Below are 72,089 nucleotides of genomic sequence, written 5' to 3'. Positions count from 1 at the left end.
TGCACAAATGCAAATGCATGCAAACCAATGCAATGAAATCTCTCACAAAGTGGGGAAAGAGAGAAAAACCCAATGGGAAAAAACCCTCCCCCAAAAGAGAGATGAAAGCTATACAAAAGAACTCTCAAAGAAGTATGTGAGGAACAAAACCCCATGTGAGGAAAAAGTCCCCCCCATATGAGAGAAGAAGAGAAGTCAAACTGTGATCCTCCCTCAATGAAGAATCTGCACCAATGATAGAAGCTCGATGTATGAAGAAACTACTCCACGAACGTCGAACAACATTCCTCCCCTTAGGAAGAAACAAAATCAAAGGTGTATCCATGAAGTCTCCCCAATCATGAAGGGAAGATGTATGAAGAAAACTCATGATGAAAGGAATCTCTGAAAACTGCTCAAGTGTCCCCATGTCGATGCTGAAAGATACCCCTTCCAAAGGTGGTAAACTGTGCCACACTGCTGAAAAAGGAACTCCGACATCTAGTGAAGATGAATGTAGAGCAATATCCAAAGACTCATGTGTCTCCTCAAAGCATAAAGAGACCTCCTCCAACTACTGTACATAAGTATCCACAATCATGTCAACCTCGAAAGAATGATCATGTAGAGAATGAACAAGAGGGTCAGAGTGTGCCCTCGCAACAATTGAAGAAGGATCTTCTTCATCAAAGAGAAGATGTATGTCATCAATGATGTCTCCCAAATCTGCAATGTAGGATTCCACAAACAAACCTGCAATATCTGTCATGTAATCATCCCATGAATCTGAAGCTGGAAGACAATGTATATCCTGCTGCACTGAATCACATGTAGGCAAAACTATCGCACTATCTACATCATCAGGTACAATAGGTGATGTGATATCAATATGAGAAGATGAAGTACAAGACTCAAGAACTGGGTTACATGTGAGAATCCCCATGTTCAAGTGTCCAAAGTTCTCCTCAAAATCTGAATCATCACAATAAGTGTGATCATCATGTGTAGAATCATCAAATGTGAAATCATCATCATCAACAAAATCTGAAAAGGAGTATAACCGAGATGCATGATCAACCACCCCAGTTGCAATGATAGCTCTAGTCTCCATGTCTCTAATAAAAACTGAGTCAGGTGTGAACTCCACAACTCTCTTAGTTGTGCCATGTGTGATTTGATAGATAGAAAGGAGATTGTTTGTCAAGTGGGGTACACACAACACATCATTGAAGGAGTTATCCCCAATGTCAATAGATCCTTTCCCAATCACATCCATGTATGTATGATTGCCCATCAAAATCTGAGGCATGGTGCAAGGCTCAAATGTAGAGAACATAGACTGTGAAGATGCCATATGATGAGAAGCCCCTGAATCTAGAAGCCATCTCTCTGAAGTATGATTTGTTGTAGCACATAGAGCTTTTCCTTTTCTTGTTCCAAAAGAGTGATTTTTTTCACTTGTAGAAGCCATGAATGCTTGCCCTTTTCCTTTTGAATGGAAGGAAGTGGAAGTTGATGAATCATCCTTCTTGTAGGCTTTAGGCAAATCAATGTTATGCTTTTTGATGATATGTGTGAGCTCATCAATCTTCTTAGTATGGCAATGATGTTCCTCATGACCAATCTTTTTACAATAAGCACAAGTAGGTCTCTCTCTCTTTGGTGAATTATCTCTCTTGGAAGAGGATGAATCTCCTTGTGGAGAAGATGGTGCTTTTTCCTTAGGCTTTGATTGCCATTTCTTCTTGTTTGAGTTGTCCTTTCTTTGATTTCCTTTGTTCCCTTGATTTGCCACTAATGCTTGAGACTTAGAAGAAGCCTTAAGAATGCCCATGCTTATCAACTTAGTTTGTTCCATCATCAACATTTCATTAAAAGCATCAAATGTAGGCATTTTGTAGCTTGAACCCATTGTCATCCTATGAGTTTGGAAACTAGAAACAAATGCTGCATATTCTTGTGGAAGCTTCCCTATCAAGTTGAATATCAATTGAGTATCCTTCTTATCAATGCCACAATCTTTGAGTTGTGCCCTCAACTCATTTGCCTTAGTGACATAATCTTGTATAGTATCAAAGTTCTTGGGATATAACATGGTGAGATCACTATCAATTTGATATCCCCTAATCTCATCAACTTGACCATACAAGTCTTGAAACTTTTGCCAAGCATCCTTGATTAGAGTGCATTTCTCAATATGAAAAATGAGATCCTTTGATACATACTTTCTTAAGGTACCAATTGCCATGATATTTTTAGTGAGACAATCTAAGTGACCAACTGGATCAGCCTTAGGATCAGCTGGAGCAACAATAGTTCCATCAATGTAATGAGTGAGTCCTTTTTCCATAAGTTTACTCCATGCATCAATTTTCCATGTAGCATAATTATGTGGAGTTAAGAGAGGAAACTTAGAAGAACCCATAGCAGCAAAAAGGAAAGAACACAAGAGCACAAGAGCACAAGAGACACCCCCCAAATTCAATCAATCAAAGTACCCCCCCTAAAGTGATGATTTTGGCACTTTATACTTAGTACGATTACAATGAGCCACTTGCAAAACAAGACAAAGTGGACTTATGATGCAAATTTTACAACTTCCCAAATGAGATACAAGAGACTTCAATCAATAGTGCAATGAATCTAACTGAGATTCAAGCAAATATACAAGTACCAAAAGAGCCAAAAATGGCCAAGATCTGAAGGTACAATTTCTACTTACAATGACATCAATCTGATAGCATCATGTGAAAGTAGATGAAAAAATACACACTTTCAAAAAAAATGACACCTGAAAAGGAGGTCGGATGACCCCAAACGAAGCCTCTGAAGTTGCAAAAACTGGGATTACTCAGGGACAGTCACCAAAAACTGCATTTTCTGAAAAATTCATGCATCAAAATCAAAAAATTCTTTCACCACTGCGGAGAGCATGAAATTCTAGCCCATTTCAAAAAAAATTGCACCAAAAAAGGAGCAAAAATGAGCAAGTTATGGCCATTTGAAGTTGAACTGCAAAATCAAAAATGCAAATGAGAGGGGGTCCAAAAATTTTCAAACCCTGCTGATGTGGCGCTGACATCAGCAAAACACTGTGTTAAATTTGACGGCCATATGACCGTCACCAAAACTTCGCTGCCTGGCTGACTGGGCGTCCGTACCGTACAGACGGATGACTCGACTGCTGACTGTACGGTCCGTACTGTATGGATGATGATGTGGCAGGGTGACTGGCGATGATGACTCGGCGTATGGAAGAGCGACGTGTCAGGGTTTATGTCCACGGGCCACGGGCCTCCTGCCACATGGCGGGCGTGGATTCGCCTGTCTGTGTCCGCGTGGCTGTGCCGAAGGCGGAGGACCTGCGGAGGCGAGGGCCGAGAAGCGGCACTAGGAGCCGAGGAGGAGGCGCTCAGGCTGAGCGGTGCCGGAGGCCGCAGCGTGGGTGCCGAAAGCCAGAACGGCGGTCAGGGGAGCCGCCGGCGGAGGGAGCCGCACGGGAGGCGCAGCTGCCGGAGCCGGAGGGAAGCGGGAGACGGGGGAGCCGCCGGCGGGAGGACCAAGGCCGTTGCGGGAGACAACGTGCGGAGCGGGAGCGGAAGCTGAGGTGCGCCAGAGTACGGTGACGGCAGGTACGTTCTGCTTGGACCTGCAAAAACCTGCAGACAGGTACGGAGGCTCCTGCGAAATACCTGCAACACGCGGGGGTACGGGGGTCTGCAGACCCCCAAACTATATATTTTTTTGATTTTTGCTTCTTTTTCAAATTTTTTTTGATTTTTGATTTTTTTTTTTTCAAACAATTTTTCGAAAAATAATATTTTCAGACAATTTTTTTTTTTTTTCTAAAAATAATATAAAAAATTTAAAAATCCGTACGATATAGGCAAAATTGGGGAAAAAAAATTTTCTCACCAAAATAGGCCAACTTTATAACCAAAATTCATGGAAATGGCCTTCCGGACGCAATGGTGAGGTCGGATCTGGTCTAGGACACCTCCAAAAGATGATGCTCCTCAGATCTGCCTCTTGACGTCATAATAATGCCTCTTCAAGACGAATCAATGAAGCTCCAATAGCTCTGATACCATGTTGGATTTTGCCAAGATCAAGAGGTCAATGAAATGTACAAGATAGAGACATAATATGGGACAATAATAAACTGTATTCTCATCAATAGAAAATGATCAACAATCAACTGGATTATCACTGTTACATACAATGTAGATGAGCCTACTTATATAGGCAAGGCTAGGGATATGTATGAGCACACAAATATGACATGTGGCTCAATAAGAAACAAGGGTAGGTAGGAAATATGTGTGGGTAGGTAGGAGAAATAATATAATATTCCACATGAGGTGGATCACCCACCGAAGGTGGAATTATCACTCCACAATAAGTGGATATGATAGTGTAATAACAAGATCAACACCATAAGAGGTGGAATTTCTCCTACACACACTATCCCAATGTGACACAAACACCCAAGTGTCTCATATCCAAACTACTATGAAATGCATTATCCTAAGTAAACTTAAGTAAGTGTAATAATATCCATGATGAATAATTATTTACACCAACACTCATCCTTTGGATTGTTTAGAGGAATCTCTTGGCGGAGGTCAACCTTGTTCTTTTTTGCACATTAGGTATTGTTCTTTGGGTTTTGATCCTTTTTGGGCTAAACGGATTGTTTGAATCGATATATATATTTATAATCATGCTTTAGAATGTAATCAATTAGAATCAAGGGAAGATCAATTAGAATCAATCAGAGATAGACTGTTCCTAGAAGATAGATATTTTGATTCAAGTTCTCGGTGTGACCTTTTCTACCAGGCGTGTGTGCCAGTTTGTTGTAACTCGGTTGTTACCGGTTGGATGCAATCAAATTTCATGCAATAAAACTATCTTTTCTGCATTACCTCCATCATATCTGTATGTTTTCATTGTGTTTACTCTTGCTGACCGGTTTGAACTGATCTCCTTGAGGTCCCTCCTCACCAGCGACTGCTTCAATATGCATGACTTCATTCTATCAATGCATCTATATGAATCATTCATCTTCACTAGACCTAGTTAACATCTTTTAACATATTCATTTCTTACTTTATGAATATTCCTCTTCTAAGGTTCTTTTACATTCTAACTTACATCCTAAAAATTCCATGGAATAATACAATTAAAACTACAATGCAAATCCATTTCTATTTCAATCAGAATCCATTTTAACTCCAAGATACATAAGATCATATCCTTACAATAATACAATTGCCTTCCTAGAACAACTAAGGGCAGATCCCCTTTTGAAGAAGGGTTGGACAACTTCATCAGAGAGCTACAGTCCCAGGATAGGCATGTACATGCTCTAGATATACCATTTGCTACTCTAGTGGTGCACCCGTATGTAGATCCCATCCTACAGGGTAGAGAGCTTAGATGGACAGTGTATACACTAAAAAATGGCTATGATATATTAGATAAATATTTATTATTTATTTAATAACTATTCTTCTATTAAATAAATAGATTGAAAAATTTATTTATTTAATTCATTATCCTTTTCTTTTATCTTTCAATTAATTAATTAAATATTTATTATTTAAATAATTAATCCTTCACTATTCTTCTTTTCTTAAATAATTCAAAATTATTTAATTATTTGCCTTTTCCACCTTTTTCTTCCACATCAACTTATCTTGCCAACTCATTTCAATGTGGCTAAATAAATTATTTTTTCTTAATATTAAATTGGCCATATTTAATTCCTATCTTCTATTTCCTAGTCAAGAGGAGGAAGACACTTAGTTGTCCTTTTACTCCCTATATTCCCTCCACTACTCCTACATCTTTGGAGGAGGTTATGTCCACCTCATCCTAGTCAAACTCCAGTTGTCCTACATTTCCTAAATTATCTCCAACTATCCTATATTCTTGGGGTTCCTAATTGTGGTCAACTCTAGCAAGCTGGCACTTGGATTTCTCTTCCACCCTTTCCTCCATCTTGTATGTGTAGGAGGAATATCTTCCATGTAGTACCCCTACTCGTTTGAACTTGTTAGACTCATATTTATTATTGTTTACTTTCAGTGGATACATTACCATGATGTGTTATTCAAATTTTTATGACATTATTACATGCTTTATCTGGATATGAGATGCATAATTTATTTGCAATATTTCAGTACTTGTGATTTATGGTAATTTATGGAGTATTGCTATGTACTGACATTTTACTTTATTTATGCAATGTGGAATTATATGTTGCATTTTTGGAAGTGTATTGGATGCAAGGGGACGATTTTCCTTCACTCATTTCGCTGAGATAGGGAACATCGTGATTCTCCTTCATCGGTGTGTATGTCGTGTCTTCTATATAGTATATATGCATATGTGGTTTGGTGATGTAGGATATTGCAGGTACAAGTACCGAGTAGGTACGGGGTATCATCTCCACCTGGCTTCATAGGTCTGAGTGTGCCTTATATTTTCTGATGGAAGTGGAGGAGATAGTAGTTGACCCTATTTTATTCAGTTACACTCGTATGAGTGTCGTCAGTTGGTCATCCTGTTAGTTTGTTCGGCCTTCGTATTTTTATCATTTGATCTTCTTATGAGTCTTTGATTTGATTTGCTCTATTGTTTGTTTAGTGGTTCTAATTAATTAATTAAATTTACGGTATTATCTCATAGTTGAATTGTTTATGCATTGAGATTATAAATTTAGTTAATTAAAAGAAATTATTAAATTAAGTTGCAAGCTGCATGATATTAGAAATATGTTTTTATTAAAGTTTTTGTGGAAAAATAAATTAAGTTAATTGTATTTATTATTTCCTAGAATTATAAATAAATAAAAGAATAAAAGAATAAATAAATAAATGAATAAAAGAATTTATTAGAATTAAAGTATTGTTTAAATTCTTAATTTGCATGAGAAAAGAGAAAGAATAATGATTTTTAATTATTGCATGTTAGCTTATCTTTTGTTATAAAATTAGAAAAGAAAATAAAATTACTTTTATTCTAAATTTAGTTTTTTGAGAAAAAGCTATTGAACCTAGAATTTTAGTTTAAATAGGGGAATAGGTCTTTATTTTAGATACACAGGAAACAGGTCAAGGATTTAGGTGAAGAGAAATTTATTTGGAAGCTTGTTGAAGGATTGGTTCTCTTCTACAAATTTCTTCTAGGAAAGCTATACCAGGTTGGGTGGCTTTGTTTGATTGTTTGTTTTAAAGAAAATATTTTATTTCTTTTATCTTTTTGAATGATGTGTGTGTTAAGATGTTTGTCAAATTTAAAATCCTGTCTGATTATTTCTTGTTCTTGGCTAAAGTCCATTCCTGAAGTTAATTTCTAGTTTATGGAAAGAAGTGATTTCCTGGGTGTTTGTAAATTAAATTTTAAGAAAATTGGAAAAAGTTATTATGGCAAATTTCGCCAAGATTTTTATTGTGCATGGAAATTGCAAGATTTGGGGGGAATGGGATTTACCAGAGAAACCATTCCCTCTTGTTTGATTTTTGTTTCGATATTTGACTATGGCAATCATTTTTAATATTTGTGTATCTCTGTGATATAATTAGTTATTATAGAAATAAATTTAATCATTAATTAAATTTATTGGGTTATTTAATTTTAGAAAAAAAAAAATAGTTTATTTAATTATTTAAAAAAAAATTGTATTAAATAAAATTCCATGGAAGTGAATTTTATTGGAATTAGAATTTTTTTTTTATGTTATTGTATTTAAAAAATAAAAATAAAAATAAATTATATATATATATATAGTATTTTATGTGGTTTTAATTATGTTATTTTGGAAATGAAAGATATTTCAAATTAAATCATCTTTTTTATTATATGTTTTAATGTGATATAATTATATCATATTATATTCGTAGAATATATATATTTATGTAATTATATTATATTATTATATATAATTTTTAACTTGGAATTTAATTTAGATTATTGATATAATCTAATCGGATTTATTTGTAAATTAATCATGAACATATAATTAGGGCGTTAATTTTTATGTGATTTTATTTAACTTTATTGGACAAATGACAAAATTGATTTCTTTGTATTAATATAGTTGTATTTTCTTATTTTCTGGAAAATCTTTAATTGTAAGTTATTTATGCTTTTGGTTGTTTAAAGAAAAGATTGTCTGTATTAGGATCTTGTGTAAATGGTGTTTGCAGTCAAGCTTAATTTCGTTGCTATTCTGGTTGAGTTGTCATTATGTCATATGTTGATATATCTCCTTGGTCAGGTGTTGTTGTATAACCCCGTTGATGTGAGCCATTGTGTGTTTTGTCCAAATGGTCAATCTTGGGTTAGTGATTGTGTATCCTTCACCTATGGTTTGTCAGGATTAGTTATGGTTGTCTGTTTCGCCATAGAGTTCTTGTAGAGAGACCTTTCCTGTTAGTGTCCTATGAGAGAGAGTGGCTTTTGAGCGGGGGTCATGCCTGAAGTGGATGACAGGATAACCCGTTGAAAGTCAATTAAAAAGTGATAACCTAATAATATATTGGGGGGGAGTGAGATAAATATTAATTAAGATAATGTACCTCGTGCATAGGTGTAGTGCTAGTACAGGGCTCATAATGCTATGAGAAGGCCTGGAATGGCAAACTTACCACCTTGTCTTCACGAAAGGATTGGTAGGGTCCGCATGAGACTTAGTTGGAACTAGAGGCTCGGGAGAGGTTACCAGGATAACCTAGGATGGGGGGCGGGACCTATGGAGGCTGTACCATGGTAACCATCAAGCTATGCGATGACACTCTCTTCTTAGAGTCACTTGTGTTTTGTGAGTTGAGTTACATGGATGTTTGCAGTCTTGTAGTCCTTTCGTACTTGTCTTACTTTTCTTGCTTGAGGGTTTTCTACTCTCCTAGCATGGTGGGGTGGTTCCATTTCAGGATCACATGGTCAGGTGGTAGTGCCACTTCCCATTGGATGTTCTGGATTGTATCTTTAGGTGAGGAAATGCTTCATTGGTGTTCTTGGTTCATGGTTCATGTACCAGCTCTTGTTCGAGATCATTGTTCAGTTGAGACTATCATGCCCAAACTTTTGGGCACAAACGGGATAAATTTTTTTTTTTAAAAATATACCCTAATAAAACTAAATTTTCTAAATAACGCATTAACAAGTCTTGTCTTAACTACGTTTGATTCCTCTTTAACTCATAATAATCTAAAGACTAGATCAAGTAAGCGAGATGATCTAAGTTAAATGCGGGATATTAATGCTCCCAAAGAATTATTATAATTTCATCCAATAATAAATAATAATTTCGTTTAAACAAAAAAAGTCTCTAAATAATTTGCAAGAGATATTATTAATCTCTATTAGTCTTTTAATTGCCTAGGAACTAAATTAATTAGCCCTAGCACTTAGATTAAATAAACCTATTGTTATTTTTAACAATATTTATAATTTGTCTAAAATTTGACTATAGGGTCAATTAAACCCATATTGTAAATAGCGCTATAAAACTATTTAATGTTGGCCAAAATAATTTAACTCCTAGGGCTAAATATTACAAATGAATTTATTATTAATTTCCCATAAAATTTAAGCCCAAAAAGGATTCAAAGAAATTAGCTTTTAAATAAACCCTTAGAAAAACTCTACTCAATTAAAGTTGGAGTTCACTATTGAAGAATAAAACCAACTAAGGTCTTTAATTTATAAATCTAATATATATGTTTACACATATATTCCTATATATATATATATATATATATATATATATATATATATATATATATATATATATATATATATATAAAAGAGGTAGTGAGTTTTGTTAAACAATATAATCTTTTAGTTTATGGGGATACCCTATTCAAAATTTGAATAGGGTATTTCCCCCCCTTTTCCATTTCCCAACAAAGAAAATAATAAAATAAAATAAAGAAGGGTAACTTAATTTTGAACTATAACTATCTCATCCTTTTTATTTTATTTTTAACTACTTATCTACCCTAACCCGAAACAGGTTAGGGTTTCATGTTGATGCAGGGCCGAATGTAGTGGTGGCGGCAAATCCCCATGGTCGTGGAGTTTCTTTGATTTATCATAGGGAGGGCGGAGTATAGCACAGGGGGTGATTGGCGGGAGGCCTTGCCTCCTGTAGTGGCACCAGCGCAGCTATGAGTCTTAGCCCGCAGTGGCAGCCTCGGCCGCCATTGCGAGCCGTGCCCTGTAGGGACGCCGCTTTTTATTTTATTTTTAACTACTTATCTACCCTAACCCGAAACGGGTTAGGGTTTCATGTTGATGCAGGGCCGAATGTAGTGGTGGCGGCGAATCCCCATGGTCGTGGAGTTTCTTTGATTTAACGCAGGGAGGGCGGAGTATAGCACAGGGGGTGATTGGCGGGAGGCCTAGCCTCCTGCAGTGGCACCGGCGCAGCTACGAGTCTCAGCCCATAGTGGCGGCCTCGACTGCCCCTGCGGGTCGCGGCCCGCAGTGAAGCCGCGGCGTCCCTACGGGGCGCGGCTCGTAGTGGCGGCCTTAGCTGCCCCTACGGTTCATGGCCCACAACGGCACCATGGCACCCCTGTGTGTCTTGGCCCACAGAGGGACCGCGCCACCCCAGGGTGCCTGCGGAAGCCTCGGCTCCGGTTAATCCTTGGGGGTAGGGTTTGTCAAGGAAACCAAAAAAATAATTTCTTTATTAATTTTTTTTTTTGTATTTTTTTTTTTTTTTAAACAAATAAAAAGAATAATATATATATATATATATGTATATAGATTTATATATATATATAGTTATATATATGTATATATGCTTAAATATATATTTATATATATATATATATTCATATATATATATATATATTCTTGCAGATTTGATGAACAGGCTGAGTAATAAAACAAATATGTAGTTTTTTTGTTTTTTTGCTATATATATATATATAATAACACACTTAAGCAATCTATATGTTTTCTTTTTCAGTATTATTATTTTTATATAAACCATGCAGAAAACTGTTAAAATAATGACAACATGTAATAGATACAATATTCTTTTTCTATTATGTCAATATTTAGGCTTTAAAATTATGTTCTCATTTTATTTCAAGTCATGAACTAATTATTTCTTTAGCACATTAAGCCTAGCATAGTGGGAAATGCTATTATTATTATTATTATTATTTTATTTGTTTAAAGCAATCTATATATTTCTCTTTTAAATATAAACTCTACTAGCAAGCTCTAATGTATTTCTTTCTTTTGCTAAGTCTAGATACTAGCTTTAGAAATAGACTATTGCTTTCAGATTTAATTTTTGCAATAAATAAAATGATAGAATGTAATAATTTTAACAGCAACTATATTAGCCTAGAAAACATTTAAAAATCAATTTGGAGATAGACATATTAAACCTATTTAACCATAATTTGCATTTGTATTTAACTCAATAGGACTAAATGCTTGCCTTTACAATTCCCAAAATTTCATTTTGCATGATGGAATAAAATGAACTTTTAATTTCAAATAACAAGAAAGCAACAAATATATTATTCCAACAACTATAGGAACTTAATCCATACATAACATTTCCGTTTTCTTTTTTGCAAAAGTACTTAAAAGGAAAATACATTTCTTTTAAGAGCATATAGAATACAAAGTAGTCAATATTACAAAAGGGTGTGATACCCAACTAGTCCCTCATTCCATTAAATGAGGACTTGAAATAAAAATGAATACATATATTTTTTGAAATAAATACAATATATAACTTTCCTTTTTACATTGCTACCATTAAAATACAATATTCCCTTTCCCAAACTTTTCTGCAAGTCAAATAAAAACCAGTAACTCCTAGCTTTCTTTTTTTTTCTTTTCCTTTTTTCTTCCCAAGCAACCTGCCAATTAACATAAGGCTTGACCATGGAGTGCTCACCTCTCAGCCTAGGCTTACTAGAAGCCACCCCCGAGCTTGGAGAACCAAGCACTAGACGGGTTACACACATACAAACACAACAAGCAAGGGATAAACACACAACATACACTTTCCCAACCAAGGCTACACTTCACCACAAATTGTGATGATTTTCCAAGGGTGGAAGTGGACCAAGTACCATTGGGGAGACTGCAAGCATGGAACATCACAAGCCACCTCATGGCAACCAAATACAACATAAGTCCATACCCCACATCCTTATGCCCCCCCAAAGGCATACAAGCCATACCTTCTCTCCTTATGACCCCCAAATGCATAAACAAGGCTATGCAACAAGGGTCACAAAAAAAAACACCCTTGAGATCACTCTCATAATGAGAGCCTCTCACCCAAGGCTGTCAAACTCCTTCCACCCCAAGACCTTCCTACTCTCCCAAGAGTAGGAGGCTTTGGATACTCCCAATACAAGAAAATGCATAAAAGAAATGAAGGGAAATGTCACATTTTCTTTCACAAAGTAAAAATACAAATAAACAACTCTTTCATACAAGCATTTCTTCAAACATACATATGCAACATAAGAAAAGAGAGTAAGAACCAACCTTCAATCTGCCCAAAGGTTTTGCTCGATCTAGTTGAGGATGAGCAGCCCAAATCCACGCAATCTTTTCTCCAAGACTTAGCCAAAAATTCTATCCTACAACTATTCTTCTCAAAATTGCATAATCTCCAACAATGGAGAGTGGGTGATTAACTCACTAAGTCCCTAATCCTTGCCTAAGAAGACCTCTCTCACTCTTCCCAACCCCTTGGATAGAGTGAGAGTTCCCATTGGTTGGTCTTCCCAACCTCTTACATGTTGCTAAAACTGGAAAGAGAAAAGGTAAGAGAGGATGGGGAAGAGAGTCTGACATCAAAAAGGAAGGTTGTCTATCCTAGGAGGAACCTTCTAAGTTGAATTTTCGCTCACCTTGGAAAAACCACTTTTTGAGGTGACTAAACAGTCACATGGGAGTAGTCACATGTTTAAAAATACCCCTAACCCATAGGTATACCCTTTGGACCTTTGGAAAAGCCCTAAAACTAACCCTCGGAGTCCATTTGACCCCTTAGAAACCCAACTGAAGTTAACCTACGGGTCAAACCTAAGTTGACCACTCCCAAGACTCCCTACCCAAGGCAAATTTGGGACCACACTCAAAAGTTTGGAATGGGCTTTGGTAGAAACAAACTCCCTCCAAGAGACAAGTCAAAATCAATGACACTAATCAGCACATGTGTCAAGTGACACAATAAAATACATTACAAAATTACACATGGAATTTGTCTCTTGTTGGATTTACACAAGTTAATAAATTCAATTCAACACACATGCAACATTTACTTTCACAAATAAAATACGATACAAACGGGGTGTTGTCTCTCCAAATAGACAACCCCTGTCTTTACAAATGTACATAGGTCTAGGTTTGGTTCTCCATAATATTTCCATGGTCACATGGATAATTTTCCTGCGCATATCAATTTACACATTAGTAATTCCAAATAACCACATATATTATTAAACACATGAATTTGAATACACATCAAACACTCTGCATACAATTGACATTAATGAAACAATATCTCATATATCCCAATTACTCCACATAAGCAATTATCATAATCCTCATAATTTTGATCCATTCATAATATATGCATCCTATTTCTATCATCATAATAAAGTCCTGCAAATCCAATAATGACATACATCATCTCAAAGTCATCCTATTCTAGAATCATATAAAGTTTCATATCCATAATGCATAAAAATGAAGCATCAATATACATCAATGTTATCCAAATCATGGAATCATATAAGTTCAAAATCCATAATACAATAAAATAAAGCATCCATAATAGTCTCAACATGAAAATAACAAAAATGCTAGGATGAGTTGGGGTAGGGTCTCACAAAGACCTTGTGGTCATTGTATCAGACTTTTATGTAACCTTGATATTGTAACTTTGTAATCTGTGGCATTATTGGAAGCCATGTATATTGTAATAGTATGTCAGTGGAATGTATGTTATTTCAATTGCTTTTGTCTTATGTTAAATTGTTTTATGGAAATTGGATACATTGGAATACTTTCATTTCTTCATTATGGAATTTAGATGTATGTGTAGTTTTAAACTTAAGCATTTAATTTATCTAATTAAATGGACAATTGGATTAACTATGGTGTTATTATAATCTATGAATTAATCTTCGTTGGTAACCCCTAGAAAATCATATGTTAGACTTCCACTGTGTTATTAAACGTGCAGTGGTTAGTGCACTTAATCTTAAAAAAAAAAATATTTCACCCTTTAGTTGCCTAGTCGTGTTGTTTTCCTTTAGGGTTACTGGCGGGGTATTACATTCCACCTTTTTCTTTCACATTTCAACCAATTATTCATAGCCACTAAAATATCAAGATTCATTCACAACCATTAATCTTTGCCACATAGGATTTTTCTCATGAAAATCTATAAAAAGAGCATTTGTCCAGCAATTTGGAGCTAATCATCATCTTGCACCCTAGTTTTCTGTAGATCATTTTGTAGTATTTTCATTGTGTTCCCATGGCTTAAGTTTTAATGATTTTCATATAGTTTGCATAATCATTTTAGCTTGCATATAACACTTAGATACCACAAGTCCATTCATCTATTGTCATGTTGAAAGCAAAAATCAGTGCAGTCTGAGAGCAATATCAACAAGTAAGATCAAAGGTGATAGGACACAACAGAACAAGAATTGGAGGTTTATTGTTCTTAATATTTCTCTTTTACTTTGTTTCATTGGTAATCAAGGATTTGTTGTAGGATTTTTAGTATTGTGGTAGCTTAAAAGTCTTACCCTGCCATGCATTTATAGGTTTTATGTAGTTTAGTGCATTCATAGCATTTTACTTCCTTTACAACTCAGATTCACACATTTGCATTCCATTTCAATGCATTTGCACTATAGTTACATATTTTAGCACCCATCGGGGGGCAGGAGCCTCATTTTTTATTTACCTTGCCGTGCATTTACAGGTTTTATGTAGTTTAGTGCATTCATAGCATTTTACTTCCTTTACAACTCAGATTCACACATTTGCATTCCATTTCAATGCATTTGCACTATAGTTTAGTGCATTTGTCAGTTAATTTAGTGTGTTTGTCAAGTAGTTTAGCGCATACATTCCCATTTGGCACATTTGCATAGTATTGTAGTGTTTTTGTTAGTTAATTGAGTGCATTTATCTGATAGAGTAGCACATTTGTTATAAATTTTAGTGTATTTATTCCTTTAGCGCATTTGCAAAAACACAGTCCAAAATTAGCAAATTTGTCATAGGTATACTCGACCGTCAAAGATAGGAGTTCTAAAACTACTAGCTGGTGGTTTTGTAGGTTTTTTTGCATTCATTTATGAATAAAGACTAATTAGGATGTAGTGATTTGATCTTTTTTTTCACATAGTTTAAATAGGGAGTTAATTTACAATGTATAAAAAGAAAAAATCTTGCATCTTTGTCTTCTTAAAGTAGTTGCACTTAGATTAATTTAGGAGGAAAATCAATCACTGCTTGCTTTGTCTACACAAAGTGGTAGTTGATTATGCTCTCACCTTAACTAGGTGATCAGAAAACAAGACCCACTTTTTAGATTGTGTAACCCATTAGAGGGCCTACCTCCCAAGTAGCTCATAAGGCCAAGTGAGAGGGAATGACCCAAGTGTAAACGAACTAAATCCAAGTTCTTCCATGCCACTATAAATAAATGCATCTGTGAGGAAACTAATAGGCGACAGGTGTCAATGTGTCATACCAATGTAAGTCTCCCTCAGTGTCCATGAGACATGTAAATTTTTTGTAGAGCGTAACCTCTACAAGCTAGGAGACCTCCTTAATGGAGTGAAATGTCGCATGTATGGCCACCTAAACAGATGCCTTGACTAAATTTTTTTGTTCTTAGAGACCAAAAACCTTCTAGTTGTTGGTACAAGAGGTTAGACCTCTGATATCATCTCACATCCTTACGGTTCTTATTAGAGTTATAAAGTTTACCATGGGGAGTTTTATGGGAACTGATGCTTGGTTTCCTAGAGAAGTGAGTGTCATGGATGTTGGCCATTTTGTGGAATTGATTATGTGTTCCATTGATGTTTTGTCATTGATGTCAATATTAGCTATTTGAATGCTTTACCAGCACCTTTCTGGTTTCGGTAGGTTAAGTGGTTTCTAGTTAACTTGGATCTGACATGATCCAATAGGCTCTGATATAGTCTGGTGATGGAATTGGCTTGTTCATGATACTTATACTCATATTTGGTCAGTTGGTTTTGGTCTGATGATTGGATGCTATCCTGCTTGCTTAGAAGATTAGTTTATGGTTTCGAAGAGGGTTTCACTAACAAAGCTTTTGATGGAGATCTTTGATGAAGTGTATAAGTGGTATTGGTACAACTTTTGATGGAGTTTTAGGATGTTGTTGGTGATCATGTTCAAGACTTGGCAAATTGAGATCATTGGTGAAGCATGTGGACTTACACTTGGTCTCGGTTGATCTAGGTTATGGACCGACTTTAATGTAACATGTGGATAGGACCTATTGATGCATTTTCAGGATGTCTTATGTGTTGATATTACTTGTTTGGTCTAAGGCCAACATGATTGGTAATTATGTAATTGGTTTATTGTCTAGTGGTGGACTTGATTGTTTATGGTCAAGGGTTTGTATATATAAATGTAAGATCTCATTGTATATCATCATGGTTAATGTAACAAGTCATGGTCAAGGAATGTAATGTGCAAATAAATGTAATATCATTCAGGTAGAGGAGTTGGTCTATAATTGGAGGTCGAATTGGGTTTATGTAAGAAGATTGAGTCCTCCGATATTGAGCTTAACCGGAACTGTACTCTAGCATAGGAGATGCTATCTTTTGCAGTTCAACACTTCTCCAGATTGTTGTCTGGAATTTTATGTATTCACTGAGGCTCCTTTTGTGATGAGCAGTGCACTCTAGGCTATTGACCTTCCTATAAGTGTATGCCCCTTCATTGTAATTCACATACTTATTGTAGAAGTATTATTTGACTGTGGGTAGGCTTCCCACTGTGGTTTTTCCCTTTACTAGTTTTTCCACATACAAATCTTGGTGCTATGTGGATGGCTTTTACTTTGTAATTATTGTTTGTGCTTAATTGATTAACTGCTATTCTATTATTATTGTTTTGGGTTCGGGTATTAAAGTTTTAATTGCTAAATGTTGTTGTAATCTAAGACAACTGATTCAACCCCCCTCTCAGTTATCTTCCAGTTATCTGAACTGTCTAACAGTTGACTGGAGCCAGTGGGGTCAAGCATCTAAGTATCCACTTTGAGCAAGCATAATTGGAGAAACCCAAGTGAGATCCAACAACTATTGTCCTTGCCAACCACTAGAATTGTGCTTGTCTTTTTTATTTTATTCTTTTCCAAACATTGGGTCTATCGTGTCTGTTGTATGATTTCATCAGAACATAGAAAAATTATCCCATTTTAGACATCAAACAAAAACAATTGGATTCCCCCCCCACTCTCAGTTGTCTTTTGATTATCTAAACTATCTAACAATTGGTATCAAAGCTTTGGTCCTCTCTGCAGAAAGCTTAACCACTTGAGGAAGATCTTATGGTGACTAACAATTCAAGTTCATCCAATTCTTCTGGAGCTATCTTTCAAAGGGATATTCGAGGCTTGATGGAACAAACTACACAGTATGGAAGTTTTAGATGGAGACTCATCTGAGATGTCTTGGCAAGGAGATTTAGGAGATCACACAGAATGGTGTCACACCCTATAATCCGGGATCTGGCAATCCTCCTCCAACAAACCTAGACAAGGATCTTGAGAATGATTGTAGAGAAAGAGAAGCCCTCTCGTGTTCACTTTCTGATTAACAGATAATAGGATTAACTAAAAAATCATCTGGAAAGGCTATATGGGATAAGTTGGAGACTCTTAATGAAGGTAACCCTATAGTGAAGATTGCTAAACTTGATGGTTACTAGGTGAGATATGAAAACCTAAAGATGGAAGAAGATGAAAGGATTACTGCATTCATGGAAAGGGTAAATGAGATTGTTATGGGAATTCAATGTTGTGGTGGAACTCTGAGCGAAGATGAAATTGTTTCTAAAGTCTTGAGAGCCCTACCACTACCTTACAAAATGAAGGCTACTGCTATTAATAAATTGAGAACAATGGCTTATACATCTATCAGCCAAGATACATTGGTTGGGAAACTATCTTCTTTTGATCTTGAATAATTTGGACCTTCTGGAGCTATGAAGAATGAACCTGCTTTTCATGCATCTATATTTGCAACTAGTAAGCAAGACTGGAAAGCTTTATATGCAAAGGAGTTAAAAGATATGAAGAGAGAAGATGATGAGTTTGAGCAACTTGAAGCACTATTTGCTAGAAGAGTACCGAAACGATCGGTAGGAAGTAAGTATGAAGGAAAAGCACCTTTTAAATGTTTTACATGCAATAAGACTGGTCATTTTGCATCTAGATGACCTGGAAGGAATTCAAGATTTGAAGAAAGAGTTAAAACATCATTTAAGACTAACCCTGGATATCTGAACAAATATAAGTACAAGAAATATAGAGACAAATCATGCTACATAGAGGATGAGGAAGGCATTACTGATTCAGATGATGAACCAGTAGAAGACTCTGCTATTGGATCTGGCAATGGGAAGGAATGGGTGTTCCTGGCTATCAAGGAAGATGATCCGACACTGGAAGAGAATGTACCTAAAGAGAAGGAACTTGCTGTTAAAATTGAGGACAAGGATGAACGGATAATTGATAGTGGTTTTTCACATCATATGACTGGAGATAAAGAGAAGTTTCTATCTTTGCAAGAATTTAATGGTGGTCTAGTTAGATTTAGAGATGACAAGGCATGTATGGCTAAAGGAAAATGAACTATATCATTGGATGGTAAGAACAATACTGACAATGTTTATTATGTTGAAGGTTTGAAGCAAAATCTTTTGAGTGTAGGACAATTGGTAGATAAGGGATATCAATTACAGTTCAAGGATGGAAAATGCAAAATCATTAATAGATCTGGCTTGGAGATTGCAACCGATACACAGATACAAGGTAATATATTTCACTTAAACTCTGGTGAGAAGACATGTTTGATTACAGAGATTGATGAGAGTTGGCTATGGTATAAAAGGTTGTGTCATGTGAATTTTGATTGCATTGTGAAGATTAGTTCAACTAAGGCAATTAGGGATATACCTAAGATTATGAGGCCCTATAATACAATATGTAAGAATGTCAAATGGGTAAACATGTCAGAACCTCTTTTAGGAGTATACAAGATAAATCAAATGATGTTCTTGATCTTATTCATACTGATCTATGTGGCCCTGCTAGAGTTAAAAGTTTTAATGGTGATAGATATTTCAGGCTAATTATTGATGATTATTCTAGAATGATGTGGGTTACTTTTTTGAGAGAAAAATCTGAAGCATTTGAAAAGTTTAAAATCTTTAAAGCTAAAGTGGAAAGTGAGACAAGATTGAAGATTAAATGTTTGAGATCAGATCATGGTGGATAATTCGCATCCAGTGGGTTTAATAACTTTTATGACAAGCATGGTATAAGAAGACAATTTTCTAGTCCCCAGACACCTCAACATAATGGAGTTGTGGAAAGGAATAACAAAACTATCTTGGATGCTGTAAGAATAATGATTATGGAAGATAATCTACCTCATATCTACTAGAGAGAAGCAGTGATTATAATGGTTTATACATTTAAAAGAGTACATATCAAAGGAGAAACCAGTAAGACACCTTATGAATTATGGTTTCTCAATACACCTACAATTAAGTATTTCAGAATTTTTGGTAGTAAATGTTATATCAGGAGAGATGATACTATTGGGACATTTGATCCTAGATGTGGTGAAGGCATATTTCTTGGTTATTCTAATGAAAGAAAAGCATATAGATGTTATAACAAGAGATTGCAGAGAATTGTGGAGAGTGCTAATGTCAAAGTAGATGAGTTGAACAAAAGTCAAATCAGAATTTATGAGAAGGAACCGACAGTGGAAATGATTATATCTAAACTAGTAGCACCTTTACTGGAACAAAGAGTTGAACTAGTTCCTTCGGCAACATCAGAGAATTCTACAATGACTGAAGAACAAGGAAGAGGAACAAAAAGTCAAAAGACTCCTAGGTATGCAAGATTGAATCATTTTGAAGATCAAATCATTGAGGATAAGAGTAATGGAGTGATGACAAGAAGGAGAGTGGCAACTAATGAGGTATGTTTAATTTCACAAGTTGAACCAATATTATTAATTGAAGCTTGTAAAGATGAACATTGGTTGAAAGTTATGGAAGAAGAATTAGATCAAATTAAGAAAAAAAACACATGGACTTTGGTTCCCTGACCTAAAAATAAAAATATTATTTGAACTAAATGGGTTTCTAGGAATAAATTGAATGAGGATGGTCAAGTTATAAGGAATAAGGCTAGATTGGTTTGTAAAGGATATTCTTAGAAGGAAGGAATTGCTTATGGAGAGACTTTTGCACCTGTAGCTAGGATTGAAGCTGTAAGATTATTTCTTTCCTATGTTGCTTATAAAAGCTACAAGGTTTATCAAATGGATGTTAAATGTACATTTTTGAATGGGGATCTTGATGAGGAAGTTTATATTGAGAAACCTGGTGGTTTTTCACTATCAGAAGATACATATATGGTTTGCAGGCTAAGGAAAGCTTTATATGGATTGAAACAAGCACCTAGAGCTCAGTATGCAAGGCTGGATAAATATCTTTTGAAGCTTGGTTTTACTAAAGGTAGTGTTGACAGTAATTTATATTATAAAATCACTTATGATGATATACTAATTGTTGAAGTATTTGTTGATGATATTATTTTTGGAGGTGAAGATACATTATACATATAATTTTCTAAAAATATGGAGAAAGAATTTGAGATATCTATGATTGGTGAGATGAAATTTTTCTTAGGTTTGTAGATTACTCAGACTGACAAAGACATTTTCATCTATCATACTAAATATGCTAAGGAATTATTGAATAAATTTGGTATGGGAGATTCTAAACTAGTAAGTAATCCTATGGTTACAAGTGAGAAATTGACAAGAAAAGATGTTTCTACATCGGTAAATCCTACAAGATACAAATCTATGATTGGAGGTCTGCTCTATTTGACTCAAACTAGGCCTGGCATTATGAAAGTTGTTTGTATTATTTCAAGATTTCAGAGTGATCCTAGATAAAATCATGAGATGGTAGTGAAAAGTATTTTTAGATACTTGCAAGGTACATCAGAATATGGCTTGTGGTGCCCTAAGGATGATAACTTTACTTTATGTGCATATACAGATGCTGATTGGGATGGAGATGTTGATGATCGAAAAAGTACTTCTTGTGGAGCATTCTTTCTTGGAAAGAAGTTGGTTTCATGGATCAACAAGAAACAGTCAGGTACTTCTTTATCTACTGTTGAAGATGAGTATGTTGTTGCTACTACTAACTATACACAAGTTTTATGGATGAAGCAAATTTTGAAGGATATAAAGGTGGATTGTGATGCACCATTAGTTATTCACTGTGATAACTCTGCTTCTATTGATATATCAAAGAATCCGATATTTTATTCTAAGACAAAGTACATATCTATCAAGTATAACTTTTTGAAGGAGAAGGTGGAACCAAATGAAGTTATACTGGTTTATGTGAACACTAAAGAGAAGATTGCAGATATTTTCACTAAACCTTTATCCAAGGAATCATTTGAGTACCTGAGAGATAAATTGGGAGCTTCTGCCCCTCCGATAGAGAATTGATTGATGCGGTTTGGCATCAGTCTGACATGCACTATCTAAGATACTATTGATAAGGGATTCTATTGCTCAAGGGGACTAGTTAGCTTTGAGATTCAGAGGCTTCTATTATTTTTGCTTTGATAATTCTGTCAGATTTCTAGCATTGATGTCAAAGGGGGAGAGATATTGATGTGAAAAAGGTAAAGAAAGAAAAAGAAAAAGTCACAAGGGGAGAGATATGAAAAGTAAAAGGGAGAGTGAAAGGGAGAGATATTCAGAGCTATATGCGGGTAATTGTTGGTCACTTCCATAGGGGGAGACTTGTTTGGCATTTCTTGGTACTTAGATGTTTTTCACATCTAGTGTTGCCATCAATGCCAAAGGGTGAGATTGTTGGCCATTTGGTGGAATTGATTATGTGTTGCATTGATGTTTTGTCATTGATGTCAACACTAGATGTTTGAATTCTTTACCGACACCCTTCTGGTCCCGGTAGGTTAAGTGGTTTTTGGTTAACATAGATCTGACATGATCCGCTAGGCTCTGGTATAGTCTGGTGATGGAATTGGCTTGTTCATGATACTTATACTTATATTTGGTCAGTTGGTTTTGGTCTAGTAATTGGATGCTATCCTGCTTGCTTAGAAGATTGGTTTCTAGTTTTGGCAAGGGTTCATCGACAGAGCTTTTGATGGAGATCTTTGATGAAGTGCATAAGTGGTGTTGGTACAACTTCTGATAGAGTTTCAGGATGTTGTTGGTGATCATGTTCAAGACTTGGCAAATGGAGATCATTGCTGAAGTGTGTGGATCTACACTTGGTCCCGGTTGATCTAGGTTATGGACCAACTTTAATGTAACGCGTGGAGAAGACCTATTGATCTATTTATGGGATGTCTTCTGTGTTGATATTAATTTTTTAGTCTAAGACTGACATGGTTTGTAATCTTGTAATTGGTTTATTGTCTGGTGGTCGACCTGATTGTTTATGGTCGAGGGTTTGTATATATAGATGTAAGATCTCATTGTAGATCATCATGGTTAATGTAATAGGTCATGGTAAAGGAATGTAATGTGTGAATAAATTTAATATAATTTAGGTAGATGAGTTGGTCGATCATTGGAGATAGAATTGGATTTATGTAAGAGGATTGAGTCCTCTGGTATTGAGCTTAACCAGAACTTTACTCTAGCATAAGATGCTATCTTTTGAAGTTCAACACTTCTCCAGATTGTTGTTTGGAATTTTATGTAGTCAGTGAGGCTCCTTTTGTGATAAGCAGTGCGCTCTAGGTTGTTGGCCTTCCTGCAAGTGAAGGCCCCTTCATTGTAATTCACATACTTACTGTAGAAGTATTATCTAACTATGGGTAGGCTTCCCACCATGGTTTTTCCCTTTACCGGATTTTCCACGTACAAATCTTGGTGTTATGTGGATGGCTTTTACTCTATGATTATTGTTTATGCTTAATTGATTAACTGTTATTCTGGTATTATTTTTTGGGGTTTCGGTATTAAAGTTTTAATCGTTGAATGTTGTTGTAATCTAAGACAACTGATTCAACCCCCCCTCTGAGTTGTCTTCTAGTTATCTGAACTATCTAATAGTGGATTGGAGCCAGTGGAGTCAAGCATCTAAGTATCCACTTTGAGCAAGCATAGTTGGGGGAACCCAAGTGAGATCCAACAGTAATTGTCCTTGCCAACCACTAGAATTGTGCTTGTCTTTTTTATTTTATTATTTTCCAAACATTGGGTCTTTTGTGTCTGCTGTATGTTTTCATCAGAACATAGAAAAATCATCCCATTTTAAACATTAAACAAAAATCAACATAACTAAAAATTTCACTAGAAAAATGCATAATTTCGCATTTGAGACTCAGAATAGCATATTTTTTACACATAGTAGTGCCTTTGTTACACAAATTAGCGCTTTGTTAATATAGAGTAGTGCATTCATTAAACAACTTAACACATCCATTAAACAATTTAGCGGTTTTGATAAATCTTTTAGTGCTTTTCCAACACAAATTAGCACATTCAAGGATCATAATAGTAATTTTACTTGATACAATAGCACATTTTCCAAATCATTTAGTGCATCTATTTTAGTGCTTTCACGACAAAGGACAATTTTGTTACCTTGCGGAAAATTTTGAAAATAGATTATGATACCCATTTTGGAGAAGGATTCATTTTGATTTTCACAGATAGCACATCTAGTTAAACCAACAAGGTTGTTGAACACTTTACACATAAGACCATATTGCCAATATATTCAAGATCAAGATAAACATTGGTGACCTTGATATTCGTCTTGTCTTTTTATTGATTTAGTTCCACTAGTAGGATTTATCATCCTTACAACATAGGAGCTATAATCAAAATCTTGGCAAAGTGAGTTACTACCATTTAGAAATCAATCATCTCCTAACATTGGCTTGCTTTGATATCACTATTTCTTAATAGTCTAAGATTTCCAAACTTATAGAACAAATAAAAAATTGTACAACCAGAATCTTGATACCAAAAAATTACATTGGTCATAACAAGCAACAAGCATAGATTTTCCAACATACATAGTAGTGTGGAAAGAACCCCATATGGTTGAAACAAGAAGTTACAGAGATAATAATGCCACAATGTTGTATCAAGATAGAAACAAGAATACCTTTGATCCTATTGATCTCTTTGGACAACACTCAAATCCATTGTTTGATGATGATAGTGACAGTGATGTGGATGAACAAAAAGTCCTTGGTGCATCACAACATCGTAAATTTTTAAAACTCATGGAAAAGTTTATGGAGAAGGAAAAAGAGAAATATTTTCTTCACCTTGCACATCAAGGTTTAAAATTTCCATCTAATTTTGATGTATCCAAGATTAAGGAAAATAACGAGTGAAATAACATTATCAATACCAACATAAATGATGGTACCAATCAAGCTGAATCGTATAAAAACAAGAAAGATAAAAGTTCCCTTGAAAATACTTTGAGTACTCTTGTTCAAAAAATACAAGATTTGCAGACTCAAGTTGCTAAAATAAAATCAGGGTCATCTGTTAAATAATATTCACTTGAGGACATATCTCCTTATAGATTTGACAAAAGCTTGGTTATGCTTTCATTTCCCTTGAATTTCAAAATTCCCAAGTTTGAATCGTTTTATAATTTACCACCTGACATCAAAAGTTTGGGTGGACAAGATATTGAATGGTTTTATAATTTACCACCTAACATCAAATCATTTGGTGAACTTGTTGATAAGTTCCTTACACATTTTTCATATAACATTGAACATGAAGTTTCTATGCTAGATCTTTGTAATAGAAAACAACAAAATCGTGAATCCTTCACAAATTTCTTACAAATATGGAGTCATCTTGCAAGTAAGTATCCCCATGATATACCTGAAGATCAAAAGATGTAAATATTCATTCATAACCTGAATTATGAATTGAGCTATCAGTTGCAACTTAAATGTCCACCTAGTTTTGCAAAAATGATAGATAATGGTCTTACCATTGAAAAAGAATTGATAGAGAAAGGAAGGATTAAAGTTTACAAAGATAATGCTGGTTCAAGTAATAACAATGATAAATCATGATTTTAGACCAAGAATAAAAACATTGTTAATGATGGGGCAGTGGATGCACAAAATATTAAGGCCAAACAACTCATTTTAAACCTATCAGGGCCTCAAAATAATAAAGACAATCAGAACAACAATAATGCATCTAAGCCAAAAACTTTGTATCTTCCTCGAAGGAAATTCACTCCATTAGGTGAATCTTTGGAAGCTGCTTTGAAGAAACTTATCTCTAACAATCTCATCACTTTACCCAAAGCAAAAGATCATGAACCAAAGTTTAAACCTACGTGGTGGAATGATCAAAATTATTGTGAGTTTCATAGAAGTAAAGGGCATAAGACTAATGATTGTCAGAGATTGAAACATACCATACAAGATTTGATTGATAAGGGAGACATATATGTAGATGGTCATAAATCCAATGATGAACATGTGGCCTTTAAGGATCCTCTTCGGAGTTATGAGAAAGGAAATTCCTCTAAATCAAGAAATGAGAAACTGAACTATACAAATGAGTCTTATGACTATGTTATAAAGCATATTTCTGAAAGTGTTTCTCATGTGAATGTGATTACTATCAATAATAAATCTGATTGCAATGTGACAACACAACGTGGAAAAGTCACTCTTCAAGGAGCACTGCCTAAACCATATTTTGTGATTAATCAATACAATGTCCTTGATCAGCATAAGAAAACACCCACTCATATATCTATCCTAGATCTTTTACATTTGTAACCTACCCATAAAGAAATTTTGGAGAAATCTCTACAAGAAACCAATGTATCCTGAGACCTTGATCCTAGACAGTTTCAAGCCATGGTAGGACACTTAAACACACCTCATTTCTTGTCTTTCATCGAACACGATGAAATTTTCATAACCCAACCTCATAACACCCCTCTTCATATAGAAGTCCTTGTATGTAAGCACTAAATAAAATGAGTCTTAATAGATGGAGGGGCTGGTTTGAATATATGCACTTTTAAATTAGTCCTTGCATTGGGGTTTTCAGAGAATGTCATGGATCCAAAAAAAAAGATCACAATCAATGCTTAAGATGAGGAAGAGAGAGTGTCAAAAGGATCTGTTGTTTTACCCATTAGAGCTGGACTAGTTGAAAATCATGGGGTTTGCCAAGTACTTGATCTTGATCTAGCATATAATATACTCCTTCAACAACCTTGGATACATGCAATGCAAGAAGTTCCTTCCACATATCATTAATGCCTGAAATTTCCTTATAATTGTCAAGAGATTAAAATTCAAAGATATTCCAATCCTTTCCAATATTGCAATACCATCAAGCCAAAACCTAAAATAGTTGCCTCGAATAACTAGATAGTTTCATTTCCTATATCACAAAATGATCTAATTTTAGCACCTTCAACATCCCAAATAGATGAATCTATATTTAAAGCAGCTAAACCAAAGCTTAAGATCAAAGCTCAAGGTATGGGATAATATTCTATTGAGCAAACCTTTTATGTTTCACAACTCCCACTTTCACTTAAATCTTATGGCAAGTCAGTTTTGGGTAGACAAACATATTTTTATTCTAGGAGACAGTTGAATGACACTTTTATTAGATGAGGGACATTATCAGAGGAGAGTGATGAAAAAGATATTAAGGAATGGTTGTATAAAGAAGAAGAAGATAAGGCAGATACATCAAAACAAGACATTCAATTACCTCTTGAACAATATGGAAAGGGATTCACAATATTGCATAAGATAGGATACGATGGCCATGGTCCCATTGGATTAAGAAAGGGGTTGTGGAACCTATACAACCTAATTCACAAGCTCCTAATGAAACAAAAAGATTGGGATATAATGAAGATATTGAAGAATCTACACTTAATTTGAATGAGTAGATTCAAGAATTGCAAGAAAATAGTGAAACTGATTCTCATGAATGGGAGGGGCTTTCAGAGGTGTCTTCCTGTTGGGACTCATTAATTTTGAGTCAAGTTTTGAGGCCCAATTCAAATTTTTGCTTTGTATTTCCAAATGAGTCAGTTTGAATGGCCTAGTTAGAGAGAGGGCAAAATGGAGCTAGTTGATTTCCATGGGGTAAGGCTCGGGAAACATGTTCTACACCTTTCATTTGGCCTATTCAGTGATGTGCAACTTTCAAAAATCAATTTGGATAAGTTTATGAGGTACCCATTTTGAGGGGTGAGCTGAAAGTGCATTTTAGGTACAAATGCAGATTTTATTGAGTAGCCTACTTTGAGCGATTACATATTTTGCCCTGTTGATTGTCATGAAGAAATTCAAAATGGATTCAATTGTATGCATAAATGTGAGTTATCCTACAAAATTTCAAGTCTTAACGAATCCATTTGCTCAATTTACCAAGTCAAATCCATTTGCAGTTTCTATGTTTTGGCAAGTCCCTGTTTCGACAGCTAGTCGGAGCCCTATTTTGCATAAGTGTAAAAGTTGCCTCAGTGGGTGTCATGTTAGAATGTTTGTTTTAGGTTAATTTTGGTATAAATGATGAGCTACGTTTCAATTTTCAAGCCTCTTCCAATCCGTTTGATCGGTTTTCAAAAGGGTTCATTTAACCATCATTTTTAGTTGTTTGTACTTTCAGTGCTATATCAGTTAAAGTAGCTATTTTTATGAGCGCGCCATTTGCACCCAGTCAAACTTTTGGTCGAACTGAGAATTCAAAGATTTAATATGTACTTCAAGGTACCTGTGTTTCAAATTTGAGGGTCTACGGAGATCGTTTGATATTTTTGAGAAGGGCATCATGTGTTGCCAGAACATTGACTTCATTAGGTCCGCAGTGTCGACAAAGCCAGTTGGTCATTTTTGCCGATTAATATCTCTTCACTCGGGACTCATCTTGAGAAACCGTTTAGTAGAGTTCATCCTTGTATATCAGAGTACATGCCTGTCAGATGGCGAGGTCTAGAAAGGTGTTTGGACCACTTTGAAAATTATGTCTTCGCGATTAAATGTGAAAATGTGGCGTAATTGCCTGAAGATTGCAAAATTTAGTCTGATGATCCGAAAATGATGCTGATCATTTCCAGAGGTGTTTTTAAGGTTCTTGAAGCTTTTTAGAGGTCAGTTTCATGAAAATGATTTTTTTTTTAGCCGGACCCACTTTGGGGCCCGACCTGGCTTGCCACTTCATGCATTTTTCAGGCTAAGTTTAATTTGTTAGTTTAAATCATATGTTATATGATTTATATATTATAGGAGTTCATGAGGAATGCAGTCTGGCAGGTGTGATACCAATAATCTTCTCTGAGCAATGTGTTTGGCTGGAGCCAATTAAACTTCTAGTAATTGCCAGCCTAGCTCCTCCCCACATGGAGTTAAAAGTGGTGTTTGAAAAGGGCTTTGTAAGCTTTCAAACATATAAAAATAGAAGCCCCATGGTGAAATTCCAAGCAAATTCCATTCTTAAACTTCCCAGCAAATGCCTTTGGCTAGTGTAAAGCCAAATTCCACAACTTTCCCAGCATTCTCCTTGCTATGTGTGATGGCTGGGAGGGCAATTTAAAACTCCCAAACAAATGCAATTAATGGAAAATGCAAACAACAAGTTTATTGTAGTCCTCTCCTTCTCTCACGTGACATGTTTGAAGCCACATAAATTTTAAAGAAATTCAATCAGCCAATGGATACCAGTGAGGGCAGTGTTGAAGTTTCCAGCAGACATAGACATTTCTTATCAAATGCAAATTGGCAGTTGTAAGGTGTAGTTGCCATGACCCTTGCCTAATTCCTCTGTGTGACATGGAGATAAGGGAGCAGCAAGTAAAACCATTCAAGCAAATGCAAGCTGCAGTATTGTTTTCCCCCCTCTTACGTGCTAGAGCATAAACAAATCAAATCCCAGCATACTTCCTCTTTGCTGTAGCGTAAAACATGGATGTTGGAAGATGGGCATTCTTTGGCTATTAACCAAAGGCCATTAAAAATTGCGAATACACTCCTTGCAGCATGGCGTGGTTGGAAAGACCTTTGATTTCCAATCAAAAAAAGAAAGAAAACGCCATTAAAGTTGCAGGCAAGGCTCCAAAATGCAGTCCCAGGCTGAATGTTTTAATCCCACATTGATTGGGAAATGGTTCTTTTTGGTGTTTTTATGTAAGTCTCCACTAATGTAATATGTCAAAGCCATCAAGGCTTTTGATGGGTGGTGCCCATTGGGTGCCCAAGGTGGGCCCACTCATGGGTGTGGATCCCAAGGCGATCGGAGGAGGTGATAGATGGCGACAGGTGGACCCCACACAGGCACGCATCCGGAGGCGGACGGGCAAAAGTTTGCAGAGAAATGCCGACTTAACCAATGAGCATGTTTGGAGAGGATCGATGATCCACGCTGCTTCGCGAAGGCGAGATGCATAAATGTTAGAGGCCGCAAAATGATGAAAAGCATTTCCGAAAATTGAGCAGGGTAAAGATTGTGCATGTTTCAGGAGATCGGACGATCCGTGCTGCTTCGCGAAGGTGAGATGCTCACTCGTTAGAGGCCGCGAAATGGTGAAAGGCGAAATGTGAAATGGCGAAATCTAGGTGACATTCAAGTGGCAGATACAGTCAGATATCCAGCAAGCGAGTCCCATCTCGATGGCACCTAGGTGGCGATGATGTGGTGCATAGATGGCGACAGGTGGACAGACAAGTGGCGGTGATTTGGCATACACATGGCGGTGATGAGGTGTCATCCCAGGTGGCGTCCAATCGACCCTATCGACCAATCAGGTCCCGCCACATGGCAAGGCGTCAGGGCACAATCAGAGCAAAAATCAAAGTTAAATGCATGTTAATTATATACTTCAGACTATATGAATAAATGAAAAATTTAAATGATGTGCACACATGAGGAATTAATTCGCTCAGGGCTCATTTTTTGGCCAAAATATGAAGTATTATATGTTTCCGGAAATCTCTCCGAGTGAGGAATCCAATTATGTAGTCAATTTTGGCAAAGATTGGATATTTTGGGAGCAGTTTCCATGAGAGTGAAATTCAGTTGGAGAAAGGGGACACTTGGCTTGTTTTGATGAAACCTAATTTGTTCCCTCTTCTTTCTTATTCCAATTTTATTCTCATTGTAAGGGTTCCAGAAATTTGGAAAAATGCTCCAGATTTGATGGCTTCCAATTCTGAGTTTTCTTCAAGATTGTACAGGGTAGGGCTTTTCTTTCAGTAATGGAGTTCAATTCTTGCTATAGGTGTTCTTAGTTGCAGATTCTTGTGTATGTAAGGCATACATAAATTCACACCAGATTGTCTCTAGATTTGTATTTCCTTTTCATCAAATCAAATCCTCAAGGAGGATGAAATTTGTTATCTCAAGGAGATAGTTGTGATTGTTTGCAGGGATTCTTCAAGGAAGGATTTAAATTCTGTAATAAATCATGAATAATGGAATATAGTTTCAAGATCTGATGATTTTGTGAATGATCTTAGTAATGCATTTATGCAAGGTATTAATGCATGAATATTTAATAATGAAGATGGATTTGCAATTGAAGCTTCCATTTATAGTTTGATATATGACTCTGTTGCCCTTGGATAAGGCACTGATCTTGCAATTAAGGGGGTTCTCATACCAATTTAAAATCCAATTAGAATATCTTTAGTTTATGTTATGTTTTGAAATGTTTCATCTATCTCATGCTCAAGCATAGTTGAGTGTTATGTGTAGATCTAGCCCATCTGCAATAAACTACTTGTTTTAGAGCCCTACTGAGATCTATCTGTTTATGTTGATGTTGTCATAGGTGTGTAATAGGTTTAATTCTAAGCATCAATGGTATACTCACCTAGGTTTTGCAAAGCCTGAAGAGTAGAAGGATTCATATCCTTGTCATGTTGTCCAAGTCCTGAGGTTCTTCATAGATTGAATTGGCTACTTCATAGATCAATTGCAGGTGTTCTTGGGTATCACTTTTGTAGAACAACAAAAATGGCGACTCTGCTGGGGAATTGCTGAATAAGAATTGCCTAATTTCATATCCAACCAGTTTGTCCATTGTGTATGCATAGAGTTTTGAAATTGAATTTTATGTTAGAAAATGTTCCTTGTTTTGGATCTGCAGAATTATATGTGTTTCATGTCATATTTTATGAAGGAGTAACAGTGAATGCATGGTTGAAAGTTGTAAGAAGTTCTTTCAGTTGTATGCAAAATTTTCCCCAATTCCTTATTGGGTGGCAACTCTGTGGTTCATACTAGTGTTAAATAGCCTGGAAGAGTGTTTATTGCAGCAATATTGAAGCAGTAAACAAAGAATTAAATAAGTGTTGAATGGTATCTTGCTGTTCAAAATATCCTCTGTGCAAGAGGTGGCGACTCTGAGATAAAAGACTGTGCTGAAATGTGAAGTAAATCTTCAGATCTACAAGTTTTACAGCTACAAATCTCTAGGTATTTTTAGGGGTTTTAAATGCAAGATATCTCTTCTAAAATTTTGATGTGTAATACAGTTTTCCCATCAAGTGAACACCACTAGTAAAGAGGGAAAGAGAGGAATCACAAAAAATTAATTTGCATATCTATGCTATTAAAATATCCAGTGTATATTATCTTCCATAGTATGCAAATTTGGAGAGCTTTGTGTCAAGAAATGTTGTGAAATAGTTTCAGTATGATGATATGTGCTTGAAGTGTTTTATCATTCAACACAAGGTTGCATAATCGTTTTTGGAAGTAAGGAAGAAATGTGTAGTGAATTTTTTTTTCAGCCCCAATCTTATCCACATATGACCATGTCCAGTGAAATAGAACAACCATGTAATAGGAAGAGTTTCAGTATGAATTATTATGTTTCTCTAAACTTTGAAAGTATTCTGGGTTACCCAAATCCCATACCCATAGAAATTAGAAAGTATGTGCCAATTTTCAGTGGGAAGAAATCAGAATTAGCATGTCAACATTTGAAAAGATTTTTAGATATGATAGGAGAATTCAAAATTTGTCAAGAAGATGTATGCATGAAATTGTTTGTTCAGTCATTGAAAGAGGATGCAAGGGATTGGTTCTCTTTTTTGCCGGTAGATTGTATTTCCTCATGGGAAGAACTAGTTTCAGATTTCATAGACCAATTTGATGAAAAGATGAGTGATTATGACTTGTTGAAAGAATTCACTTATATACAAATCAGGGAAGATGAATTGGTACCAACATTTAATATCAGATTTTCACAAGTTTTGTCTAAAATTTCCAGAAAGTATAAGTTTGATGATAAAGTATGTCTGGATATTTATATGAGTGCATTTGATGAGAAAATGGGTTTCCTATTGAGAAACAAAGAACCTAAGACTTTGTATGAAGCTTTTAACATAGCTAGGGACATTGAAAATAATTTGAAATTTGGTATAGCTAAGAGATTTGTGTCTGCTATGGTTTCTTGTCAAAGTACCTTCAATGGTGAAATACCATGTGAAGCTAAGCAAATCATTCCTTGTCTAGGTGCATCAAGCTCTGCAGTTCTGAATGGTTTTGTTGATGCATGTATTTCAGATTTAAATGAGAGTCAAGAACCTCTATTGTCAATGTCGATTGTCTCTCACAGTAATGATGGAATGATCAGTGGGAAGTGTTGTGAAAATGTTGATACAAAGGTAGATATATACAAGGGATATGTACCATTTGATTTGTATGTTGGTTATGCTAATTATGTGGCTGCCAATTACCAAGTGAATCATGCATCTCTCCAGGATAATATTAATGAAAATAATGATGGTGATGACCATTGATCTTTACATGCTGCTGATGTATTTGATGTTGAAATACCAAATACAGAGGGATTACCAAGTGTCGTTGTTTGTGCAAGTGAAAATGTGCAATATGATGAAAACCAAAATTGTTTAGTGCAAACAATAGTTGATCCTCACTTAAAAGTTGATAATGTCACTTGTGTTGAGGATGAAGTAAATGTATTTTCAGATTTCACTTCAGATTTCACTTCTTGTAATCATGTTGATGATCTTTCTATTTTGAAAGTTATGCACAATGTTAATTCAGAAAATTTCAAGGGTACGCATGATTGCAATGAAAATATAGCACACACGGATGGACAATTTTTTACGGAATCTCACATGGAACAGCAAAGTGCAATGCAAGTCCAGAAGATTGTAGAACTTAAAAAAGCTCTTGAGGTTGTGGACAAGAAGGTTCAAATGTTGGAGAGCCTTCGAGCTGTTGATGAAGACCTTCTACAATATGGTGAAGAGGATTTTTCAGAAAAGGACTGTGACTTGAATGTTTGTATACTTGATGAACAACATGCTGATCTAACAGATGGTTTTATGACAGAAAATTTTAGTGAACATGTTGAAAACTTATCAGATGAAGTAAATGACAGCGATGTTCATTTTCATTCTTTGGCTGATGACGAGTATTCTATTGGTGAAGAAGATCAGTTGTGGCAAGATAAGTATGATTATCTTGATTTTTAGAATGATGGTCAAAGGATGAAATCTTATGAATGTGAAACATGGAACACTGAGGATTGTTCCAGCCAAGTTTCAATTTCTTCTTTGTCTGATGAAGATGATTATGATGCTCGAATGGATGGTGTCTTTAGCAATTTTACTAATGCTTTATTCAATGCTGATATAGATACGGACCAGCCACTTCAGTGTCATAATGTTCATAAGGGGATTCTTCATTTTGTTTCTAACCCTTTGTATGAAGAAATAACTGATCAGCCAGATGTTGTAAATGATGAACCAGTCCATAATACTGATGAAATTCTGAACAGCAATAGCGTAGGTTGTAAAAACTTATTTCATGATGAAGGTAAGAGGCATGGGTTGTGTGGTGATTACTTAAAACCACAAATGAAAGTGTTTCAGGTGGATGTAAGCCTGAAAGGGAAAAATTTAGCTGAGGATTTGCTTCAGCCAAAGGTATGCATTCTTTTCCATGAATGGGATGTTGAGAATGCGGAGGTTTTCAGTTTGATAAGCAAGGATAGTATGAGGTGTGATCAGCATAGTGAAATGTCACATCCAGATTGTAACATGTATGTTCCTTGTTTGCATCAGTTGGTTAGTAGTGTCCCTCATTCTATTAATTTAAATGGTAATAAGACATGTGCTGATAGGAATTACAGTGTTGAGAATGAGTGTTTTATTTTTCAAGTTCAGCATGATGATGCCCTTGCAAAAGATAGAGTTGAGTGGGACAATGAAAGGTATGGCAGCTTGTGGGAAAGCCTTTATGGTGAGTTGTCTCATGGTTTTATTTTTGTTGAAGTTTCATGTGATTACAAATTTCAAAATCAGACAAATGGTAAGCACACCAGCTATTATAGTAATGAGACAAAAGAGGCTAATTATAATGATTATGCTCAGTTGTTACTGGAAGGTGCCTTTGTTTGGATCATGATATCAAGAGATGAAAATCAGATTTTTGACAGAGGTAAATGTTGAGGAAAGTGGAACAGTTTATAATTAGTTGTAAGTATGTTTGTATCTGTTGTATAGTTGCTTTGCTTCAGTTGTGTGGTTTTCAATAAAGTGCCCTGCTTTTTGAGAAGAGAAAGGAAGCCCTATTTTTTGAAATGAGATGAGAAGAGAAGAATGATCCATTTTTGGGCGGTCTACTTAACCATTGATTCTATATTCTTGTGTTGATCTTACAATCAACATCCCTAGTCAGAGCCACTATTGGGACTCATTAATTTTGAGTCAAGTTTTGAGGCCCAATTCAAATTTTTTCTTTGCATTTCCAAATGAGTCAGTTTGAATGGCCTAGTTAGAGAGAGGGCAAAATGGAGCCAGTTGATTTTCATGCGGTAAGGCTCGGAAAACATGTTCTACACCTTTCATTTGGTGTATTTAGTGATGTGCAACTTTCAGAAATCAATTTGGATAAGTTTATGAGGTACCCATTTTGAGGGGTGAGCTGAAAGTGCATTTTAGGCACAAATGCAGATTTTATTGAGTAGCATACTTTGAGAGATTACATCTTTTGCCCTGTTGATTGTCATGAAGAAATTCAAAATGGATTCAATTTTATGCATAAATGTGAGTTATCCTGCAAAATTTCAAGTCTTAACGAATCCATTTGTAGTTTCTATGTTTTGGCAAGTCCCTGTTTCGACAGCTAGTCAGAGCCCTGTTTCGCATAAGTGTAAAAGTTGCCTCAGTGGGTGTCATGTCAGAATTTTTGTTCCGGGTTAATTTTGGTATAAATGATGAGCTACGTTTCAAGTTTCAAGCCTCTGCCAATCCATTTGATCGGTTTTCAAAAGGGTTCATTTAACCATCATTTTCAGTTGTCCGTACTTTTAGTGCTATATCAGTTAAAGTAGCTATTTTTATGAGCGCACCATTTGCACCCAGTCAGAATTTTGGTCAAACTGAGAATTCAAAGATTTAATATGTATTTCAAGGTACCTGTGTTTCAAATTTGAGGGACTACGGAGGTCATTTGATATTTTTGAGAAGGGCATCATGTGTTGCCAGAACATTGACTTCATCAGGTCCGCAGTGTCGACAAAGCCAGTTGGTCATTTTCGCCGATTAATATCTCTTCGCTCGGGACTCATCTTGAGAAACCATTTGGTGGAGTTCATCCTTGTATATCAGAGTACACGCCTGTCAGATGGCGAGGTCCAGAAAGGTGTTTTGACCACTTTGAAAATTACGTCTTCGCGATTAAATGCGAAAATGTGGGGTAATTGCCTGAAGGTTGCAAATTTCAGTCTGATGATCCGAAAATGATGTCGATCATTTCCAGAGGTGTGTTTAAGGTTCTTGAAGCTATTCAAAGGTCAGTTGCATGAAAACAAAAAAAAATTTCGTCAGACCCACTTTGGGGCTCGACCTGGCTTGTCACTTCATGCATTTTTCAGGCTAAGTTTAATTTGTTAGTTTAAATCATATGTTATTTAATTTAAATATTATAGGATTTCATGAGGAATGCAGTCTGATAGGTGTGATACCAATAATCTTCTCTAAGCAATGTGTTTGGCTGGAGCCAATTAAACTTCTAGTAATTGCCAGCGTAGCTCCTCCTTGCATGGAGTTAAAAGTGGTGTTTGAAAAGGGTTTTGTAAGCTTTCAAACATATAAAAAACAGCAGCCCCATGGTGAAATTCCAAGAAAATGCCATTCTTAAACTTCCCAGCAAATGCCTTTGGCTGGTGTAAAGCCAAATTCCACAACTTTCCTAGCATTCTCCTTGCTATGTGTGATGGCTGGGAGGGTAATTTAAAACTCCCAAACAAATGCAATTAATGGCAAATGCAAACAACAAGTTTATTGAAGTCCTCTCCTTCTCTCATGTGACATGTTTGAAGCCACATAAATTTTAAAGAAATTCAATCAGCCAATGGATACTAGTGAGGACAGCGTTGAAGTTTCCAGCAGACATAGACATTTCTTATCAAATGCAAATTGGCAGCTGTAAGGTGTAGTTGCCATGACCCTTGCCTAATTCCTCTGTGTGACATGGAAATAAGGGAGCAGCAAGTAAAACCATTCAAGAAAATGCAAGCTACAGTATTGTTTTCCCCCCTCTCACATGCTGGAGCATAAACAAATCAAATCCTAGCATACTTCCTCTTTGCTGTAGCGTAAAACATGGATGTTGGAGGATGGGCATTCTTTGGCTATTAACCAAAGGCCATTAAAAATTGCAAATACACTCCTTGCAGCATGGCATGGTTGGAAAGACCTTCGATTTCCAAGCAAAAAAAGAAAGAAAACACCATTAAAGTTGTAGGCAAGGCTCCAGAATGCAGTCCCAGGCTGAATTTTTTAATCCCACATTGATTGGGAAATGGTTCTTTTTGGTGTTTTTATGTAAGTCTCCACTAATGTAATATGTCAAAGCCATCAAGGCTTTTGACAGACGGTGCTTGTTGGGCACCCAAGGTGGGCCCACTCATGGGCACGGTTCCCAAGGCGATCGGAGGAGGTGATAGATGGCGACAGGTGGACCCCACACAGGCATGCATCCGGAGGCAGACGGGCCAAATTTTGTAGAGAAAGACCAACTTAACCAATGAGCAAGTTTGGAGAGGATTGACGATCTGCGCTGCTTCACGAAGGTGAGATGCTCGAATGTTAGAGGCCGCAAAATGGTGAAAAGCATTTCCGAAAATTGAGCAGGGTAAAGATTGTGCATGTTTCAGGAGATCGAACGATCACTCGTTAGAGGCCGCGAAATGGCGAAAGGCGAAATGCGAAATGGCAAAAGCCAGGTGGTGTTCAGGTGGCAGATACAGTCAGATATCCAGCAGGCGGGTGTCGTCCTGATGGTGCCTAGGTGGCGATGATGTGGCGCATAGATGGCGATAGGTGGACAGACAAGTGGCGGTGATGTGGCATACACATGGTGGTGATGAGGTGTCATCCCAGGTGGCATCTAGTCGACCCTATCGACCAATCAGGTCCCACCATGTGGCAAGGCATTAGGGCACAATCAGAGCAAAAATCAAAGTTAAATGAATGTTAATTATATAGTTCAGACTGTATGAATAAATGAAAAATTTAAATGATGTGCACACATGAGGAATTAATTCGCTCAGGGCTCATTTTTTGGCCAAAATATGAAGTATTATATGTTTCCGGAAAGCTCTCGAAGTGAGGAATCCAATTATGTAGTCAATGTTAGTAAAGATCGGATATTTTGGGAGCAGTTTCTATGGGAGTGAAATTCAGTTGGAGAAAGGGGACACTTGGCTTGTTTTGATGAAACCTAATTTGTTCCCTCTTCTTTCTTATTCCAATTTTCTTCTCATTGTAAGGGTTCCAGAAATTTGGAAAAATGCTCCAGATTTGATGGCTTCCAATTATGAGTTTTCTTCAAGATTGTACAGGGCAGGGCTTTTCTTTCAGTAATGGAGTTCAATTCTTGCTATAGGTGTTCTTAGTTGCAGGTTCTTGTGTATGTAAGGCATACATAAATTCACACCAGATTGTCTCTAGATTTGTATTTCCATTTCATCAAATCAAATCCTCAAGGAGGATGAAATTTGTTATCTCAAGGAGATAGTTGTGATTGTTTGCAGGCATTCTTCAAGGAAGGATTTAAATTCTATAATAAATCATGAATAATGGAATATAGTTTCAAGATCTGATGATTTTGTGAATGATCTTAGTAATGCATTTATGCAAGGTATTAATGCATGAATATTTAATAATGAAGATGGATTTGCAATCGAAGCTTCCATTTATAGTTTGATATATGACTCTGTTGCCCTTGGATAAGGCACTGATCTTGCAATTAAGGGGGTTCTCATACCAATTTAAAATCCAATCAGAATATCTTTAGTTTATGTTATGTTTTGAAATGCTTCATCTATCTCATGCTCAAGCATAGTTGAGTGTTATGTGTAGATCTAGCCCATCTGCAATAAACTACTTGTTTTAGAGCCTTGGTGAGATCTATCTGTTTATGTTGATGCTGTCATAGGTGTGTAATAGGTTTAATTCTAAGCATCAAAGGTATACCCGCCTAGGTTTTGCAAAGCCTGAAGAGTAGAAGGATTCATATCCTTGTCATGTTGTCCAAGCCCTGAGGTTCTTCATAGATTGAATTGGCTACTTCATAGATCAATTGCGGGTGTTCTTGGGTATCACTTTTGGTGAACAACACTTCTAAAGACAAGCAAATAGATGTAATTCATTCATATAATAGACCTTATAATGAGGGAATTAGTTCAGGTTCTAGACCATTAGAGAAAGGACCACAAAATGTTATGACCAACTCTCATGAGCAGGGTTGGATATCTGATGAATCAAACAACCTTGAATTAGTTATCGATCTTGAACTTGAAGCTATAGTCAGTGAACCCAAAAATTTTAAATTCTTACTATCATTTATTTTGATACCAATGAGCCTAATGAGATTTCCCTCATCCACCCTGAGATTATAGATTGCGGGCAAGAAGACCCACTTGAACTCCCAACCTTTTTGAATCCCACAGGTCTTTTATATGCAAGAGTTAGTAATACAAATTCAACTGGGAAGCTTAAAACTACAACCACATCTAGAGAAAATGCCAAGCCTTTTAGTCATAAAAATGTAAAAATAAATAATAGATCTAATGGTGAAAATCATAATGTGACAGTATCAGATCTTGAAAAAGTAAAAAGAAAAGACATATTTGATGGTGAAAATCTCTAAGGGGCTAAAGGATGAGAGGATTGACATTCTTCACTAGCCCGAATATCAAGAAAGATATTTAGTCATCGTAGAACCAACAGTACCTGTCAACATTGGAATAGAGGATAATCCTAAGAATGTTCATTTGGCAACATCATTATCACTAGAGGAGAAGGAAAATTTTATTTAGTTTTTCAAAGAAAACCAAATCAATTTTGCTTGGTCTTATGTAGATATTCCTAGTTTAGATCCTAATTTAATCATGCATAATTTATCCATAGCTCTTTGGGGTTAATCCCATAAAGAAAAATTTGAGAAAGATGCACCCACATATAGCTCTACTGGTCAAAGATGAGTTAAAGAAGCTTCTAGATGTAGGATTTATCAAATCTATTGATTATGTTGAATGGATTTCAAATACAGTACCTGTTTGAAAGCCAGATAAGAGCATCAGAGTCTGCATAGATTTTTGAGACTTGAACAAAGCATGTCCAAAGGATGATTTTCCTTTGCCTAATATAGATATCATCGTAGACTTAATTGCAGGACACACTATGTTATCTTTGATGGATGGCTTTTTTGGTTATAATCAAATAAGGATAGCCCTAGAAGACCAAGACAAAACAATATTTACCTATCTGTGGGGGACCTACTGTTAGAATGTCATGCCATTTGGATTGAAAAATGTATGAGCTACATATCAGAGAGCAATGACGACAATATTTCATGATATGATGCACACATTTATGGAAGATTATGTTGATGATATTATGAAAAAATCATATACTAGAGAGGAGCATCTTAGCATTTTGCAAAAGATTTTTAATCGGATCAAGAACTTTAATGCACGTTTGATTCCTAAAAAGTGTTTTGGAGTGACAACTGGTAAACTCATGGGATACATTGTGTCAGCAAATGGCATAGAAGTAGATCCTAAGAAAGTAAAAGCTATTATGGAGATGCCAACTCCCAAGAATATCAGTGAGTTGAATTCTTTACAAGGAAAATTACAATCTATCCAAATGTTTATTTCACAACTAGCTAATAAATGTCATCCTTTCTCACATCTCTTGGATAAAAATGTACCTTTCAAGTGGGATGACAAGTGTGAAGAATCTTTCCAAATATTGAAGGAGTGTCTAATGAATCCACCTACTTTTAGGCCTCCTATTGAAGGGAAACCCTTCTTACTTTACATATCAGCTAATCAAGCATCTCTTGGTGCTCTTCTAGCTCAAGAATATCATGAGGGGAAAGAAATAACAATTTATTATACAAGTCAGACTCTTGTTGGTTATTAAATAACTCTTGTTGGCTATGAAATAAACTATAGTGAAATTGAGCATGGATGTTTAGCTATAGTTTTTCATCCCAAAAACTGTGCCACTATATGTTAGCTCATACTATAAAGTTAGTAGCCAAGATAGATCCTTTAAAGTATTTTCTCAATAAGGTGGACTTGACAGGGAGATTAGAAAAATGGGTGCTCATTCTTAGTGAGTTTGACATACAATATGTGGATCAGAAAGCTATTGAAGGACAATTGATTGTAGATCAGTTAGCAGAGGCACCTTTATCAGATTTACAACCAGTATGTTTAGAATTTCTAGATGCTTCAATTTTAACTATCATAAAAAACACATGAAAATTATATTTTGATAGATCATATACTCAACATGGATAAGGAGCTAGGATATTATTTGTTACACCATAGGGAGATACCATACCTAAATCATATAATTTAATGTTTTCTTGTACAAACAATATGGTTGAGTATGAAGCATTAGTGACTGGAATCAAGATGGAAGTGGAGTGGAAGATAACAGACCTCAATGTTTATGGAGACTCTCAGTTGGTTATCAATCAAATGAATGATGACTATCAGACAAAGGATGAAAAGTTAATGTCATATAAACGTATGGTAGATGGTTTTAAAAATAATTTTGTCTCTATTCACTTTGAACAAGTGCATCAGTTAAAAAATAAGGTAGCTGACACTATAACAACCATTGCTTCCTTGTTGGAGATACTTGAAAAGCATGAGCGATATGAGTTTTTACTTGAACAATTATATACTCTTGCATATGAAGATCTGCAATCCCCAGTTATATGTCATTTGGTTGGACCTGATTCTCCCATATATGGTGACATATATACCTATCTAAAATCCAATACAATGCCACCTAATCTATCCAATAACAAAAAATGGACCTTTATCCACAAAGCCTCTCGTTACACCATTATAATTGACACCTTATATCGATGAGGTCTTGATGATACTCTTCTTAGGTGTTTGGACCATGACGAATATCAAACCGCCTTGTGAGAAGTTCATGAAGGGATTTGTGGAACTCACTCTAGTGGTCCAAATTTAGCTAAGAAACTCATTCGTGCGAGATACTATTGGCCGACAATGGAGACAAATTCATATTAGTTTGTGAGAAAATGCAAGAAATGTCAAATACATGCGCCGACACAAGAATTGCAACCTTTGGTATCTCCATTACCCTTTTGTCAATAGGGACTTGACCTCATGGGTAAGATCCATCCACCATCCTCTAATGGCCATAAGTTCATTATCACTGCTATGGAATACTTTCCCAAATGGATTGAAGTTATACCCCTCACTAATATTAATGGTAAATGACCTGCTTCATTCATTTTGAATTATATTATCTATCGTTATGATATTCCTCAAACCATTATCACTAATAATGGTAGACTTTTTAAAAACCAAGATGTTAAAGAGCTCTATAGAAAATTTCATATCCAGCACCATTTCTCAACACCTTACTAACCATAGGAAAATGGCTAGGCTGAGGCCTCAAACAAAACCATTTTGAAAATTTTAAAGAAAATAGTCAATGAAGTTGGTTATGATTGGCATATACAATTAAATCCTGCTTTATGGGCCTATAGAACTAGTATTCACACACCCACTAGAACAATGCCTTATTTCATAGTTTATGGATCTGAAGCCCTCTTACCCATTGAGATTGAGCTGCCATCAATGCGAGTTTCATTGAAGGGGTTGATACCAAATGATGTTACCGTGTATCCACACTACAAGAATTAGAACTGTTAGATGGGATGAAACATTAATAATTTAATCATTTGAAGGCTAATTGGAAACAAATGTCAAGAAGTTATAACCATAAAGTTAAGCCTCATGTTTTCCATGTGGGTGATCTTGTGGTCAAAGAGAATCCTCCTAATCACCAGGATAGACGAAAGAAAGGAAAGTTTTGTAATCCTCATAATTAACGTCTATTAAAAACTAATGTAACACATAACATCTCCATTTAACTATATTCATTAATCATTTAACCATCATGATCATGCATCATTACACATTTCATAAATTTACGCAAGCAAAAATAACATAACATTTTTAACCTTTCCCTAGGGTACTTCAACGTCATTAATTAATTAACTACCATAATTACATCCTACTCACATGGTAAATATATTCCATCTTGATTTAATGCATAATATTCAATTCCTAACCATGAGATATGCAACCTACTAGATTATCTACCCATTATGATATGTATATCATTCTTCCATCCTACTAGCATGTTGTATTCTTTCTTTAAAATGCAAGACAACCCCTTAATCCTACATTCATTTTATGCACCAAATCCAAATATATTTTAACCCAACATTTCCTATCTACATGATCTTTTCCTTTTCATGATAATACAATCCTAATGCATAGATATAATCCATCTTTACTAATCCAATTATCATACTTCAATTGCAACTAATACTAGCATGATCATCTTCTTTATCATTAATTCCAAATGCATAATGCAATAATATTAATACAAACTTCTTACTTACAATCCTTTACATGATATGCATGACTTCAATCTGTCAATGCATCTATATGAATAATTCATCTTCACGAAACCTAGTTAACATCTTTTAACATATTCATTTCTTACTTTATGAATATTCCTCTTCTAAGGTTCTTTTACATTCTTACTTACATCATTGTCGTGCCCAAACTTTTGGGCAAAAACGGAACAACAAAATTTTATTTTTTTTAAAAACAACCTAATAAAACTAATTAAGCTAAAATAAAAATGCAATAATAAGTCTTGTCTTAACTATGTTTAAATTCTGGAAATTTAAAAGAGCTTTTCTACTAAAGTTAATCTAATTAACTTAATCAAGCATGCAAAAATAAATTAAATGCAGAAATAGATTCTCTAAAAGAATCATTATTATTTCATTAATTAATAAATTAATTTAACAAAAATCTCTAACTAAATTGACAAGAGATATTATTAATCTCAAATAATCTTTTAATTTCTCTAGGAATTAATTAAGTTAATTCTAGCACTTAGATTATTAAAATTTAATAATCAATTGAGCTATATATATAAGGCATCTAAAGTTCGACTAAAGGGTTAAATTAATCCTTAATAAAATTTGCCCGATAAATTTTAATTAATGTTGGCCAAATAAATAAACCCCTAAGGTCTAATTATTAATTTAAGCATTTATTAATATTTATCAATTTAAAATACAACCAATTAGATTTCAACTTAAACTTCTTATATATACATATTTATATACCCATATGTTTATATATATATATATATATATATAATAGAAATACCCAAACTAAACTACACATACACAATTTTGTACACATATATAAATATATATACTTTTAAATATATATAAATACATATATAAGAAATATTAAAATTAATTGATTTAAAATTAATAAAGATCAATGATTACCAAATAAACATGGGATACCCTATTCAAATTTTGAATAGGGTTTCCCCCCCTTTTATATTCACATAAAATATTTAAAAATAACATATGAAACCCTTAAAATAATAGTTATAAAATAACGTAACCAAACTATTTTTTTTTTTAAATTTCTTATCTACCCTAACCCGAACCGGGTTAGGTTTTAATGTGTTATGCAAGGCTAGAGAAGGGCACTGGTGGAGGGTGGATTACATAGAGGCCATGGGGGTTTCATGTTAATGGTGGTAGCGGTTATTGCGGGGGCTCCCCACAAGGAATGACTACAACCGAGCCTGTGGGTCACAACCCATAGTGCGACTGTTGCCACTACTTTGGGACACCACACATAGGGAACGGCCAAGCCGCCTCCTCTGTGGGTTGCGGCCCATAGTGTGGCTGCGGTCGCCGCTGTGGGTCACCGCCCACAGGGAACGGCCAAAGCCACTTCCCCTATGGGTTGCGACCCACAACGCGGGCAGGCCGCCTTGTGGGTCTTCCCGCAAGGGCTGAAAGGCCTAAATTTTTTTTACATTATTTTTTTTTATATTTTATTTTTTTTGTACGATTTATATATGGTTAATATATATATATATATATATATATATATATATATATATATATAATGCTCAAATTTGATTTTATATATATATATATATATATATTATCAAAGAAATATATAGGGTTATCTTACCCCTCTTTTTTTTTTTACATGCAGGAAATAATAAAATAATGACAGTATATATATAGATATACGTCTCATTTTTTTTATTTATTTTTACTTAACTTGCAGATAGGAGAAATAATGTATGTACAAATATATATTATACATTTATATGTTTCAATATATTTATTTAAATGAATGTAATGTTTCTCTAACTTTTCAATATGCAGGGATATCATAAAATAATGATTGTCAGAAGGCAAAATAAAACAGTAATACAATAGTTACCTCTTTTTTTTTCTTATTTCTTTAAATAGGTTTAAAGTAAAAAGATTTTTGATAAGAATACAATAGGTGTTTCATAAGAACATTAAAGCAAATGATTGTAGGCTAGATTTAATGTATTTCTTTTCATTTTTAATGCCATATAGTTAACTATAGGAAAAGATTAATTTATCTACTTTTATTTTCTGCATTTGTTTTTTAATAACTGACAGAAGTAAATAAAATTACAACAGCCTTATAACAGTCTAGAAATCATTTAAAAACTTTAAGAATGCAAACCTATTATTCCTCTAATATCTTTTTAACCATACTTTGCATTAGGATCTAAATAACTAGGACTAAATGTTATTTCTAGCTTACTAACATTCATACTTTCTTTGAAATAAATTAACTTATCTATCTAAATTTCCTGCATTATTTAGAAGGAAAATGATAGATTGCAAATAAATGACAACAATATTATCATAGTTTCATTTAAAACTATATCACCTAGTTAAATACAACATAAAGAGATAGAGTGCCTTCCTTTATTTTCAAGAAATAAAAGCAATAGATTTTGACTCAAACTATAGAAAGCTTAACCCATAAATATATATTTCATTTTTCAATAACAACTTAACAAACAATGCATTTCTTAAAAGAATACTTGAGTACAATATGCCAATTTTACAAATGGGTGAAATACCCAACTAGCCTTTCATTCCTAATAAATGAGAACTTAAATACATAAATACATTTCTTTTCTTTTTTTTTTCCAACTCAAATAAATAATAGTGCAGCAACTCTTAGCTTTCCTTTTTCTTCTTTTTCAAGCAAACCTGCATTACAAAATCTTAAGGTCGTGACCATGGAGGGCTCACCTCCCAACCTAGGCTTACTAGAAGTGACCCCCGAGCTTGGAGAACCAAGACCTAGATGGGTTACACTCAAACAATACACAAACAAATAAGGAAAACTCAAAACAAACACATTCCCATCCCAAGGCTAAACATCATCACGTAATGTGATTTTTACATGGGTGGAAGTGGACCAAGTACCTTGAGGAGAACTGCAAGATAGTAGATCACAAGCCATCTCATGGCAACCAAGAACACATCACAACTCCATCTTGACCCAACATCCTTATGACCCCCAAGGAATACATGCCATAATATCTCCCCTTATGACCTCCAAATGCATAAACAAAACTATGCAACAAGGGTCACATAAACAAACCCTTGAGATCACTCTCTTAAAGAGAGCCTCTCACTCTAAGGTTGTTAAACAAACTTCCACCCCCAAGACCATTCTACCCTCCCAAGGGTAAGATGGCCTTGGATACTCCCAAAACACAAGTAAATGCATACAAAAAAATAAGAGAAAGATCACATATATATATTTTCACAAATAAATCACAAGGGAAGAAAACAACTACATTTAAGCAATCTTTCAAAACAAAGTTTCAACATACAAGTAAGAGATTGAACCAACCTTGAATCTACCAAGGGTTTACAAGGGATAGTTTGGAGAAGAGCAGCCCAAATCCACACTTCTTTTCTTCTACACTTAGCCAAAAATTCTATCCTAAACTTGTTTTCAAAACTATGAGATCTAGTCTCCAAAGATGGAGAGTGGGTGATTAACTTCCTAAGTCTCAATCCCTTGCCTAAGAAGGCTTCTCTCACTCTTTCCAACATCTTGGATAGAGTGAGAGCTCCCATTGGTTGGTCTTCCCTAGGTCTTACACACTCCCTAACCAAGACACCTCAAAAAGGGGAATGGAATGGGGAAGAGGAATGGCACATACCAAGAAGGTTATCTAACCAAGGATGGCTCTCCTAAAGATGAAATTCGGCCATCTTGGGAAATCCACTTTTTGGGGAGGCTAAACAAGTCCTAGGGAGTGGACACATGGCCAAATTTGACCTTCATCCATAGGTACACCATAGAGCCCACTAAAAATGCTCCAAAACTGACTCTAGGAGTTGGTTTAACCCTTTGAAAGTCCACCCAATGTTTACCTACGGGTCAACTCTGAGTTGACCCTCCTAATGGCTCACTAACCTAGGTTTACTTGGGACCTTCAAGGATAATTTGGAAATATCTCATTGGTAAAAAATAAATTTCTCAAAAGGTGACATGACGATGCCAACTATGTGTCAAGTGACACTACAAAAGGAATTCCACATCACAAATACACACATGGCAATTGTCTCTTGTAGGATTTAAACAAATTAATAAATACAATTTAACACACATGCAACCATTTACATTTACGAATAAAATATGATACATACGAGATGTTGTCTCTCCAAATAGACAACCCCTGGTTTTACGAACGTACATAGGTCTAGGCTTGATTCTTCATAATGTTTCCATGGTCACATGGATAATTTTCCTACTCATCTCAATTACACATTAGTAATTCCCAAATAACCTCATATAATATTTAACATATGAATAAGAATACAAATCAATCACCCTGCATACAATTGACATTATACAAATCATTTTACCACATATCAAAGCACTCCACATAAGCAATTTATCATAATCCTCATAAATTTAATCCATTAATAAGATATGCATCATATTTCTAGCATCATAATAAAGTCTTGCAAATCAAATAAATGACATACACCATCTCAATGTTATCCTATCCTAGAATCATATAAAATTCTATATCCATAATGCATAGAAATAAAGCATCAATATATCAATGTTATCCAATCTTGGGATCATATAAAGTTCTATATCTAGAATGCATAAAAATAAAGCATCCATAATAGTTCCAACATGAAAATCATTGAAATGCTAGCATGGGTCGAGGTAGGGCCTCACAATCCTAAACATTCCATGGAATAATACAATTAAAATACAATGCAAATCCATTTTAACTCCAAGATACATAAGATCATATCCTTACAATAATAGAATTGTATCCCTAATGTCTCATTACATTTTATGACATAATCCTAATTTCAACTACATTCCATCTTACAATTAAAGTACATAAAATACATCATGAGCATATCTCTTTCTACTACAAGATTCCAACTGCTACATATAAGAATATTACATTACCTGAATTTCATCATATCCATTACATAAATTTGCTACAAGGTACATCCATAATAATCATGAAGAAGAATCCACATCCATGCAAGAAGAATCCAAGAGACCATCCTAATGGATAAAAAGCACCAAACACCTGACCATGTGGAACTAAAGGAACCACCCCCCATGCTAGGAGATGACACAAGGTCCCAACACACACTCTATACCTTAGTTGACACCTATAACCAAAGAGAAAAATCACACAAGGACTCTCATGCATGAACCAACACAATACAAGAATAAACTCCTAGAGGTGTACAACTCAACAAGTCATAAATGCAACCAATAAGGCATAATCATAAATCATCAAGGGAATACATGTAGGAGTGGAGTTTCATCACATGCCATCGTCAAAACATAACAACATAAGGCACTAGCCTAATGGACATGTGGAGCCATCTCAACCTATGAGAGATCAAGGGAGATTGACTTGCCATATCAATTGACTTCTCATGCTTATCCTAAAACATTCTCCCTAGGATCAAGTCATGAGGCTCACATCAATTATTATCTTTATTAATGAATCTAGCTACCCATCCCATTGATGATTAGGTTATCACTTATTTACAAAACATGGTAAACTCCCAATGTGCCCTAGTGTTCTAGACTTCATGCATCCTTACAAGGAACCTCATGCAATCCTATCTCTCATGACATTGGCCATCACAAGGAAGCCCACTCCCCCTAACATGGCACAAATAATAAATGCAACAAGAGGCTCATATGAATAACTAAATCTGAAATCATTATCATCATACATCCACACACATACATGGTCATCCAAAGGCCATAAAGCCAAATAAACATCAAGGAGCCTCATAGCATAAAAATGCATCAATAAGATAACCAAATCTACTCATCAAATGAAATAAGTATCAACTATTAGACAACTCATATAACTAGTGAACAACTGAGAGGGGGAGGGGGTGAATCAGCTGTTAATAGATTATAGAACTTTAAGCATTAAAACCTTATTACCAGAATAAAAGATATAACAGTTAAACACAAATATAAACCAAAGAACATTTACCAACCATCCACAAAAGATAAGACCAATATTTGTGCATGGAAAACCCGATAAAGGGATAAACCATGGTGGGAAACCTACCCACAGTCAGATAATACTTCTGTAGTAAGTATGTGATTACAAAAAGAAGGACCTGCATGTAAAGGAAGGCCAACAACCTAGAGCGCACTTCTCATCACAAAAGGAGCCTCACTGACTATAAAATAAACCTAGACTACAATTCGGAAAGAAGAGTGAACTGCAATAATAACATCTCCTATGCCTGAATATAGTTATGGTTAAGCTCAGTATCGGAGGTCTTAAACCTCTTTCACCAAGCCAATTCTATCACCTATGATTGACCAAAACCTCTACATATGATTACAACCTTATTCACATAGAGATAATTCTATATCCCAAAAACCCGTGAATATGCCCATGATCTACAAAGAGATCTTACATCATATTTATACCAACCCGGGAACTAAACAATTAGGTCAGCCACCTAAAAGGTAATACAATAAATTTATAGCATAAACCCACAATCCAATGATCAACCAAGTCGGCCTAAGACCGAAACAACATAATCCAATCAATAGATCCAACCGGTAATGCATCAGGATCATCCACCAACACATTACATTGACTGGTCCATAACCTAACCGAATAAGATAGCATTAGGTCCGGACCCAAATCCAACACCACTGATCAATAAGAAGATGAACGGGAGATAACCATCATCATCCTGAAAGCCATCTAGAAGCCGCACCAACACCACTTATCACGTGCATCAGAAGATATTCAACAAAGCTCTACCGGTAAAACCCTTACTAGTGACCAAAAGGCTTACTAGAACAAATGATAGCTCCAAAGTCATTAATGTTGTCATTTGCATGAAGGTTGTATTAATGTAGTTTAATTATTGTCATTAATGTCAATTGTAATCGATAATGGAGTTGTTTTGCAACCGGTAGCTGAGCAAGTGATGGAAACTAGTATTACTATTGAAGCAGTGAGATCAACCGGTAACCCTAACTGTTGATATGCCAAACCCTAACCGATGGAGCTTGGTGAATCAGTTGTGTTAATATATGATCAAATGGTAATCAAAGATGATTATGCCACATATGCATGATGCATGTGATGAAGTTCAAGTGGTTTTTGGCGCGTAGAGATAACTGTTTTATATTGGGAATGAGAGAGTACATTGCATGAAGTGGAAACCGTGTGATGAGTTACAGGATTCGATGATCGGTGATCATAGAGCGGTCGAGGTTGTCTTGTACAATGTGTTGATGATTTCTATGTGATCTAATGGTCATGTTTGAACCAATTTTTTTGTAATCTCTATGAGATCTTAGGTTTGTGATGTGCTATTGACCTATTGTTTTTCTTATAAGGTTGATGAGTTGTTTTGTAGTAGTGTTGGCAATTTTGGTTAAGTGTTAGTGTGATTGATTGCCGAAACAGAAGGAGTATCTACAGAATGTTTGAAAGAAGATGGGATCATGAATAGGATCTGATCAAACAGAGTGGTGCTATTAGAAGATCAGTAAATCCTTGTTGTTCTCTAACAATTACAACAGTTAAATCCCTTAACCAGGTAAGCTTTAACAGGCTTAGTGTTTTGTAAATCCTCTAACCAGGTGATCCATTAGCTTGGAATTTAAATCCTCTATTGAGGTTACTCATAATAGGGTATTGCCTTTAACTGGGTATTGTAGTCAATCCCTTAACCAAGTGGTCCTTAACCAGATTTGTTCCTAACAGGACATTTTTATAAAGATTCTAACAAGGCTTGGCTCCTAACAGGGTAAACTTTAGAAGAGTTTAGAATACTTTTGGGTATTCATCCGTACTGTGGTTTTTCCCATTTGGGTTTCCATGTCAAAAATCATTGTGTCAAGTGGTGAATGGTTTTGTGGTTATGTTCTGATATGGTTAATTTGTTTAACTGGTAGAGTCACTTAGATATGTTAAGATGACTGGAAGTGATCTGAATAATGCTTTTACTAATGTTAGTAAAGTGTTTTGATATTTTGGTTAAATGGTTTGAGAGTTTCAGATATTTTACACTGTTATTTTGTTATGCTAGTCAATCGGCAAACTTGACAGTGCAATTGCAGTTTATTACTTAGTGTTTGAACCAGTTAATTCAGTGATTGATTTATGAGTTGGATTTTGAGTTTGATGAAAGTTTAGTTTTTTTTTTATCTAGTGATTCACCCCCCTCTCAGTAGTTGTCTAGATCCTTATTGATTCATCATATCATCAGTTGGTATCAAAGCATTTCAGGTCCTCTAGTGTCTAAGCCTAATAGCTTGAGGTAAAGATCTAGAAGAACATGATGAAGAAATAAGGTTTGAAGTTCAATAGGGAAAACTATAGAATATGGAGTGATAGGTTGAAGATCTATATCAAGAGTCTAGGAAGTCAATATTGGGAACATGTTGCTACCAAATATACCTTGCCTAGTGGGATTCTCTCTGATAATGAAAAGAAGGAGCAACAAGATAATAATCAACCATTAGAGGCCATTATCAGTTCCTTGTCTGATTTAGAGTATGTTGATGTTCATGGTTTGGAGACTGCTTATGATGTATGGAAGAAACTTGAGGATATCTATAGCGGTGATGAGCATGTGAAGATTGCCAAAGTAGAGAGTTTGAGAGGTAAATTTGATGACATGCAGATGGCTGAAGGTGAGAATATTCAATAGTATGGTCAAAGGATCAAGGAGATAGTCAGTGAGATCAAAAGTGTTGGTGGTAAAGTGGAGGATACCATAGTGGTTAGAAAGGTGTTGAGAGCCCTTCTACTGGTCTACGATATTCAAGTTGCAGCCATTCAGGAAATCAAGTCTATTGATAAAACAAAGGTAACTCTTGACTGCATCATTGGTAAACTAACTGCATTTGAATTAAATGGTTATGATGGTAGTGCTCATAAATAGGAATCTGCATTTAGAGCTTTAGTTTCTAATCCACCAATGAGGAAAAGAAAAGAAGCTAGTCACAGTTATGAGTCTAGATCTAACAGAGAAGTTGATGATGAAGACAGTCTGATTGAGCTTGAACCATTGTTGGCCAATTGGTTACCCAGAGGTACTGGTAAGTACATAGGTAAATTACCTTTGAAGTGCCTTGCATGTAATTGGATTGGATATATTGCAATGAACTATCCTAATGGAGACAATGATCATAAAAGGAAAAGTATAAGAAGTAAAAAGGCAAAGGCAAAAGAGATTTCCTTATTGCAGTTGATGGTGGAATCACTGATGAGGAATTTGAGGGAGATGCAAATGAAGATATTGTATTTGTTGCCATTAAAGAGGAGACATTAGATCAGAAGGCACTAGTCTCTCGTATGGATAGTTCGGACGATTGGATTATATATAGTGGTTGTTCATAGCACATGATCGGTGACAGAAGTAAATTTCTTACTTTGAAGGAATTTTATGGAGGTGTTGTGAGATTTGGAAATGACTCACCCTGCATGGTAAAAGGAAAGGGAACCATTTCTCTAAATGGAAAGAGCAGTGCAAATGATGTCTATTGGGTTGAAGGATTGAAACACAATCTTTTGAGTGTTTCTCAACTCAATGACATAGGTTATCCATTGGAATTCAAGAATGGAATGTGCAAAATCTATGGGAGCAAAGGTGGACTAATTACAACCAGCAAGAAAATAAAAGGTAACCTATTTCACCTAAATCCTAAAGTCAACAACTGTTTAATTGCTAAAGTTGATGATAGTTTGTTTTGGCATCGAAGATTTTGTCATGTAAATTTTGATAACATTATCAAAGGCAGTAAGTCCAAGTTAGTAAGAGGTTTGCCTCAGTTGGACAAATAGATGAATTATCTACGTAAAGAATGTCAATTAGGGAAGATGACATCCTCAACTTTTAAGAGCAAATCTTTCTCAACAGAACATTTGGTAGATTTGGTTCATATAGACCTCTATGGACCAATAAGGACTAGAAGTATTCAAGTTGATCAATATTTTATGATCTTAACTAATGACTACTCAGGGATGTTATGAGTCACATTCTTGAAGGACAAAACAAAAGCCTTTAGTAAGTTTAAGGCATTTAGGTCCTTAGCTGAAAAGGAAAGTGGAAACAAGATAAAGTGCTTAAGAACTGATCAAGGTGGTGAATTTACTTCAGAGGAATTCACTAGATACTGTGAAGAAAATGGAATTAAGAGGTAGCTTTTTGCACCTAGGACACCACAATAGAATGGTATTGTAGAGAGGAACAATCAGTCAGTTGTTAAAGTTTCTAGAACTATGTTGATACAAGGAGGCATTGCTAAGACTTTCTGGAGAGAAGTTGTCAACACAACTATCTACACAATGAACTAGATATTGGTTAAAAGAGGTAAGGATAAAAATCCTTATGAATATTGGTATGGTAGGCTACCTAATGTCAGTTATTTTAAGATTTTTGGCAATAAATGTTTTATCAAGAGAGGTGACTATGTTGGTAAGTTTGATGCCAAGAGTGATGAAGGCATATTTCTTGGTTACTCCACCAAGAGTAAGGCCTACAAATGTTACAACAATTGGACAAAGAGAATCATTGAAAGTGTTGATGTTTGAGTGGATGAGTGTCCTAAAGATACAGGAGAAACCAGTCAGGAGAAGAAGGAAGATGAACATTACATTCTAATTTTGGAACCTGAATTGGTGAAGCCAGAAGTTGTTGCAGTACTAGTTCAACTGGAATAGGTAGATTCTATAGAAGATGAACATAGTGAGGAAGAAGAACCTGAAGATAATGATCATGTTATTCCAGGGTATGTAAGACTCAATCATAATCCTGATCAGTTTATTGGAGATAAGGATGCTGGAGTATTAACCAGAAGAAGAATTAGAGATAATTCTTGTATGATCTACACTATTGATCCTAGAACAGCAAAGGAATCCTTTGGAGATGATCACTGGATCAAAGTTATGGAAGAGGAGCTTGACCAAATTGAGAAGAACAATACATGGACCCTAGTACCCAGACTAAACTAAAAGAAGATGGAGTAGTAGTCAGAAACAAAGCCATATTGGTATGCAAAGGTTATGCATAGGAAGAAGGAGAAGACTATGGCGAGACATTTACACCAGTTGCTAGATTGGAAGGTGTTAGAACTCTACCTACATTTGCAGCATATAGGGGTTTCAAAGTATATCAGATGGATGTGAAGTCAACATTTCTAAATGGAATACTAGAAGAGGAAGTTTACATTGACCAACCAGATGGTTATGCTTTGACTAATGCAAATAATATGGTGTGTAAACTAAACAAGGCACTATACGGTTTGAAGCAAGAACCAAGAGCGTGGTATGAAAGACTACATTCACACTTGGTGAAGATATGGTTTCAGAGAACTAGTGAAGACAACAATATATATCTCAAGATTGAAGGAGATAAGATACTGGTTAGTGAAGTGTTTGTGGATGATATTATTTTTGGAGGCAATGATGACATGAGTGATGAATTTTCAAATGAGATGAAAAATGAATTTGAGATGTCTCTGGTAGGAGAGATAAAATTATTCATAGGTTTGCAAATTCAACAGATGAAGAATGGTATCTTTATCACACAATCCAAATTTGTGAAAGAAGTATTGAAGACATTTGGAATGGGCTCGACTATAAACCAATTGGGACACCAATGGTTATAGGTTGTAAACTGTCTAAGGAAGATGATTATGTATCCATTTTTGAAAAGGAGTACATGTCTATTATAGGTAAACTGCATTATGTTGTTCACAACAGATCAAATATTGCTCATGCAGTTGGATTAGTTGCCAGATTTCAGAAGATCCTGAAGGAAAAACACATGGTAGCCACTAAAAGGATATTTAGATATTTGAAAGGTACTATTGATTATGGATTATGGTATCCATATGTAGGTAGCTTTAATTTGAAAGTCTATACAGATGAAAATTAGGCAAGAAATGTTGATGACAAAAAGAGTACAATCAGAGGTGCATTCTTTCTTGGAGGAAGACTTGTATCTTGGAGCAACAAGAAGCAGAGTTGTATATCACAGTCCATTGCTGAAGTTGAATATGTTGCAGCGTATATGAATTGTACCCAGACAATCTGGATGAAACACATTGATGAAGAATTCAAGTTGAAAATCACAGAACTGGTAAGGATTTTATGTGATAACACTAGTACAATAAATATTTCAAAGAACCCGGTGTTGCATGCAAGAACCAAGCATATTTAGCTGAAATATCATTTCTTTAGAGAGAAAGTGCAGAGTAAATGTGTGTTACTAGAGTATGTATCTACTGTTAGAAGTCATCTAGGGGTTGTGCCCCTATATGAGTTTAGTTGAACAGATTTGGAAGACATCAGTCCCAAAGCTTATTGAAGATCTTGAAACAGGATTGGTGTAGAGTGGAGCTACTCCACAGGGGGAACAACTTGATGCAGAACGGTAAAGTATGACACTGTATGTTTTACTTTCACTTTGGCATTGTTGTCAAAGGGGGAGAAGAGTTGTATGACTATGGGGAGAAGAACTGTAGCTAATTACTAGCTGAAGACATGGAGACTCAGTTGAAGGAGAATACATGGTAAAATGTAAACCAAGATTCCTATACCTATGTATGTGCATTACTCTCCATCATTACAATCAAGGGTATTGATATTTGTATTTCCATCAATGCCAAAGGGGGAGATTGTTGGCATTTGCATGAAGATTGCATTAGTGAAGTTTAAGTATTGTCATTGATGTTAATTATAACCGGTAATGGAGTTTTTTTGCAACCGGTAGTTGAGCAAGTCATGGAAACCAGTATTACCATTGAATAAGTGAGATCAACCGGTAACCCTACCTGTTGATATGCCAAACCCTAACTGATGGAGCTTGGTGAATTGGTTGTGTTGATCTATGATCAAATGGTAATCAGAGATGATTATGTTGTTGGTAGTATGGATGAATTGATTATGTGTTGCATTGATATTTTTTCATTGATGTCAACACTAGATGTTATGGTTGGTTACCGACAAACAGGTTTTGGTTACTAGTAGAAGATGTAGTGTTACCAATAGAAGAGACTATCTGTTGGACACTTCCAGCATGTTTGGATCTATGGAATATGTTTGATTTCATGTGTTACATGCTTCTGGAGCATGTTTCGGTCAGTTGGTATTGACTTGGTAATTGGATGTTATCATACACTCTTGTAAACCCATACTGAAGCATTTGAAAAGTTTAAAATCTTTAAGGCTAAAGTGGAAAATGAGATAGGATTGAAGATTAAATGTTTGAGATCAGATTATGGTAGAGAATTCACATCCAATAAGTTTAATAACTTTTGTGACAAGCATGGTATAAGAAGACAATTTTCTGCTCCCCGAACACCTTAGTAGAATGGAGTTGTGGAAAGGAAGAACATAACTATCTTGGATGTTTCTAGAACAATGATGATGGAAGCTAATATACCTCATATCTACTAGAGAGAAGCAGTGAGTACAATGGTTTATACATTCAACAAAGTACATATCAAAGGGGAAACTGATAAGACACCTTATGAATTATGGTTTGGCAATACACCTACAGTTAAGTATTTCAAAAATTTTGGTAGTAAATGTTATATCAGGAGAGATGATACTATTGGGAAATTTGATCCTAAATGTGATGAAGGGATATTTCTTGGTTATTATAATGAAAGAAAAGCCTATAAATGTTATAACAAGATATTTGTAGAGAATTGTGGAGAGTGCTAATGTCAAAGTAGATGAGTTGAATAAAAGTCAAATCAAAGTTTATGAGAAGGAACCAATAGTGGAAATGATTATATCTGAACTAGTAGCACCTTTATTAGAACAAAGATTTGAACCAGTTACTTTGGCAACATCAGAGAATTCTACAGGAACTGAAGAATAGGGAAGAGGAACAGAATGTCAGAAGACTCCTAGGTATGTGAGATTGAATTATTCTGAAGAAAAAATCATTGGGGACAAGAGCAATCGAGTGATGACAAGAAGAATATTGGCAACTAATGATGCATGTTTAATATCACAAGTTGAACTGGTATCAATAATTGAAGCATGTAAAGATGAACATTGGTTAAAATCTATAGAAGAAGAATTAGATCAGATTGAGAAAACTAAAACATGGACTTTGATTCCCTGGCCTAAAAATAAAAATGTTATTGGAACTAAATGGGTTTTTAGGAATAAATTGAATGAGGATGGTCAATTTATAAGGAATAAGGCTAGATTGGTTTGTAAAGGATATTCTCAGAAGGAAGGAATTGATTATGGAGAGACTTTTGCACCTATAACTAGGATTGAAGATGTAAGATTATTTCTTGCCTATGATGCTTATAAAAAATACAAGGTCTATCAAATGGATGTTAAATGTGCATTTTGAATGGGGATCTTGATGAGGAAGTTTATATTGAGCAATTTGATGGTTTTTCCCTATCAGATGATACCAATATGGTTTGCAGGTTAAGGAAATCTTTATATGGATTGAAACAAGCACCTAGAGTTTGGTATGCAAGGTTGGATAAATATCTTTTGAAACTTTGTTTTACTAAGGGCAGTGCTAACAGTAATTTATATTACAAAATCACTAATGATGATATATTGATTGTTGAAGTATTTGTTGGTGACATTATTTTTGGAGGTGAAGATAAATTATGCATAGAATTTTCTAAAAATATGGAGAAAGAATTTGAGATGTCTATGATTGGTGAGATGAAATTTTTCTTAGGTTTACAGATTACTCAGACTGACAAAGGTATTTTTATCTATCAAAATAAATATGCTAAGGAATTGTTGAAGAAATTTGGTATGGGAGATTCTAAACCAGTAAGTACTCCTATGGTTACAAGTGAGAAATTGACAAGAAAATATTTTTTTGCACCAGTAAATCTTACAAGATACAAATCTATGATTGGAGGTCTACTTTATTTGACTTAGACTAGGCCTGAGATTATGAATGGTGTTTGTATTGTTTCAAGATTTCAGAGTGATCCTAGAGAAAATCATGAGATGGCGGTGAAAAGGATTTTTAGATACTTGCAAGGTACATCAGAATATGGTTTATGGTACCCTAAGGATAATAACTTTATCTTATGTGCATATAAAGATGTTGATTGGGCTAGAGATGTTGATGACCGAAAAAGTACTTTTGGTGGAGATTTCTTTCTTGGAAAGAAGTTGGTTTCATGGATCAACAATAAATAGTCATGTACTTCTTTATCTACTGCTGAAGCTGAGTATGTTGTTGCTGCTACTAACTATAACCAAGTTTTATGGATGAAGCAAATGTTGAAGGATATAAAGGTGGATTGTGATGCATCAATAATTATCCACTATGATAACTTTGCTACTATTGATATATCAAAGTATCTAGTATTTTGGTCTAAGACAAAGAACATATCTATCAAGTATAACCTTTTGAAGGAGAATGTGGAAGCAAATGAAGTTAGATTGGTTTATGTGAACACTAAAGAACAAATTACAAATATTTTCACTAAATCTTTATCTAAGGAATTATTTGAGTACCTGAGAGACACATTGGGAGTTTCTGCCCCTTTGGTAGAGACTTGATTGATGTGGTTTGGCATCAGTCCGACATGCATTATTTGAGATACTATTCATTTCGGCACTGATGTGGGATGCTACTGTTCAGGGAGAGTGGTCAGCTTTGAGATTCAGAGGCTTATGTTTTTGCTTTGATATTTTTGTCAGATTTCTAGCATTGATGTCAAAGGGGGAGAGATATTGATGTGAAAAAGATAAAGAAATAAAAATAAAAAGTCACAAAGGGAGAGATATTCAAAGCTATATGTGAGTGATTGTTGGTTGTCTTCCATAGGGGGAGACTTGTTTGGCATTTATTGGTACTTAGATGTTTTTCAAATCTAGTAATATCATTTAGACAGAGGTGTTGGTCAATCATTGGATATCAAATTGGGTTTATGTAAGAGGATTTAGTCATCCGGTATTGAGATTAACCAAAATTGTACTCAGACATAGGAGATGCTATCTTTTGCAGTTCAACACTTCTCCGGATTGTAGTCTGGATTTCTATGTAGTCAGTGAGGCTCCTTTTGTGATGAGCAGTGTGCTCTAGGTTGTTGGCCTTCTTGCAAGTGTAGGCCCCTTCATTGTAATTCATATAATTACTACAAAAGTATTAACTGACTGTGGGTAGGATTCCCACTGTAGTATTTCCCTTTACCAAGTTTTTTATGTACAAATCTTGGTGTTGTGTGGATGGCTTTTATTCTGTGATTATTGTTTATGTTTAATTGATTAACTACTTTTCCGGTATTATTGTTTTGGGTTCTGGTATTAAAGTTTTAATTGTTGAATGTTCCTGTAATTTGTGACAACCGATTCACCCCTCCTCTTAGTTGTCTTTCAATTATCTAAATTGTCTTAACACTTATCACATGCATCAAAAGATCTTCAACAAAGCTCTACCAAGAGAACCCTTGTCAGTAACCAAAAGGCTTACTAGAACAAATGATAGCTCCCAAGTCATCAAATCCCAAACCAACTGATCATAATACATATTTGAATAGCATGAATGATAGATCCAAACCAATTCCACAATCTAAAGCATATCAGATCATATCAGAGCATACCTCTACCAGAACCTACTAGAAGCCGATAAACAACCAAAATAGTCAGTGTTGACATCAATTATGAAACATAAATGCAACACATGATCAATTCCTCCAATTTCCAACAAGTTCATCTCATGATCCTTGAGCTTGTAAGATTCATAGGTAATCACAGGTCCATCCTTCATAAGAACTGCCCCTAAACCCTCCAAAGATGCAACCACCACAAAGTCACCTACTTGATTAGGTATTGCTAAAATAGGTGTGTTGGTCAACTACTCCTCAAGAGCTCAAAAAGATACCTCACAATGATCTACGCAAACAAAATTCTTCCCTTTCCTCTAAACAGAAGTGATAGGATGAGCTATTCTAAAAAATCCTTGAACAAAACAACAATAGTGTAGCATCGTAGGTTGTACACCCTTAATTGGGTGGTACAATTTCATGCTTAATTTAGCACCTCACTTAGTATGTTGCATTTTGAATTTTTTAAATTATCTTTAAGAATTTAATTAATTAATTTAATTAAATCTAAAGTCCTCTATTATCACTCCACATATCATAAAATTGGGCCCTTAATCCTAAGTGTGCCATTTTTTATTTTATCCTTTCAATTAATTAATTCATCAAAACCCTAATTAAGCCCTATCTTAACTTTCAAGGCTCAATTTTGCATATCTAAACACCTTGAATTATTGCACTGAACTAGGATTGACTTTGTAATCATGATACCATGAATCCCTAAAAAAATGGAAAAAAGTTGACTGGACTAGAGCATGACATTCCCGGTCCAAACTTTTCCTCCCTGAATTTTGGGATCATGTTTTGGTGGTATTAAAATGTTAAAATCCAACTTCATGTGAAAATATATCAATTCTAGGTTGGCCTTTGATAAAAAACAAAGTTAGGGTTCCATGTGTATAGCCTTCTCTTTCCTCATTTGAAGCATCCACTCCCTAGAAATCGAAGGAGCCTCCTATGAAGTGGAAGTGTAGGTTATGTGAAGTCTTTAATTAGAAAATAAAGCATTAATCAAGTCTACATCAATCATTTTTCATCATCAATTGGAGCTTTGAAGATATTCAAGAATAATAGGATATCACCGACTATTGATTGGCTTGTACCTCTCCCTTAGGGTTTGGTATGGTTTCACGTTATTTTCATATTTTTATTTGAGTTCTATAACTTTCATTTTCAGATCTACATTATTTCTTTGAATCCATTATTTTATTTGTGATTTGAAGCATTCTCATTTACATTATGTTCATTTAGGGTTTATACTCAAAACATAGGGTAGAACTCCAATTCTTGCATTCTAGCTCATTTAGGATCTTGTAAACACATAAGATTCTAGCACATACATATTTCAATACATTATTGGCTATTTTTGGAGGTCGAAATCACCAAAACAAGGGGCTTGACTAAGGCAAAACTCTATATGGCCACCCAAACACCATTTTTCAAGTTACAGGTGCAGGTACAAGAATCTGACAAAGATGCGATCTTTGGGAAAGCCAAAGAGTGTAGGTACAAGTCTAGATCCATAATAAATCTATAGGATGGGAGAACCCAACTCCATGTACCTCTGCATTTTTATACTTTATGTGGTAGTTCTAGATCTCAAAGCTTCAATTTATAGATTCCAAAAGATTAGATCAATGTAGTAATAGAGACCAGAGCACCCAATGCCCTAGTCTGACTTAATTCAACTCAATTTCTAGTGACAAGTGCACATCTAAGTCTCATTCCCTTCTTTGTAGTTTGTGTCTCAGTTTAAGATCTGCATTTTCTATTATTTCAGTTTATGTTATCAATATTGTTCACCTCCTTAGCATAATTTGTCATTTGCTTGCATTTAGTTCATCTCCTCTTCATAGTAGCAAATGAATAGAAACCCTAAAGATATTCCTTTACTCTAATTCATAAGAATAAGTCAAAGTGAATCATCTCCCTAGGAGATTTCATATTCCAATGTGTGAATGAGAGCGAGAGTAGGTCCTAATTCACTTGATTCCATTTTCATCCATCACATTTTGGTGAACCCGACATGAATCTAACCTTCTTATATTTGAATTTCTTGAATAGTTCTAGTTATTGCATGTTTATTTTCATTCAAAGACATAAAAAATCCAAAAATATTGTGGTAAGAATTGTGTGTTTTAGGTTTTGTAAGCATTTTTCATTTCAAATATGTCAAATCTTTATTTGCAAGATTTTCATTCTTATGATGATTATGCATTATTAAGGAAGAACTTGATGAGGCTCTTGATGATTTTTTATGCCCTAATCCTTCTAGACCAATATTTTTCCAAAGATTAATCAACCTTCTTACTATGCCATTTCATAGTGATGATGAAGATAAGTTGAATAACTCTCCACATGAGGTTATTTCTATCAAATCATCCTCCAAAACTAGTAAAATGGTGGTTTATAACAATCCCCTTTATGATGACTTGTCTCCTTTTGAATCTAAACACGATCCATTTAGTAGACATGACCATGCTATGTTGGATGATTTAATTAATGATTTCATGTCTATTGCAATTTCTTCAAACAATGATCACACATCTAAGAGGTTAATTAATATGATAAATGTGAATAAATATATTTTTCAAAAACCTCCTAGTAAACCCCTGATTTTGGTTCAAGGTGCTAGTCCTTCTCCAACATCACAACCTCTAAACAAGCCTCTCTTTGTGGTTCAAGGTGGTTATAGTAATGATGCCTTTGTTGGAAAATGCACACTCCAATGAGATATTGTAGGTGATTGAAGGTTTTGTCATTGATGGCAACCTTACAATCCTATGACACCAGCAAGACAATTTACCGGCACTAGCAAGGTTAGACTCTACACTGGCACACAGACCACCGACAGTGAAAGGAAGTATACCGACACATAAGCCGACATGAATTTTGTTTATAATATATTTTGTAAATTATTGTAAAGTCATTGTAAGCCAACTTGGCAAGTTGTAAAATGAATCATATATATAAGAGATCATTGTAGAACATTTTAATGATGGATGAAATGAAGTTAATAGGCGAAAGAAGGCAGACCTATTATGCAAATTATAGGTTAAGGGTTTATGTATGAAGCAAAGCTATAAACCGGTATTGGATCTGGCATAGTAGATTCTATTTTAAAGTAGTACAAGACATTAGATTTATATAATCCATTTTGTAAGTCAGTGAGACTTCCCATTTTTGTAATTGAGTAGTGAGCTCTAGGCACTTGGCCTTCCTGCATGTGTAGGCCCCTCTTGTAGCAGTAATATTCTCTTATTGGCCAGTAAGTGAATATTATGGGTCACAAATCCCACCGAGGTTTTTCCCACACTGGGTTTCCTCGTTAAACTATTGTGTTATGGTGTGTTTTTCATGTGGTTGCTGTTATCTCTATTTATTGCATTATTTCTTGTTTACCGGTATATAGTATTGATATGCTCTACATGTTTTAAGTTAAGAAAATCTTATAACCGGTTAGATACTGATTCACCCCCCCTTCTCAGTATCTTTGGGAATCCTAATAGCCTTCTGCACTCCCAACAAACATATTATTATTGGGCAAGAATGATATCCCACTAAGAGTCCTTATGAGTATGATAAACAAATTACTAGAGAAAGTTATAATTCGATTGCTCATACATACTGCAGAAAGAACAATAGGCAACCTAATCCTTCTTTGGTTATCCCATCTTCACTTCCTACTTCTCAATCCATTCTTCCACAAGCACCACATATTTCACAAAATCTTGGTAAGGAATATGACCTTATTGAAGAACTTAAAGCTACTCCCAGCAAGATATATTTTTGGGATCTACTTTAAACTTCATCTATGCATCATGGAATGTTACAAGATGCTTTAAAGACCTTAGATGTACCACCGATAGAGAAACCTAATAATATTGCTTCTTTGATTGACTCCATGTCCACCCCTAAATCTTAAATTATGTTCACACAAGATGAATTACCCTCTCATGATGTTCAACACCAATATTATCCCCTTATGATTATTGTCCTTATTAATGGTAACACTATAATATGAACCCTTGTTGACAATAGCTCTGGCCTTATTGTTTGTAGTGTTATTCTATTACATAAGATTAAGGTAGACACATCTCTTATTAAACCAGATTCTCTTACCATTTGTGTCTTTGATAATGTGGCTAGGTCTTCACTTGGAATTATAACCTTACCTATTAAGGTAGGACCTGTTATTTTGCCTAGACCTATTTGATAATATGATGAAAAATAAGGATTTGGTCAACTACTGAGAGGGGGGAGGTGAATTATTAGATAGAAAATAGATTAAACTTTCACCAAACTTAATCCCAACTTAGAAACAACTTGCTAAACTAACCGGTTTAGTCACTATTTCTAAAAATGCAACTGCACTGTCAAACTTTACTGGTTGACCAAAACATCAATGATACAATGTAACAAATCTAAAACTTACAAACCATTTAACCAAAACATTAAACCACTTTACTAACATCAGTAATAGCTCATTTTATATCACTTCTACTCATCTAAACATATCTAAGTGGCTTTACCAGTTAATCATATCAACCATATCAAAACACATCACCAAAATCATTCACTACTTGACACAATGATTTTTCACGTGGAAACCCAAATGGGAAAATCCACGGTGGGGATGAATACCCACAAGTATTTTGAACTCTTCTGAAGCCTTGTTAGAAGCTTATACAATAATCTCCTGTTAAAAATAGATCTGGTTAGGGACCACCTGGTTAAGAGATTGACTACAATACCCTGTTAAAGGTAATGCCCTATTAGGAGTAACCTTGGTAGAGGATTTCAAATCCAAGATAATGGATCACCTGGTTAGAGGATTTAAACAACACAAAGCCTGTTAAAACTTACCCTGTTAAGAGATTTAACTATTGTCATGGTTAGAGAACAACAGGGTCTTTGCTAATCTGGTAATAGCACTACTTTGGTTAATCAGATCCTTTTATGCTCCTATCTGCCTTCACAACATTATACAGATAATCCTTCTAGTTTGGAAACAATCACACTACCACACTTAACCAAATTTACAACACAATTACAAAACAACTCATCAACTTTATAAGAAAATACAATAGGTTGGTAACATAATACAAAACCTATAAATCTCATAGAGATTACAAACATATCAGAAATTGCCAACACAATTACAAAACAACTCATCGACCTTATAAGAAAATACAATAGGTCAGTAACACAACACAAAACCTACAAATCACATAGAGATTACAAACATATCGGTTTAGTCATAACCATTGGATTACATAGAAATTAACTACACATTGTTCTAGACAACTTCAACTGCTCCTGGATCACCACACATTGGATCTTGTAGCTCATCACGTGTTTTCCACTTCATTCTATGAATTTTCTCATTCCCAAGATAAATGGTTATCTTCAAGTGTCAAAACCACTTTGAAACTCATCACATGTATCATTCTTACATGGCATCTCCATATCCGATCATCATTCGATCAAAGATCATCATAACCGATTCACCAAGCTCCATCAGTCAGGTTTCTTCTTATCAACTAGTTAGGGTTACTGGTTGATCACTATGCTTGAATAACAATACCAATACCAATTGCCTTCACTGCTTTACTACCAATTGCATTACTATATCACTATCGATTGCAATACAACTCCATTATCAGTTACTATTGACATCAATGACAACTTCATCAATGCAATCTTCATGCAATGCCAACAATCTCCCCCTTTGGCATTGATGGCAATACAAATATCAGTACCCTTTGATTGTGATGTTTGAGAGTAAAACACATACATAGGTATAGGAATCCTAGTTTATATTTTTCCATATACTCTCCTTCAACTGTATCTCCATGTCTTCAACTAGTAACTAGCTATTCAATCATATACTATTTTTCTCCCCCTTTGACAACAATGCCAAAGTGAAGGTTAACCATTCCATGCTTCACCAATATGTAACTAGTTGCTCCCCCTGTGGAGTATCTCCACTCTACAAAAATCCATCTTCAATATTTTCAATAAGATCTGGGATTGATGTCTTCCACATCTGCTTAACTGACTTCATGCAGGGGTAGAACCCCTAGCTTACCTCTAAGATACTCAAATGTAGCCTTAGGTAGAGGTTTAGTAAAGATATCCACTAGTTGTTCCTTAGTAGATACAAGCTCTAGTGACACATCTTTACTTTTTTAGGATTAATGATAGTCCCAAAGATACTAAGAGGGGGGGTGAATGAGTATCTAACCAGTTTATGAAATATTTAACCTTATTAACTATTTTGCATTCTAAAACAATGTACCGGTAAACAAGAATTAATATAGTAAATAGGAACAATAAAGACAACATAGAAAGCACACCATAACACAAGATGTTTAATGAGGAAACTTGGTGTGGGAAAACCTCGGTGGGATTTGTGACCCACAATATTCACTCACTGGCCAATGAATGGATATTACTTACAAGAGGGGCCTGCACATGCAGGAAGGCCAACTACCTAGAGCTCACTGCTCAATTACAAAATGGAAGTCTCACTGACTTACAAAATGGATTATGAGAATCCAATATAATGTATTGCTACAATTCAGTATCTATCTATAGGTCCCGAGGATAACTGAGAGGGGGGGGGGGTGAATCGGTTGTCTAATAAATTCAAACCAAAATCTTATTAACCAACTTATTGCTTAATACCGGTAAGACAGTTAATTGTGTCGGTAAACAGTGTTAATAGGAAATGTTGTACCGGTAAGAATTAATGCATGAAACATAAGCAACAAGTCAACCACAACACATGACATAAATATTTGTACGTGGAAACCCTGTAAGGGGAAAAACCACGGTGGGAAACCTTACCCACAATCAGATGATACTACTGCAGATAGTAAGTGTACAAGTGGGGTCTGCACATGCAGAAAGGCCAACAGCCTAGAGCTCACTGCTCAAACACAAATGGGAGTCACACTGACTACAAATGGATGGTTAAATCCAATGAGAATGTACTGCAGAAAATAGCATCTTCATATGCTGGATTCAATACCGGTGTAATGCTGATATGCTTTTACAAAAACCTAGCTTCACCTTCAAATGATGTCTTCATGTATACCTCTACTTAATCTCGCATATACCTTCTTACAATTCTTTTTCACACTCCACACATTTGATCTTACAAATAAGATCTTACATTTATAGCATACCCTAAGACCAATTTTAGTAGGTCGGCTCTACAAGATATTACAATAAAACATTTTACAAATAATACAATATCCGATGCAATAACCGATTGAACATGTCAGCTTAATGCATTTACAACAATAATAAATCATCTCCATAGCGTGCCATGCTGATCTGGAAAAGATAAACCTATCGGTGTAACCCTAGATAACCTAGACCTATTTGCCGGTGAAAGCAAATATGCAAATAAGAATATAACAATGATATTACTTCAAGGAAAAGTGTCCACATGATGTCTTCGACATTACCAAGTGTCTTCCATGTCATTGCAGGTACTGGTGAACATTATATCCTGCCGGTTAACTATATACCAGTGATTGTTGAATAGTTTACTGATTGTCGGTGAATGTTGTTGGATCTCCAAAGTAGGTGTATTTAGCAGGTGTTGACATCAATGACAAAACCATACCAAAATACCAACAATCTCCCCCTTTGGCATTGATGGCAACACAAGATGGAAAAACCATCAAAGTGCCAAAATAGAAATGCCAAGTACAAAAACCAATTCTCCCCCTGGGAGTAATATGTGTTTACCCAAAGATATCAATCTCTCTTCAAAAAGATAATGTATTTTTCCATATATCTCTCCCCAATGTTTTTCCATATATCTCTCCCCCTTTGACATCAAATGCCAAAGTCACAAAAAGGTCAAGTTCATACAAAATACCAATCAATTCAATATACCAACTACTCCCCCTGAGAAGTAGCTTTCTCATCAAATATCGGAATAAAAGATTTGTTCATTTAATTCTGCCGGTTGATGATAATCATCAACTGTCTAAGTCTCTACCGGTGGAGGTAAGACCTCGAGCTGATCTCTGAGATACTCAAAAGTTTCCTTAGGCAAAGGTTTTGAAAAAATATCTGCAAGCTGTTCTTTAGTATTCACATAAACCGGTTTTATCTCCTTTTCTTCAACTTTTTCCCTTAGAAAATTCAGTTTGATAGAAACATGTTTTATTTTAGAATGTAATACTGGATTCTTAGATATATCAATTGCTGCAGTGTTATCACAATATATAGTAATAGGTTCCTTGCATTTTACCTTTATGTCTTTCAACATTTGCTTAAGCCAAAGTACCTGTGTACAGTTTGTTGCTGCTGCAACATATTCTAATTCTGTTGTTGATAAAGATGTACAACTCTGTTTCTTACTTAACCAAGAAACTAATCTCTTTCCAAGAAAGAATGCTCCTCCAGTGGTGCTCTTTCTATCATCCACATCTCCTGCCCAATTTGCATCTGTGTATGCATATAGATCAAAATTTTCATCTTTAGGATACCATAATCCAAGATTTTCTATGCCTTGTAAGTACCGGAAAATCCTTTTTACTGCTGATTCATGATTTTCCTTGTGATTACTTTGAAATCTAGAAACTATACATATTGCATTCATAATATCAGGTCTGGTTTGTGTCAAATACAGTAAACCTCCTATCATAGATTTGTACCTAGTTGGATTAACAGGTGTAGATTCATCCCTTTGAGATAATTTGTCATTTGTAGTCATAGGTGTGCTTACTAGTTTAGAGTTCTCCTTCCCAAATTTCTTGAGTAGTTCTTTCAAGTACTTAGATTGACTAAAAAATATGCCTTTATCAGTCTGTAAAATCTGCAATCCTAAAAAGAATTTTATTTCTCCAATCATAGACATTTCAAATTCATGCTGCATTTTAAGAGAAAATTCTTTGCATAATCCATCTTCTCCTCCAAAGATTATATCATCAACAAATACTTCCATAATCAAAATGTCATCATTAGTTACTTTGTAATATAAATTGCTATCTGCATTTCCTTTAGTAAAACCAATTTTTAAGAGATACTTATCCAATCTTGCATACCAGGCTCTTGGAGCTTGTTTTAGTCCATATAGAGCTTTTCTTAATCTGCAAACCATATCATTGTTATCTGTCAAAGAAAATCCATCAGGTTGTTCAATATAAACTTCTTCTTCAAGATCTCCATTCAAAAATGCACATTTAATAGCAATTTAATAAACTTTGTAATCCTTGTGAGCTACAAAGGCTAAGAATAATCTAATTGCTTCAATTCTGGCTACCGGTGCAAAGGTTTCATTGTAATCAACTCCTTCCTTCTGAAAATATCCCTTACACACTAGTCTTGCTTTATTCCTGACAACCTTACCATCTTCATTGAGTTTGTTTCTAAATACCCATTTGGTTCCAATTACATTTTTATTTTCAGGCCGAGGAACTAATGTCCAAGTATTATTTTTCTCAATTTGTCCTAATTCTTCTTCCATAGCTTTAATCCAAAATTTATCTTCACATGCCTCATTGATAGATAAAGGTTCAATTTGAGAAATAAGACATACCTCTTTATTTGCCAATCTTCCTCTTGTCATGACTCCTTTAAATTTGCTTCCAATTATCTGATCTTCAGAATGATTCAGTCTTACATACCAGGGTGTCTTGGTCTGTTGTTGTTCTTCAATTACTGTGGTATCCTCTGATGATACCGGAGTAACTGGGTCATCATTCTGTACTGGTGGATTTACTATTGGTTCATTTGTCATAATTTTTGTTACCGGTTCAGAGTCTATATACCTTGAAGTTCCTCTGAATTGTTCATGAATCTTTACATTTGTACTCTCACCAATTTTCTATAATCTTTTATTAAAACATCTATAAGCTTTACTCTTAGATGAATAACCAAGAAATATTCCTTCATCACTTCTAGGATCAAACTTGCCAATATACTCATCTCTTCTAATATAACATTTACTTCCAAAAATTCTGAAATACTTAAGAGTAGGAGTATTACCAAACCATAGTTCATGAGGGATCTTACCGGTTTCACCTTTGATGTGAACTTTTTTGAATGTATAGACAGCAGTGCTTACTGCCTCTCTCCAGTACACATGTGGTAGATTTGCTTATGATAACATACTTCTTGCTGCATCCAAAATAGTTTTATTTTTCTTTTCAACAACTCTATTCTGTTGTGGTGTCCGAGGTGCTGATAACTGTCTTTTGATTCCATTCACTTCACAGAATGTATTAAAATCTCTAGATGTGAATTCTCCTCCTTGATCTGATCTTAAACATTTAATTTTCTTACCGGTTTCATTTTCAACCATTGCTTTGAATAGTTTGAACTTCCCAAGTGCTTCTGATTTTTCCCCGAGAAAAGTAACCCAACACATTCTAGAATAATCATCAATAATTAGCATGAAATATCTATCACCTTGTAAGCTTTTAGTTCTAGCCAGACCAGATAAACCAGTGTGAATTAAATCAAGAGCATTATTGGATTTTTCTGGAATACTTTTGAAACTAGCTCTAACCTGTTTTCCAAATCGACATTCCTGGCAAATTGTATTCTGAGGTTTCACAATTTTAGGTAGATCTCTAACTGCCTTAGAAGTACTAATTTTTACCATGCAATCAAAATTTACATGACATAGTCTTTTATGCCATAGCCAACTTTCATCTATATGAGCAATTAAGCATGCCTTTTCACTGTTATTCAGATGAAAGATATTACCTCTAGTCTGATTACCGGATGCAATTTCCAAACCAGTTCTATTCATGATTTTGCATTTTCCATTTTTGAATTGTAACTGAAAACCTTTCTCAACTAATTGACCAACACTTAAAAGATTATGTTTTAATCCTTCAACATAGTAAACATTGTCAGTGTTATGTTTACCATCAAGAGATATTGAACCCTTACCTTTGATTGAATAGGCTTTGTCATCTCCAAATCTTACTAAACCTCCATTGTATTCTTGAAAGTTCAAGAATTTGCCTTTGTCTCCAGTCATGTGATGTGAGCATCCTGAGTCAATAATCCATTCATCCTTTGATTCAACTTTAGCTGCTAGGGCTTGTTCTACCGGTGGAGCAATAGGTGCCGGTTGATCTTCTGTTATAGCAACAAAGACCCATTCATTGTCTGCTAGATCCTCATCAAAATCATCAGTCACACCTTCATCAGCAATGTAACACGATTTATCTTTGTTTTTCTTAAATCTGTATCTCTGATATTAAGGATTAGGTTTGTATGTCCTTCTAGCTTCTTCTCTTAGTCTAGCATGTCTATCAGGGCATCTTGAAGCCATATTACCAATCTTATTTCAATTGAAACATTTAAAGGGTGCTTTACATACTTACTTCCAATTGGACCTTTTGGCATTTTTCTTGCAAATAGTGCTTCAAGTTCTTCAATCTCTTCATTCTCCTTCCTGGTTTCTTCAAGTTCTCTTGCATAAAAGGCTCTCCGGTCTGATTTGTCAAAAGATGGAGCAGATGATGTTGATGCTTTGAAGGCCAAATCAGTTTTTATAGCAACAAGACCAAATTCCTCTATTTCAAAAGCTGAAAGTTTTCCAATCAATGTATCCCTAGTTATTGATGTATTAGGCATTGTTCTCAGCTCATTAATAGCAGTAACCTTCATTTTATATGCTGGTGGAAAACCTCTTAAGATTTTTGAAACAATCTGATCTTCACTCAAAGTTCCTCCACAACATTTGATACCTAAAACAATTTCATTTACTCTTTCCATAAAAGCAGAAATTCTTTCATCTTCTTCTATTTTCAGATGTTCATACTTGACTCAGAAGCTTTCAAGTTTTGCAATTTTGACTATGGAATCCCCTTCATTCAGTGTTTCCAAATGATCCCAAATAGCTTTTGCAGTAGATCTATCTGATAATCCCATGATTTGTTGATCTGATAATGCACTCAAAAGTGCTTCTCTTGCTTTGCAATCATTTTCTTTATCTTTACCTAGAGTAATAGGAGCAGGCTGACCAGCTACAGCAACAGTATAACCATTCTTAGTAACTTCCCAGATGTCTTTACCAATGCAATTCAGATGTGTCTCCATTCTGATTTTCCATATTCCATAGTTGGTTCCATCAAGTTTAGGACTATCCTTCC

Source organism: Cryptomeria japonica, chromosome 11, assembly GCF_030272615.1.
Source record: "Cryptomeria japonica chromosome 11, Sugi_1.0, whole genome shotgun sequence".
Lineage (NCBI taxonomy): Eukaryota > Viridiplantae > Streptophyta > Pinopsida > Cupressales > Cupressaceae > Cryptomeria > Cryptomeria japonica.
The sequence above is the reverse complement of the archived record's forward strand: the minus strand, read 5'-3'. Positions refer to the sequence as shown.